Genomic DNA, 72,089 nt, shown 5'->3' on the forward strand with positions numbered 1-72,089 from the left:
ACTGAAATCAATAAAGACAAACTGATATATTTGCATTTCAAAGGAAGGGTATCCAGAAAAATTGAGAGGGGGTAGATTTGGGGTATTGCCACACAATAGATACTCCTCCCAATCCCAATTTCAAATACGTTATTTTCAGATATGGTATGTGTCCCGGTTAGTTTAAGATGGAGGAATGCAAGATATGGTTTGGGGCTCCTTACCTTTTGCCCAGAGAGCAGGTGGAAAGTCCTTTCAGTGGGAACAAATGTAGTGTCTGAGAAATGCAATTTAAAAAGAGGGAGGCTTTAACAAGAGCACTCCACCCTTATCAGCCACCCTGGATGCTGGATGCCTGATTGGAGGAATGCCAGCCGGGAACAGCTTGGAATGCAAAGCTTTGTTGCTATTTTGGCAGGGTCAGCCACAGCCTCTTGTGCAATTCATCCCTCCCCCGCCCTGAGCCCATATAAGCACTGGCTATTGTATGGCCTCCGAGAATTGCTATTTTAAACTTGAGATACCCAAGTGCCCAAGAGTCTGACACAAGCCAGCCAGCTGTCATTCTCGAGTGGCCTGGAACTCTGATATAGAAGGTTTGGCTCTAGGAGAGCTCTGGGTATAAATCTGAAAAGCCAGGCTGTGAGTCCCAAGGCATGCTTTTGTTCTCCATTAAATGGGATGGCTACTGATGTGTTACTGTCTGAAAAGCCTCTTCAGCAAGTAAGCTATTGTCCCTTTTATAAAAAACAACAACAACAAATGTGTTGGGTGGGAGGAGGAAACTATAAAACTTGAACCAGTCAGTTTGATTGGAAACCAAAGATTCCTTGAACTTCCTCAATAAACTCATGGCACTTGTAGCAATCTCTTATCTATCTTTAACCTGTGTCTAAAGTTCACTAGAAAGGAAATTCAGAAGGAAAGCACTGATATTCTGAATGAGCCTTCACTTTAATACAGAGGACATAGCAAACCACTTATTATTGAAGACCAAGGGAGGAGTTCCTGACTTGTTACCTCTAAAGGCCTATATCGCATATAATAGAATCTGCTTGAGGAGGTCACTTGTTTCCCATATTATCATCTAGAAGGACCTAGAAGGCAGGCCTTCTCTGCCATTGCACCTACCTTTAGAACAGCACCCCTCCACCCCACAAACAAATTGTATGGCTCATAACTTGCCCACCTTCAAGTAATCTTTAAAAACTCTCCCCCCCCCTTTAATTAGGATGTGTGGACATGGCCCTTTAAATTGAAATCTGCTGTGGAAAGATGTTAGTTTATTCCATTTGGCAATAAAGATACTTTTTTAAAAAATGAACTTTTGTCAAGTTGCTGAAAGTCATTTTGGAGCTAGTCAGCCAGAAGTCTAATCAATCAATCCATCTTCTACTACTTAGGAGTTCTAACTTAAGTTTTGTTTCTGTCTCAAACTTGCTGAACTGTTTAGCTTCAGTTAGTGTTCTTCAAAGTTCACCAGTAGGGAATGTTTTCCCACTGACTGCTGAAAAACAACTAAATGTTAATGGATCAAAGGACATAGATAGCCCAGGGGTCAGGTTCTTAGAGCAACAGTTTGTTATGAACCATTAAATAAAAAAAGCTGAAGAAGCTTCTTGGATGAGAAGCAAAATGTCTTCAAAGGAAAACCAGAAAGTCCAGTTGCCTCTTGAAAAAGCACCTTTGGGACAACCATGACCTGGATGACTGAGAATCTCCATAGACATTAGAGAAACATATTTTCACTTGGATGGCTGAGTGAAAGTGGGTCCAGCAAGATCTCAAAATCAAATGCAAGGCTAGATATTGGGTCTGGTCAGCAGATTTAACAGGGAAAAAAAAATCAGACAACAGATGAATACAATTGGAAGCAAAGTCTGTATATTGAAACAAATGTTATTTATTATGATGTTTATTATGAAAAGTGAAAGTCAAATTCAATCCCCGCTACTGAATTTAAGTAATATGTGTGTATGGGTGACTTCTAAGTTGTTTAATTATGGCATGCTAATAGGTAGGACAGGAGTCAACCCATAGCCCTGATTCAGTTAAAATTAGCCATGACATTAGTACATTTACCTGGGGATAAGACCTTTTGAATGCAGTAGACCTAAATAGATGTATATAGATTGGCAAATCTTGTTGAAAACATGAAAATTGTTCCATTAGTCTTACTGAGTTTCAGTAATAGCTAGGACTGAGCTGAAACAGAAATATATATTATAAAAATATTCTTTAAATATAGAATGCATTTTACTATACAAAATAACTCCTTGGCAATTTTTTAGGGAGGGAAGAACATTATTTTTTTCATGGTTTTTCCAAAACAAGTTTATCCATATATTCAGGCACATTGCACCCTTCTTTTTCCACACAATACGCAAATTACAGCATTCAGGTAAGTTTCTACTACTTACAGCATTCAGGTAAAGCATTTCTGCTTCAAACCTCCTCATGGCTCTAACCAGTTTAGGGTTAAGCACAATTTCCCCATTAAAACATCCCTCTTTTATTCAAATAACATAATTAGATAATAATAAGATCAGCAAGAACAGGCAAAGCTACGTTTAGGCAACAATTGCAATTGCTTGGTGCAAACTTAAAGTATTCATCATGGTGGAAACATAGCTGAAATATAATCCAGTAAAGAAGCCATATGTATTTCATATTTGCTAATAGAACTTAATTTTGGATGATGAGGATGGATGATATATCAATAAAAAGATAAAAATGGATTATAGAAATATAGTTTTTCTATCATAGGTCAGTTTTCCCATCCATCAAATCATTTAAGTCATCAAGAGCCCCATTCAATAAAAGGCACTGTAGGCATTGTTGGCTGATAGATATCTTTGCTAGGTGGTCAATTCTATAGAAGTGTAGAGCAATAAACTGAGGGATATTCTAGAATTCCAAGAGATGCATGCCTTTTGTATCAATGGAGGTACATTTTCCTGAGAGTAGCTTGTCTGGTTACATCTAGAAGATAAAAGGAAACATTTGATGAATACACAGTTTTCCACAAGGGAGAAGGAAGGATGCTCCTTGAATCTGAATATACAAAACAAACTCAGATCTTTTAGCTGAAGGTCATTCAGTGGACTTCACAATGAATAGTGATTTGGGGTTTCCCAATTCCTAACTGAAATTGTAAAATCAACACCATATTGGATTTTTAAATACATGTTCATAACAGAAATATTAGTGAACTTGAGAACACTATTCTCCCTTTTCAGTAATGGTAAGTTCATACATTAATTATAGCAAGTGTGTGCTAGCCTGGTTTCTCAACTGCTTGAGGTAAGAGATTAGTGACACTCATGCAGAGATTTGAGGAATTAATGGCAACTCTTTCAACCTCCAAATCTCCACCATTAAACACTGTGCTGGAATGACCATAGGAATTCTTGTAGTGTTACACTAAGAACAATGAGAAAGCAGATCAGAATACAGCCTTTGTTATAAGGCAGAATCAGAATAATAGGAGATTTATATCCTTTGGTTCAATCACAAAGAGATGAAACATTTGTTCTGAATAATTCTATTTATTTATGATTTTATATAACATAACTCTACGGGACTCAATATGGTTTACAAAATAAGGAGATATTTATAATACAATTTATACAGGCTAATAATCTACCTAAAAGGAAGCCCACATACTTTTAGGCTTCAAATACTAACTTGGTTAGTATTTAAGTTGTTATCAGATATGGGCCCAGATACAGTGTCAACAACATATTCCAATTTCATCAATCAGTTCATCCCACTGTACTCCAGTTTCAGCATTTGGTGACTAAATCTTAAGGGTTAGCTTTCCAGGGCAGAAGATAATTCTAATGAATCCATGTATGTCTAGTCATAGAATGCCCAATTAACATCTTATTTCACTGTTGTTTAATCCAGAGGTCCCCAGCCTTTTTGATTCCACAGACTGGTGGTGCCAGCTTCGGCAATTTCAGAGGTGAAGAGGGAATGGTTTTGCATGCACAACCTAAATCCTGCACCTGCACAAATGAAGCTTGCCATTTTGGCGGCCCAGTTCCCAATGGGCCACACCCACTAGTGGTCTGTCCCCAGAGCTTGGGGACTCTTGGTTTAGTAGTCCATTATTAACAGAGTGATAATAGTGTAATGATAATAAGATAAAATGTTCATGAAGCAGATTCGATATTACTTGTGCACATATTGAGATATACTCAGGCCAAATCACTTTCATACTCGTCCCATGTCCGGCAAGTCATTTTATGTCAATTCCTAACTCTTTCCATCCTTACCTTGGATTTCCTTCACAAACCATCAGATCAGTTTTCCAACTAACTCCCCTGTATGGTGTTCCCAGTTCTCTGAATGTCCTGCAGAAAGTTAAAACATGGTCTCTTAAAAGATTTCCTGTGCAGATAACCGGAGCTAATATAGGTAGTCTCTAATTTATTCAGTGACAGTTCAAAATTATGATGGCGCAAAACAAATAGTGCTTACAACCTGTTCTTGAAGTTCCAGCCACCCCAGTACCCTTGTGGACTGGGTACTTGTTAACTGGTTCATATTTTATGACCAGTTGCAGCACCCTACAGTCATATGTTTATCATTTGCGCCCTTCTGCACCAGCTTCCCCAAAAAGGTAATGTGGCAGCTGCTGGAGAAGGTCATAAGGTATGGGGATAAGTTTCATTGACCCATGGACACACCCTCCTCCCAGTCACTCTGCATTCTCGATGTGCCCTGTGCCAGCCACTCGTGCACCCGTATCCTCCCTGACATCCCTCACTCTCTCAAATACCCCCACTGATCCTCTCCATGCCTCCCTCACACCATTGCACACTTCCTTGCACCCTCCCCATACTTTTCCACATCTTCCTCACACCTTTGCACTCTCCCTCATGCCCTCCCCACCTGGTAGCAAACACTTATCTGCCTTACCGCTCTGCTTGCAAGCTGCCTGGGATTTGCAACTTCCCACTCGCTTCCCCACTGATTCGGTTGTGGGAAGCCAGCAGGAGGTTGCTTTGCTAAACAGCTATGGGATTTGGTTAACAAGTTTTGATTTGGAATTTGGATGGCATGCTTACTTATTTTATGATAACAAAGTGGATAAAGTATTTAAAAGCCATATACTAAGAGATTCTTTGATGAGAGTTTGGAAGAAGCACCGACTCAAATGGGATTATAAATTACCGCTATGGCTGGATCTTGGTCATACTTTATGGAATACAAATATAATGTCACTCGGGTGGTTTATATATAAAGAGGTTCTTTTTACAGATGCGGGCAGATGGCAGCTGAAAACATTACAGACACTGTTGGATGAAGGGATTAATTTAACTTGGTTACAATATAATCAATTGCAATTGAGATGGAAAGAGGATCAAAAAACTGGTATTATGTTACATGAGGAAGAATTGGTTAGACATATAAAAGAGAAAGGTCCAATGCATATTAAAAGGCTTTATAATGTTTTGCTAGAAAGGGATTCAGAAACTGAATTAGTCAAAGATTGTATGATTAAGTGGGCACAAAATTTTGAAGAACCAGTGATGTTGGAAACATGGGAAAAAATTTGGGTTCAGAATGTAAAATTTACACAGTCGCAAAATTTGAGGGAAAATTTTTATAAAATGTTTTATAGATGGCATTTAGACCCCAAAAAATTGTCGTGTATGTACCCTAATGTTCAGCCAAAATGTTGGAGATGTGACTGTTTAGATGCTACATATTATCATGTTTGGTGGACTTGTAGGAAAGTTAAGGCTTTTTGGATAAAAATTTGGTGGGTTATGCAGAATGTGTTAAAGAAAAAAATTCATTTTTCTCCACAACTGTTTTTACTGGGTATAGTTAAGGGTTTTACATTGGGTGAAACAAAGTTGATATTGTATATGATAACAGCAGCAAGACTATTGATAGGTAAATATTGGAAAAATGAAGCTTTGCCCACTATCGAGGAATGGACTATGAAGATGGCCAGTTTTGCAGAGATGGCGAAGATTTCAGCATATCTAAAAGACTGTTCACAAGAGACTTATGAATGGGAATGGAGAAAGTGGATAGATTATGTTCAGAACAAATACCAAACTAGGAAGTATCAAATAGCTTTTATTTGAAAATGATATATTAAGATAGAAATATGTTAATGTAATGAAGATAAAAAAGAAAATTAAGGGGGAGGGAGGGGTTCAAGTTTTAGATAAGTTTTATATAAAGGGGTTTTTTTTTCATTTGATATGAGTATACTGTGTGAAAGTCCGGGGGGAGGGGAGGGTTAGGGAGGGTTAGGGAGGTTGGGAAGGTTGGGGTGGGTTGAGGGGGGGGAAAAAGGGGTGAAAATGTAATTGTAAAATTTTTGCAATAAAAAAAAAAAACAATGGCAACCAAGGATTGCCGCTCCTAAACAGTGCAGTAACTCTTCACGATGACATTTCTTATTAACAGAAGTTCATAAGTTGAGGACTACCTCTATGGGATTTCCTGTTTAAGAGCTGGAAATGAGCTGGAGTAAATTGATAGTCTTCTAGCTAATATAATGGGATAGTATTCTAGTTCTTTAACTCTTGAGAGCAGGCAATTTTTAATGTGGGTCAGCGTGTTCATAGTAAAAAAAAAATGGCTGTAAAAGTTATCTTAAATCTTAGCTTACTAAAGACTTTCTCATACCTTGTCTCCTTCATTCTTTTTGGATTCCTGAGTTCGACTTATCCAGAGATTTATTCGGGATGAGACTCCTCCTGGGATCCTCAAACTTTCCTAACCATAAGAGAATAGAAAGAATACTCAATCACACAGAGAGAAGAATAGAGAACATATTACTCTTTCTACTATTGAGAAGCTTAAGGTTCGTTCAATGTGACAGATCATTAGCAAACATGAAAATTTAAATTAAAAAATACCCGGGCAAACTGGTATCAATACAGGCCAGCAGATTTTTCTCTTGTTCTTTCAAACAAGAAAGAACTTGTTTGAGTTCTAAGACCTAACCAACTAACTAAGAACTAATGATCTTAAGAATATGGTTTTAGAAATTTCTAAATAGATTCAACTTTTTACTTTCCTAGCAAAGAAAGGCTCTATGTTCACTCCAGAGCAGATAAACCACAGAGATAAATTGTACAAACACATTTTATGCAATACTCTAATAAGAAAATAAAATAATCCTCCCTTTTCTGAATTTCACTCCTGGTGTTGATGTTCCAAGTTATTTGCATGACAATAATATTTTTATTGTCTTTCCCGCATATAACCCTGGACTCTGCTGTAGATAGTTGGCAACTAAATACTGCATTTTGTTCCAGTCTGCTTAGATTGCTTACCCAGAGTCCTAATCATTTATTTTTTAAAAAATCATAGGATAGTCATTGGTCTACAAGCAGAAGGGCCTCAGCTGAAGTGCATCTATGTAGCCTCCAAAACAAGAGGCAAAAAATGACACATAAGGATGTAACTTGCATAAATATTTGAACATTTACTAACGTTTATGGAGAGATGAACATTTAAAAATACTGAGTTTATTTTAAATTGAAATTCATTACAGTAGAATTGGAGAAGACAGTGTGAAGGAATTTAGTTCTGGCCCTGGGTAAGAGATGGGAAAATAGAAACTGAGAAAGTGACTCGGAATATTGTCCACCACTCTGACCATGTTTGCCCTAAAAATTGTACAGTGAGTGAAGATTTTGAATCGGCTTTCAAGATTCTTGTAAAAACATCCTACAAATATGGTTGCTAGAATCCTAGTAGTATCTATTTATTGACTTGTTGGTGGGCAACTTTAAAAATGGCCTCTTTTCTTGTGGTTCTTAATCTTTACATTGAATAGCTAATCATGTCTAATTCACCTGACCACACCTTTCCTAGATATCTGATTCCTTCCAGCAATATGTTTCTGGGTAAGATCAGTTTTTACCTTACGGACAAGAGTGGGAGGCTCACTCTGGACAGGAATAGTGGCTTCAAAGATGCTACGTTTGCTGGCCACACCCTCTGAAGCTGCTTGGAAATTTCTCCGAATAGGTGAAGACACTTTAATGGATCCTGCCCTCTGGGAATAAGACAAGAGTCAGGCAATCAGGACAGAACCAATTTCTTTCTCACATAATAACAGTATTATGAATACATATTCCTCTTCTTTGAGCTTTTAATCCACATATATATATCAATAAGATATGGCTAGGAACTCTTCATGGTAAAGATTTATTTGTTCCTTTTATTCACTTCATTTTGGAGATGTAGAAATGTCTGAACAACCACATTTTCTATTGCCATATTTACCTGGACAGCAGATGTATATCTCTCTAGCTTCTCCTCAAGTTTGACTGTGCTTGCTGGAAGCCTCATACTGGCACTAGTGAAGGAGATGCAAATACATCAACATTCATTTTCTAAGGCTCAGAAAGTATCAGTGGCTCTTACAATATTCACAGAGAACAATATTCATCAAGATAAACATTTGTTGTTCTGATTAAACTTGCAAAGTAATCTAATCAGAGGTGTCTACAGGGTATAGTTGATAAATTTACAAGGATGGCCACAATGGCTGCAATAAAATGTTGTCCTGTTTTTTTAAAATACAAATGCATCATACAGATAAAACTAGGCAGAGCTTCAATTGAACTGTTATGATTACCGTCTTGACTTTGTTGACCACCTTCTGCAGATACCCCTGAATCAGGGGTGAAATGCTCCCGGTTTGGACCGGATCGCCTGATCCAGTAGCGATGGTGGCGGGTGGTTTGGAGAAATGGTAGCAAAAATCCCTGCCCCTCCTCCATGCCCAGCTGAGCCACGCGATCATCAGAGGCTTTTTTTTTATTTTTAAAAGCATTTTTTCTACAACCTCTTTGGCCGAAAAAATGCTTTTAAAGGTAAAAAAAAAACAACTCTGATGATCGCGCAACTCAGCTGAGATCGTCAGAAGCTTTTAAAAGCATTTTTTCTGCAACCTTTTCGGCCGAAGAGGTTGTAGAAAAAAATACTTTTAAAAGCCTCTTAAGGTTGTAGAAAAAAATGCTTTTAAAAGTTAAAAAAAAAGAGTTGGCCACGCCCACCCAGTCACATTACCCCCCCACCAAGCCATGCCGACAGAACCCGTAGTAACAAATTTTACATTTCACCACTGCCCTGAATCTATCGTGATCTGTCAGTATTTCAATTATTTAATGTATCCATATCTCCACTTTCCCTCAGCCTACTGTTCATTATCTGAGGTCAGGGAATATTCACCTTACAAGGCTGGCTGTGACCCTCTAGAGCCTGACAAAAGGTGTTCTGACCAATTGCTGCTCAAATGTGACATTCCAGGTATGATGGACTACAACTTCAAACAAGCTTAACATTCATAGAGGCTGGAAACTATGGAACATCTAGTTCATCACATCTAGACAACATCAGGTATGGAATCCCCAGCAACTTAACATTTTGAAGTTCCCATGGAGAAACTGCAACCTAGTATTGTTTCAAGTCATATCATAAAATACTCTGTTCTCAACTGTTTAATATTCAGCTTGCAAGCATATTCTCACAGGAATCTTGAAACATAAGATGGACATTTAGCTGCTTCCAAAGTGGATCAAGGCAGATAAAGAAAATAAATCAGGGGTGAAATCCAACAGGTTCTGACAGGTTCTGGAGCGAACCTGTGGAAATTTTGAGTAGTTTCTACAACCGGTAGCAGAAATTTTGAGTAGTTTGGAGAACCGGCAAATACCACCTCTGGCTGGCCCCAGAATGGGGTAGGAATGGAGATTTTGCAATATCCTTCCCCCCCGGAGTGGGGAGGGAAGAATTTTGCAGTATCCTTCTCCTGGAGTGGGGTGGAAATGGAGATTTTGCAATATTTGGCAATCCCCTGCCATGTCCACCAAGCCACGCCCACAGAACCGGTAGTAAAAAAAATTGGATTTCACCACTGGAATAAATACATAAAAGTTGGGACACAGCTGAATTCTTGTCACAGTCATCAGTTATAAAATGTAGGACTTAAGCTTGCCATCAAAATCAAGAATATATAACTTATATAATTTCTGCTCTGAATGAGATTCCAAATCACCCTATTATTTATATCAAAATTCTGTGTGCACTGATATAAGGGAATATATGTGGGTGGGAGGAAGGTTCTAAATACTACCTTACTACAGAAATCTTTATGGCAAATTCCATTGTAATTTTAATTTTGAATCTAAACATCTAATCCAATTATAACTGCCAGTCTGACTTGAAGTACTGAGTTTATAAAATGCCCAAATGCAGATAGATAAAAGTCCATCAAACGGCTGAATTGATCTCAGGATTTGATTTGACTGAATTTCCTTTGATCAGAAGTTTTAAATAAAAACTGCATCGAGCCTACAGGAATTTTACAGGCCAAGTTGCAGCAGATTCTGCCTCCAGTGGCCTATACAATAAGTGCAGCTCTTAAAACTTGTAAAAGAAGCATAATGTGTGTGCTAAAGAATATTTGGGCATGTTACAAATCCAGAAGCCTCTTCCTTTAAACAAAACAAAATTAAAATTAAACAGTAAAAGTAACAAAACATTTTCAATTGAAGCACATAGATCTCTGTTGCCATTCTGTTGCTGTCCTTCTATCGCAGGGATGTCAAACTCGATTTCATTGAGGGCCGCATCAGGGTTGTGTTTGACCTTGGGGGGCCAGGGTGGAGGGGCCAAGGTGGGCGTGGCCAGCTCTATGTCACTCCTGTCGGGGGTGCCTGTGGGGGCCCAAGCACTCTGCCAGTGAAAACAGGCTCCTGAGCTCCATTTTTGGCTGCCACGGCCTCCTGCAACTCTCTGCCAGTGAAAACGGAGCTCGGGACCCCTCCCAAGCTCTGTTTTCACTGGCAGAGTTGCAGGAGGCTGTGGCAGCCAAAAATGGAGCTTGGGAGCCCGTTTTCACTGGCAGAAGCACCACTGGCTGGTCCTTCTCTGTTTCCAGAGCAGCCCCGTGGGCCAGATCTAAATACCCCACGGGCCAAATCCGGCCCCCAGGCCTTGAGTTTGACATTCCTGTTCTACCACAAAGATGGGGCAAGAATGCAAACTCTACAAAGAAACTGCAGTGCTGTATTAGTATGTACTTACCTTCTGCTTAATGCATCTTCTTGCCTTTCTTTCCTGGGAACAACCTAGAAGCAGAAGAAATAGAGAGCAAGAATCAGGTTTTTGCATGTTCAATAATTATGGGGAATAAAGGGAAATTTTAGCAAGTATTATTTCTCACACCCAAACCCCAACTGAAAAGACTCTGTTGCAGGGTGCAGGGGAAACCTTAGCTGCAAAGAGTAAATGTGTACAGGGAAGTCACATCATAACAGGATCACAACATCATGTGCAAAAGGATAGGTATGGATTAGATGTTGAAATGGCCTTCTTTGGTAAATATTTCAAAAGATTAAAAAGCTCTTAAATATTAAGAATGGACTGAAAGTCTTCAGTTTTTCTGATTTGGACAATATTACTTGGCTCCCACATTTCACATTCTACCCCCATGAAGATACCTTCCTAACCTCAGCTCCTATGAAGGAAGATAAGAGTTATACCACTGATCCTATCCCCAACACTATATGGCTACTCAGCACCAACATTAGCGGTGGGTTGCCCCCAGTTCGTACCAGTTCGCAAGAACTGGTAATAAAACTGGCAGGAGGCTCCGCCCATGACCCAGAGGTCATCACAGATGATCTGCGCATGCGCAGAAGAGTGCACAAGCGTGATGTGAACCTTTAGTAAAGATAAGTAGAACCCACCCCTGACCAACATGCCTGATTTCCAGAACCGGGGAACAGTGGAACTGGGAAGTTTCCAATTGCATGAGAGTGTACATGTTAGTTTTTTCCTACAACAGCAGCGCATAAGTGGACACCCATAATTTTGAGTAGTGACCCCATATTGTCCTAAAAATTGTTCCCAAAGTATGCTTATTAGAAGTTGGCTTTGGGAATAATCATGTTGGTTGTATTTAGCTTTCATTTAAGTTTAAATGTAGATTTTAAATACAATCAAAATCAATTTTGCCTATACTATATTTTGGAAGGTCAAAGATTAGCCTATAGACATACAGTACAAAGGTTGGGCAACCTTATTCTTTGCAATTATCTGCACTTCATATGTAAAAAATTATTGTAGTGGTAGTCATGTAGCCTCATTGCCTTTGTACAAGTAGAATATTGCTTGTGTCATTGCCGTAGGGCCTATATTTCATTTTTAAATAAGGGACCTTTTCATAATTTGTAATAAATCCTTACCCGGAATGAAATAGTCCTTGGACTGATCCGGTTGAATGAGCTACTATAGGTAATCCGCGGTTCAGAAATTAATATAGGGGCATCAAAACCTTCTTGACCAGAGGGAGACCTTATAATTTTAGCATTTGATTTGGGAATAGTTTTTTCGGTGACCTGAAAGAAAAACATGAACCAAGAAAGCACAATGCGGAGGACTGAGAAAATAGCAATAGCACTTAGACTTATATACCACTTTTCAGTGGTTTACAGTCCTATCTAAGCAGTTTACAGAGTCAGCATCTTGCCCCCAACTATTTGGATCCTCATTTTACTCACCTGAGGAGGATGGAAGGTTGAGTCAACCTTGAGCCTGGTGAGATTTGAACTGCCAAATTGCAGGCAGCTGGCAGTCAGCAGAAGTAGCCTGCAGTATTGCACTCTAACTACTGCGCCACCGTGTGGCTGTTCCACCACAAATATTTTTTGTAAAAATTGGAAATAAATCCTTTTGAACTCTGCAAGACCTATTACACTACTGAGCACATCTGTTTACATCCACAACACATTTAACAAATGGTCGGATTACCTCTTCTAGGTTTTCTGATAAAAAGTTGTATCTACTAAGGTTTCATTGCAAAATATAGAAAATGTAAATCCAGTACGGTATAGAACATAAGGGCTAGGGTATATATATAAAAAGAATTAATGAAAATAATTGTAAATTATGAAAGCAAGAAAAAGGCAAAGCAACTTCAATGTTGCAACGTGAAAAGGCTATGAAATGGTTTTCCAAAAAGGAGTTGTAGCCTTGGGTGGGAGGAGGTGTATTTTAGCAAGTCTGTAAAATACTTTCATATTCTTTAAAGCTTTTTTAGGCTTTAAACCTCCCAAAATTGTTATTTTATTATAATTGCTAAATTGTGTATTATAATTTTATCCTGTGAGCAGCAGAGAATAACACTGTTATCTGGATCTTTCTAAATATAATTAAGATTAATGATTAACTGTGTTAAATAAACATCCACTAATAACAGACTGGATAATTTGACTTTTGCTATCTCTTAAACCAATAGTAGACTGTTTTTTCTGATCCTGAGCATCCTTGCACAATCTTAATCTATGGCAACTTCATGGCAAAATCAATAATCTTGTCATTATCTCCAAAACCCAAATATGAGATTTTGATAATATCTGACATCCTTTCAGAATCCTCAGGTGATAACCTTTTAATGAAAAAACTTACAAGATTTTGAGATTGGATTTCTCTAACATAGGGGTAATAGGAAAGCTTCTTGTGAATTTAAGATGCTCTGTGTTACTTAATCCAGCCTTAGGCCATGTCTGCTCAGCTATTTCTTGATCCTTTAACCCTGCTGCTGAATGACGCTGCCAACTTTGATGAGTAATAGCTCCATGTAGTCAATTTATTCCATATCTAATTTGCATCTTTGCCCAATTAACTTTTCATCAAACTTTCTCTGTCCTCATAAAATACCAAGACTAAGTACCTGTGGTGCCTCAGAAGCAGGTGTGGCTACAGCAGGATCAGTAAACTTTCTAGCTCTTGGCTGAATTTTCACCTCAAGACGGCTGATGCTTTTGCGTTCGCAAAAAATTCGTTGAGGCTCCTGGGAAGCCACCTCATTCTGGGTCACAGCCAGTCTCTGAGATTCACATATGCTCGGGACTTTCTCCTCCTCGCTGAAGACCTGATCCTCATCCGTTTTGAGGTCCTTCTTATGCTTCAAGGCTTCATGTTGCTCCAGTATGATCTCCTCTTTTTTCTGACTCTGGATTTGATGGCTTTCTTCTTCTTCCTTTTGCTGAATTAGGGTTTCACATTTTTCTGCTCTTCCCTCTTCTTTGGATGATTCTGGAGGAGATGTAGGATTCTCTTCAGGAGGTTCCTTTTCAAATTTCTTAGTACTCACTAGTATTTTCTTCTCTTGTTTTATATTATTTAAAAACTCTGCTCTCCTCCTCACTCTCCTGCCTTCCAGTTTATTTATTGAAACTGGTTCAGTCTTCTCATTTTTCAGTGCTGCATTTTCCAAGTTAAGCAGCTTTGCGTCTAAGGAATTATCAACCCTTGGAAAAAAGAAGGAAACGTATGAACAGCACTAGATGGCACTAGAGGTTAAATTTTAGAAGAATTCATGATTCACACAGTTTACACAGGAATGAGATTTACAAACCAGGTTATAAATAATTTCATAGGTCCTTCAGGGCTGTAATAGAGGTAGGATTGTATTCATATGACTTGATTGTTTTGGAAATTTGAAGCAGCTACTTTTATATAACAAAGATTAATAGAGATTAAATTAATAGAGAGATAGAGTCAAGATCACATGAAGTTCAAGTACCGCTTTACAAAGTCTTAGTAAGACCACACTTGGACTACTGTATCCAGTTCTGGTCACAATACAAAAAAGTTCTTGAGACTCTAGAAAGAGTGCAGAAAAGAGCAAAAAAAAAAAATGATTAGGGAGCTGGAGGCTAAAACATATGAAAAACATTTACAGGAATGTCTAGTCCAGTGTTTGTGAGCCTTTTCGGCACCGAGTGCCAAAACAGGAGCATGTGCATGGAGGAGCACTGGGAACCAGAGGAGCAACTCCCTGGTGCACACATGCAAGCATGCCAGAAACCGGAAGAGCAGTTCCCCAACACGCGTGTGCACACCGGGAAGCTGAGCTTCCAGTTTCCAGCATGCGCATGTGTGCATCAGTCACCTAGTCTTCCGGTTTCTGGCACATATGTGAGTGAAGACCAACTGGTGCTGAAACCTGGAAAGGCAAGCTGGGCGACAGCTGGCATGCCTGGAGATATGGCTCTGTGTGCCACTTCCGGCGTGCGTGCCATAGGTTCGCCATCACTGGTCTAGTCTAATGAAAAGAAGGACTAGGAAGGACATGATAGCACTGTTCCAATATCTGAGGTTCTTCTACAAAGATGAGGGGTCAAACTATTTTCCAAAGCACCAAAGGCAAGGCAAGAAACAATGGTTGGAAACTAACCAAGGAGAGAAGCAATCTAGAACTAAGAAGAAATTTCTTAATGGCAAGAGTAATTAACCAATGGAATAGCTTGCCTTCAGAAGTTGTGGATGCTCCATCACTGGAGGCTTTCAAAAAGACACTAAACAACCATTTGTCTGAAATAATATAGGGTCTCCTGCTTGAGCAGAGGGTTGGCCTAGAAGACCTCCAAGGTCCCTTCCAACTCTGTTGTTTTATGTTCTAAGTTCTAGATGATGACAATTCAGATTTTGTTTTCAAAGTTTGGTACAGAAATGTTGCTGTCTATGTCTTCTATATAGACAGCTTGCATGTACTGTACACATCATGGAAAGAGAAATGCAAAATGAAGGTCCACGATTGGAATGAAAAAGGTGCTGTTGAAAGTGACCAGGGAATTTATCTCCTTCCAGAGTCATGATGGAATGCATTCTAATTGGAACAAAGCCTAACTAATACTGCTTCATAAAAACAATAACTAGAATGAGGCAAATGAGGTTCATATTTCATTTTTAAAATGCACATGGCACCAAGACATTTCTTATCATTTTCTTCAACTTTTAAAAAGCAATGCACAGGCACTCTAGAAGCTTCTTCTCTGCACCTCCTGAAGTATACATTATAACCATCATTCTAAAAAGTGCTGAAGAAGAAAAGATATTTTGCTGCAAAAAAAGCCGAGTGTGGAGTGTTTTAAAGATTATGAAAAACTGAAAGAGATCTCTAATAACTTTGTGAGCTGTTTAAAAAGAACTACGGTCTCTATTTATCCTCCTCTGATCTGGCAAATATTACTGTGAAATTTCTGAGTTTTCTTCATACTATGAATTTGGCAGGCGAACCATAACTAACTAATTAACTAATTAAATAAATAAATAAATAAATAAATAAATAAATAAATAAATAAATACAAATGATTGGAAAGTTTCGTATTGAAAATCCTTGATAGTCACCAACAACCAGTAGCAACTATTCTGAGTTAGACAATCTATTCTGTACTCAATATAATAATCTTAATTGGTATGGCATCATAGAACAGAAAAAAGATCAAATAATCCTGTCCTGCATTAATATATACATTCTCTATATTCCTTCCCAATTATCTATAAACATAGATTGGAATCTTGAGTTACTCCTCCATTCATGAAAGGTAAAGAAATTTTATCAATTTCCATTCTGTCTTCACCTCTCTGTACATATACACATTATTCCATAAAGGAACTCACAATTTTGAAGAGGCATGTAGGGCAGTGGTGGGTTTCAAAAAAATTTACTACCAGTTCTGTGGCCGTGGCTTGGTAGGCGTGGCATGGCTTGGTGGGCATGGCAGGGGAAGGATACTGCAAAAGGGTTAGTTTTTAAAATTTTAATATTGATTTTAATTGACAAGTTTTAAATTATGGGCCAAATTATAAATTATTTTAACTTTATTTTAAACTGTGATGTTTTGTATAGATGTTTTTTATCTTGGCTGTTCACCGCCCTGAGTCCGAAAGGAGAAGGGCGGTATAGAAATTTGAATAAATAAATAAATAAATAAATAAATAAATAAATAAATAAATAAAATCCCCATTTCCTCCTGATCAGCTGAGATTTGGGAGGCAGAGAATAGATGGGGGCAGGGCCAATCAGAGGTGGTATTTACCGCTTCTCCGAACTATTCAAAATTTCCACTATCAGTTCTCCAGAACTGGTCAGAACCTGCTGAAACCCATCTCTGCTGTAGGGTTAGAAAAGGGAGAAGATATGGAAACATGAATTCTAGTTTTCTTATGGGGTGGGTGGAGTTTTAGGTCCAAAGCATCATCTGGTTTCATTTAATCTATACCTATCTCCCTAAATCTCAATCCCTGTTCTTCGTAAAATAATATTAGGTCAAACAAACGGAAAGTCATTGTCTCTTTTCAAAATCATCAGAACTGGCTTCAATTTCCAAGCAATTTGCACAAGCAAATAAGTCTGCTCCGTAACAGCCCAACCTACAAATACCAATACCTGTTTGATGTCTGACGGGTCATATTCTGTGCTGTGCTGGAGGGTTCCTCCTCCTTTGTTTCAGAGGTGGAACTCAGTTGCCTATGTCTTCGCCTGCGCTCTCTCTCCTGCTCCTCTCCATCCTCAACAGACCATTGTTGAGCCAGGCTGGAGGGGGAAAAAATTGGGGGGGGACAAGAAAAGTGTTAGTAATCAGTATAGGAAGAAAAGAGGCTATCAGAACAGAATGATTTTTATCACACTTCATGCAACTATGCAACATTGACACTAAACTCATTCAGAGCCCATATGTATCTGAAATAAGATGAACTGATAGTCTTTCAGGACTTTCCTCCAATCACAGGGACTATTTTTAAAAGTCTTGATGTAAAAGTACATTGAGGTTTATGTTTGTTTCCATCTAAAATATCAGAGAAGAAGATACCGAGGCCAATAATCATATATTACACATATATATTACATATATTACTTGAATTTTCTCCAGTAAGTATCTGTTCTGATACCTGTTTATCTTCTGTATGCATTTGAAATTGTTCCTTTAAATAGAGAACGTCATTTTTAAACCTGTGCCAAGGCTTCTTTGTATAATGAAATTGTACATCAGTTTAAAGAACCATAACTACAAGGAAGGAAATCAGGAGGTATGAATAATTTAGAATAGCTGAGCCCCGCCATATACTGTTGTGATACCAGCTTTCTGAAGTGCAACAGAACTGGTGCAGGAGATGACTGAAAATGAAGAATCCTATATTCATCCAGGATGAGGATGCTGCGTTGTTGTCATCCTATGAGTTCAAGGATGAGCCCCTACCAAAAGCCTCCATTTTTCCAGCCTCACAGATGTCTTAGACTGAGAAATCAGAGGAGTAACTTTTAATACTGCAATCAGATTCTTCAGAAAGGATAGAGCTGATCATACTACCAATCGTGGCTTTCAGCATAAAACTTCAGTTGGATTGCTCCTATTGTTCTTACAATAGGTAAGAAGCTTACTTGGAATGATCCATAATTCTGGTTTTCTTTATCCTTTACCTCTGAGGACAATTTTCTTGATTTAGTCTGTTGCAGCTGCAATGCTTTGATTAGATTCCATCTCTTTGAACCAACTTCATCTGCTGCCTAGACTTGACTTTCTCCACCAAACCAGGCCTAATCAGATGCCACTGGCTACAGCGGAAGACATACACCTACTCTTTATCTCATATTTCACCAACCTACCCCCAAATTCTCATATTTTGTTGAGTATCTGACTCACAATTACCATAAAGCAAATAATACTAAATATTTCAAACATGTTGTCTCAGAGCATACTCCCATCTGATGATTTTCTTAATGGGAAGGTATTGCAATACCTCCATGTATGGATGGGACTTTAGAAGCATTTCCTGCTCTTCTTGTTTATGTGTTAGCACACTATCAGTGGTCTGACATGTTAGTCCCAGGAAAACCATGATAATGACATCGCGTAGATTTCTTACAGCAATACTGTATGGCAGAAGCTTATTCTTCAGTCACCTACAGAAAGGGAGGGAAGGAAGGCAAAGCAAAGCTAACCTGAGCATGGGCATCACTTGACTTCATAAGCACATCTGATACTGTGGCAGCAGTGTGAAAGCAGTCCAAGTTTTTGATATGTTTGGTAGCTCTTCTGTCTCTGATGAAGTTCCAGCTCTAATCCATGGCATTGGAGCTGCCCAGTTTCTTGGCATTCATGAAAGTTGCCATTCAGGGATTGCTATCACAAGGTTGCTAGTTAATAATTATCACAGCAGATATTCCTCTGCATTTTTACTTTCAGTAAAAAGTTTAGCCATTATGTTTTTCAATCAAAGAAATGGCTATATAAATGCAGAATCAAAGAGGATAGACATAGGAGAAATATTTTGAAGGGAGGGGAAAAAGGCATGTTGAAACCTCTGGCACGGAACTTTAAATCATATTAGCACTGCTGGTGGCAATCCAAGACATGGCACTGACCTGCTCTCAATATACTTGAGGTTCTCTGTCATTTATGACTCATAGATTTTCCTCTTTCATTATTTTTGAATCAACAAAAGACAGCCCCACCCTCCTTTACAATAATCCTATTTTTCAAGTACTGTATTGCCTTACTAGTGTGATGTCATGATCTGATCAAACTGATTACCATTGTTTCAAATAACCTTATCCTTTGTTTGTTCTCCTTTTTTTTCCCATTGTCCACATTCTACTGAAATTATTCTAGGTAATGCTTGGATATGTTGAGCTGAAAGACAGTGTTACTGGCTTGACTAAATTATCCATCACTGCACTTACAGAGTCTGATCTCCAAATTGCACAGAACCCAACTGTGTTTTTTGATACTGTTTTCTGACATATTCTTTCATACTCAGGCTTCTTTTCTCTGTCATCGCCTGGATTAAAAGAAACCTTGCTACAGGCAGATCTGCATTTAATACCTTTGTAAGAGTGCTGTACATAAGAAACCACTTAGGCTACTGACATCAGCGTGGAGTCTGAATGAGTAATCAAAGTCCAACAAATAGCATTCCTGTTACATCATTTATGTATGCTTAAAATCAAGCAACATGTTGGTTAATTGGCATCTGTTTGCACTGTCAGCAATCAGGCCATTCCCTCCCCTGTCCTTCAAGCAAGTTCTTCTTAATTGTTATTTGGTAATTGAGAAGACTTAGCGCTGTGCAGAGCACTTAAGACAAAAACAGAGGCATTGAATGTTAGCTAACATCATGTATTCAAAATTACAAGCAATTCAACTAATAAAAGATAGATCCCAGAGCTAAAATATATGGTTTCTATGAAGATTTTGATCCCAAGTGTTTGTTTGTTTGTTTGTTTGTTTGTTTGTTTGTTTGTTTGTTTGTTTCCTAGTACGATTTGATAGCTTATTAGTAACCTTGACTATCACTAAGTGTTGTATCTTTTTATTCTTGATGAATGTATTTTATTCTCCTTATGTACACTGAGAGCATATATACCAAAGACAAGTTCCTTGTGTGTTCAAACACACAAGGAACAGAATTCTGTTCTGTTCTGTTCTGTTCTGTTCTGTTCTGTTCTGTTCTATTCTATTCTATTCTATTCTATTCTATTCTATTCTATTCTATTCTATTCTATTCTATTCTATTTGAAGTAGGGAAGGGGAATGCTGCTGTTTGGAATGTAATGGCTGCTGCCATTAATGTTAATAATACAGAACTAAGTAGTCAATAGGCTACTTACTGACAAGATAGAAACCTGTACTGGAATAAAATTTACTACATCCATTGCCAATCCTTACTGTACCTCTGTTTCAAATCATTGCAATCACAAGAGATTCCCAAGGCTAACAGAGTTAACAGCATTTGAGACTATCCTTGGATGGTCCTGGAAGCAGGAAGGCAATTCTACTTTTGATCCAGTACAGCTAAGGATGAATTAATATTGTATCATTCATGGATTATGGATGAGATGAAGGCAAAATCATGGGGACATGATATAAAATGACGTGGCCAGGGCATGTACTCATTTCTACTGTGATTAAGTACAAGTAAGGAAGCCCCAATGATTTACCATTTGTCCTCATACATTTCATAGTCCTCAATTATTTCTTGCATAGTAGTGATCAATTTACATTTCAGTTGCTGATGGTCAAATGTGGATAATCCTGGAGAAATCCAGTTTTGAGTCCCTGCTTTGCCATGAAATTCACAGAGTAACCAAGCCAGTTGCTATCACCCAGCCTAAACTATCTCATAAGCTTGCTAGGTTAATAAAACTTCCAGGAAAGTCTGAATACATCTCTTTGAAAAATATAGTATAAATGCAACACATAAAATAATAGCTAGTACTAAATTAGATTAACCCAAACTGTATGTTGCCTTCCTCTGGTTTGTGGATTTATATAAATCCACAAACCAGAGTTAGAGTCCGGTTAGAGTCTGGTTTGTATTGTGACCTCCACCAGCAAAGAGTGAAAATCCTAATACTTTCCTAATAATTATTAAAAGCATCCACCTCCCACGATGGGCAATTAAGTAAATCAAAGCAAAAACAAGCAGGACAAGACTGTTGACCTTTCATTTGCTTTTCTTTCTTTTTTCTGGATACAAGAAAGTGACAGAATCACAAGCAGAGTGTACCTCCACCAATCCATAAAATCCATCCACACATAACTAAGTTTATGCATATGCCCACACATCTGCTGCTTGTAAACTATGCCTGTACATGTTTTAGGTGCTTCCCAAGTTCCATTTCAAACTCATCTGCTGATATGATTCCAGTGAAATGAGTTTGGTTTGGGAGGAACTTTGGGTCAAAGTCTATCCTCTTCACGGAATAATCTTGGATAAATCATCTCCCAGCAAGTGGCAGGTTCCTTCTCAGAATGAATGAAGCTTCAGCCTTCAGCTTGCATATCTCCTATTCCCTACCCACCACCCTTTTTAAAAAAAGAATATTAAATAAAGCCAGATTCTTTTATATTATCATATTTATATTTACAGGGGACACCTTTATGAAAATTAATATATCACACTTATTATAGCTGTTGTAAAAATGAAGATGTATCACACAACCCACACTATAAATTTCCATCTGGACTCTTCCTTCCTTCCCTCTTTCCTTCCTTCCTTCCTTTCACAAGGTAACCTGATGAAATCATTCAGGCTGATTAATGTGAAGGAGTGCTGCATTTCTTACTCCCATCCCACACAGCTCCTCCACTACAGTAGCCTTCCCAAATTAAAATGTATCTTCCCAAATCTCCAAGCAGCCACCAAAATAGCAGCTCCTTAATCACATAAATACACCTGGACTGAAATTGGGTGGGGAAAAAAAGCAGGCTATGCATTCGTGTTAAGCAACTAGGAGAGTTTAGAAATTCATCCAAAAACACTCTTTAGCAGAGCAAGTGGCATATTTTGCATAAAGAAGATCCTAGTTCAATGTTCAGTATCACCCAGAAGGGCTGAAATAACTTTGTCTGAAGATTTGGAGAGCTGCTGCTGATCAGTTTCATTTGACTTGGGTTTTCTGCACACAAGATTTATTTCATCCTCTGCCTGCTCACCTAATTGCTAAGTCCTCAGCTCAGAAAATTCATGCATTCAACTGGTTATTCTGACAGCTGTCTATGTTGTCAAGTACCACTTACAAATATTACATACATACCAAAATGTAGCCTGATTAGGGAGGAGGGCTGCATTAGTTCCTCCAGGAACTGCAAAAGTAAGTGGAGGAGTAGATACACCCATCTATCTCATTTTTCTGTACTTCTTTTTCTTCCTCATTCTCATGTACACACACACCATATATGTAGACTACTCTGCAGCTTAACCTTCTACAGTTCTACCATAGCAAAAGCGTGCACATTGGCTAGTTGACAAAATTCTACTGAAAATTGCAATTCTGCTGAAATGCAATTTTAGCCTTCTATCAAGGCTAAAATAGCATTCAGTTCTGTTTCATAAAACATCCAACTAATTAATAGGAAGAACAAAATACTCTAATATAGATTTCTTTTTTTCCTATGTACATATTCCCTTGGTGATTAGGAAATGTTCATTAATTATTGCTAAAGAATTGCAATGCTATTCCACAAATAGTCACAGCTCATTAATTCTCCAAAGAATATTAAGTTCCATAATAGGGAATCTTTTTTTAACACAAGGGACATAACTAGTGGAAGCTGTGCCTGAAGCCAGAGGTTGATGCCATTACCAACAAAAGAGAGGTCACCGCCCTTTCTCTTTGTTTTTCTACACCCCTCCTTTCTCCCTATAAAGACATTTTTTTTCTTCCTTCCTCTCTTCCTTCTCCTTCCACACCTTTCCCCGGCCCCATATGGGCTTTTGAAATTATGCTGAAATCCCTGTTATATATGGTATATATGGTTATATATGGTGTGTGTGTGTGTGTGTGTGTGTGTGTGTGTGTGTGTGTGTCTGAACCAGCAGTTCGGACCAGATCGCCCGATCTGGTAGCGATGGCAGCGGGTAACCAGTAGCAAAAATTCCTCCCCCCCCCCCCCGCCATGCCCAGCTGAGCCACGCAATCTTCAGAGGCTGTTTCTTTTTAACTTTTAAAAGCATTTTTTCTACAACCTCTTCGGCTGAAAAAATGCTTTTAAAAGTAAAAAGAACAGCCTCTGATGATCAGGCAACTCAGCTGGGATCGTCAGAGGCTTTTAAAGGCATTTTTTCCCTACAACCTCTTCGGCCGAAGAGGTTGCAGGAAAAAAAATGCTTTTAAAAGCCTCTGACGATCCCAGCTGAGTTGCCTGATCGTCAGAGGCTTTTAAAAACATTTTTTCCTGCAACCTCTAGAGGTTGCAGAAAAAAATGCTTTTAAAAGCCTCTGCTTTTAAAAGTAAAGAAAAATAAGTTGGCCACGCCCACCCACCCAATCACATTACCCCACCACTACCAAGCCACGCCCACAGAACCAGTAGTAACAAATTTTACATTTCACCACTGTATGTATGTATGTATATATATATATATTTATATAAATATATATACACACCATGGTTTCAGTGATACTCATGGTAATAATTTTTCATTTCACTGAATTTGTATCAGACAAGTTGCACATAGACTATTGTCTTGGTGCTTTTGCTCACTTACAAATAAATTGTCTTGCTTATTTAAGAAAGAAGAAAGAATTAGAATAGTTTGTAATAATTAAGCAAATTTCTTGATTAAAACACTGTAGAAATCAATAATATCAGAAGTGATGAATTACAAAAATAATAATCCTGTGTGGTCCAAAGATCAAAGACCTATGAAACAAGGACTCATTGGTAATCTTAAGCAACTACTATTTGTAATCTTTACTGCCAGGCTGAAGCTAAATTGTTAAGAGAGAAGACAAATGAATTACTGTAGCAAATGATAACATTTTCCAGTTTTCATTTTTGAAAATGTGACTTGCTAGACGGATGGGGATAGTGGACACATGTGGCAATAATAACAAGGGCTTAGAAAGAAAACACTTTTCTGTAAAAATGAGGCCATGAAAAGAGAAAAATGTTTACTAAGTATTAAATTGAGAAGATGGGATATGAAACTTTGGAAATAACAGAAGTTATTAGCATCTTGGAGCTACCTAATTCAGTGTAGTCTGTATTGTTTAACCTCTCAACTCTGCCTGTAGTTGCTACAGATTAAACCTGAGACTTTGTGCAGGAATAACAAATATTGTACCACTCACACATGGCTGCTCTTTTCATTTCTTCCAAAGCACTGTTTGATGCCAGGACAAGCACCTGGCATTTTAAGAGAGGCCTCTTGCTTGTCCCTCTTCTTACATACCATGTTTCGCCTTGACTGCTCCTTTTAGTGCATTTCCACAGATTGCAACCAGAAGAACAGTTCAAGACACTGACTCTGCAAAATGCAGATTTCCATCAAGGACAAAGACCACCGATGGCATGGATGCCAGCCATCTAAAATGTGCAGTTATTTCTAAAGCACACCTCGCTCCAAGCCTTCACCAGTTCCTGGCAAAATTCAGGGGGAAGGATTCCATTTTTTTTAAGGATCAGAACAGCACTCAATCAACAGAGTGGGGAATGTGATATTTTATTCATTCATTTAATTTACATGCCATCTGAAATAACTCTGGGGGACTTTTAAATAAAAACCAATTCGTTAAAAGAAAAATACAACAATAAATTTGTATTTATACAATTTGTATAAATGATGGCTACACTCCTATGTTACCAAAAAGAGGAACTGTATGTCCAGAAAAGATGGCTGAAAGTACAGTTTTGCATAAGCTAGTACATGAATACAGATAGATTCTTAAATATGGAGGGAATACACAATAAGGAAGCCTGTGGTCCATCATGTGCAACTATGCAGCCCAGATGCTATGTAATGATGGGAAGTTTTAGGACTCTTGCTGCTCTCTGGCCTGTTCATTCACTAGATCTTCATTATGATCTACAGTATTATTTCTAGAACTCTGATAAGTTACTGAATCACAAACCATGATACCTGAAAATTCTCTTTCTTCTTGCATTAAACAGTTTTTCCTCACAAGCTTTAACTTGTCTCTCTTTTATGCCTCCACTCCCTTTCTAACATACACAATAACAATATAAATGATCGTTGCATTGAAAAACCTTGAAAAGTAGTATTTCTCTACCAACATTATCTTATGCGAAAGATAGGGCTACAGTCTATCTTGCATATCAGTTTATTGCATGCATCAGACTAAACCAACCAATTTTAACCTGGTACAACTCCCAGAATTTCTATCCAGCAGCATGACAACCCCTTTAAAAAAAAGGCTGCCCTACCCTGTATGCAGATAATACCAGCCCTACAGTTCCTGGAAAAATAAGGGCAGTCTAAGTCATTTCTTAATTGAAATTCCACAGGGCTTTATATTATGTCATTCCTTTACATTTAATCATCAAGGAACAAGAAGTGTCGGAATTCCATGGAAGGCAATGTTCTGGCAAGAAATAGCATGAACAATAACTTTACTATTGTAATATCAATTTCAATCCTTAATACAATTTTACATTATAAAAAAGATTATTAAAAAAATGAATGACCAGAAGAAATGAGTAATAGGAAGCAGGTAACAGTGCCTAGACATTTTTGGCTGATCCCCCAATACTTTAACAGAATTGGAACTGGACCTACTTGGATGGGAGATCACCAGGAGATACGAGGCATAAATAAGCTAGAGACAAGTTGAAGACAATCTCAGAAGGCAATAACAAATCATGTCCATGTTATTGTTAAGAAATGTACATGTTTATGCTCATATAGTTACAGAAGATAAGCTCAACTTTCGGGGAATACTGATTTTGACAGGAAAATGATTAATGCCTTCATGGTTTCCAAAAGAGAATAAAGGAGAAATCACCAAAGCAACTTCCAGTTCAATAGTTCAACAATGATATCTAGACAGACATAGATGGTAGAGATATATAAGTAGCTATAGGAAAGCAGACTATGCAAATAGGCTAAGATACTTAAAGAAAATTTTAAATATTTTATGTATACTTTAATCACAATTATTCATTTCAGAGCTCTTCCAAACTAGCAAAATATTCTGCCATTCAATGAAATTAATTAAATGTGGATAAATTATATTAAGCCTTATTAACTAATGGCAAAAGTAATTTAGATTTATATAGCTCTTTTCAGAAATTTAATAAATTCCTTTACTGTTTAATCAAAAGTAAAAATACAGAGAAATGTATATTTAATTTCATGCTTGTTTGAAAATAGCACATTTTAAAATTTGAAAGGGCAGCCAACAAAGTGGGATCCTGCCTTAACTACAGTCATTGACAAAGATTAAGAGATTCCTTCTGATAGAAGTGATCATATATGCTGCATAGAGAGAGCATATAAAAATAATGTAAAACTTCATCATCTCTTACCCCAACCCCAAAGATCAGTGAATGTTGACAAATATTCCTTATCTTGGCCCAATCAGTATACCTAGTTCCACACCTCAAACAAGCTAATAATAATTAGAAATATATACTCTATTCACTATCCATAGTTGCCTTTGAATTTTCATCAAATTTAGTAGGTTTTCACTGCTTGCTTGGTTGGTTGTTCTTATTTTTTCCAGCAGAGAAATAGCTTTTATTCACCACCAACAAAGTATCTACTAATGTTGTATCTACCAACTTTTTCTGAACAATTCTGAAAGAATCTCATTTGTAATTTCAGTATGTCTAGAATATCAAGCAAGGCAGATCCTGATATATTTGTATTCTATCATACCCAGAGTCCCTTACCAAATATGTCAAGTATTTCCTCCTAAATATTATACTTTACAATGTCTTTGAAGGAAGACAGTAGTCAAGGAAGAAGAAAAATATAACAAGCAAACAGAGAAGTTACACAATCCTTGTAGCTATGATAATAGCATATATTTTGCTGATGTGCCAATAAATGCAAACCAGTAATACTGAAAGCATTAATTACTACAATATAATGACAGTAGAATAATATATGAACTTCCTAAATATCTGGTTTAAAAATGCAGATTTCAAATAGATGTTAATCATAGTTGTTTCTTTAAGACAAAATATACAGTGCCACTGACACTGGTGGGAGCAAATCAGCCATCAGAAATTAGCATTTGTAACCATCATTGATAATTATTAGCCCAAACTTGAAATAAAAACATGTATTAGAGCTGTTGGAGAACACTGGGAATGTATAGGTTTCCAGTATGTGGAAATCTATATTCAGGTCATTTGGAGAGCAAGAATCAAAGTGTGCAGTTGATTCCATCATGAAACCCATTGGTTAGCTTCCATGGAAAACAAATACTAATGTGGGGTCAAATAAATCTGGTATGGTTCAGGGGATGGGGATTTGCAAAGTGCTTCCAAGTTCATTCTTCAAAGAATTGTGAAATTAGACAACAATCGATTGGAATGTGATCTCCCAGGAGAGACCATTCTAGGTGCTTTCCTTGGGAATCAGATATTTGTTCAAGGCCTTTGGGTGTCATCTCAAAAGGACACAAATGCTGGGACACTAATAAAGTATTGTTGTGTTCATAAACTGCTGTATGATGCCAGCAAAGGTTTATCTTCTCATATTAACTTTTAAGGGAAAGACCTTTTCCCAAGCTAACATGCTGAAGGCAGGAGACCAAAAAAAAGCCTCTTTCTCTTTAGACATGTTTTAAGTGGCCCTGGGCAACTTGCCTGAGTTCTCCAGTTTCAAGCTAAGTAAGAGAAGCCCCGAATAGCTGTCAAAGAATATTGTGCTTCCAATGCTTCCTCTCCTTTCATGTTCAGCCTACCTCTTTCGTTGCTCACTGCATCGATCCATATTGTGATAAAGTTAAATTGCTATTCCTAAAAACAAAGTCATGTGGAATTGTTGTATAACCCTAGATAAGATCTAGTCACTATACCACTTCCTATCTCTAACATAATGTGATATGAGATGTGTGAATGAGCCATCACAGAGGCATTCATTTTATTAAAATTGTAATACTGCAAAATCACAAAGTTGCCATTATTTTTCCCAAGCTCCCAGTATTTTTCAGCCAACACATTGGTTCTCATGCTCAGGCTACCATAAGGATAAGTGATAACTACCTAACCAGCCACCATAGAAGAAATCTCTATCTCCTCACATTATTTCAAAATATAGCAAGCACCCAAACAACAACAACGAGTTTGTTCTAGAAGGCTGAGAGGTCTTCTCAACCCGGTATCTTCCAGATGTAATGAAACTGCTGTTATCAAAATCTGGACACTTGCAGTTTCCACCAAATCCGGAGGGCATCAGACTGGAGAAAAACTGTTGCATGAAAGTACACTGAAATCAATGAAACCAAGTTGCACTATTAGCTAAGTAAATAATCAGCCTTTTAATACTGGATATATTTGAGGAGGGGCTGTAAAACGAGGTCGGTGGAAACTCTTTTGCATCATCCTAAAGACGACGAGCGAGCTAGCATCGGGCATCCGCACTTTGCAAGGTTAGACCTTCGAAAGAAATCTAGCTGCTCCTCTATTACATAGGATCGCCTTCTTAATTGATCAATATATGTTAAGCCAGCTAATGAATTCCGTTTTGCAACCCTGCCCTGTTCGTTGTAGTCTGTTCCCACAGGGAGTTGCCGCTCCCGGGAAGGGGGGGGGGAACAATCCCCAGATGGGTTCACGCGAACCAGCCTCAAGGAACCCCCATCATCCCCCAGAGACGACCGCAGCCTTTGGGCACATCCAAGGAGTCGCACAAGAGTTCCGGGGGGGGGGAAGAAAAGCTAAGGCACCCCTCAAGGTTTTACTTTTCCTCTCCTAGTAAAGAGCAGTTTTAAAAAGCATTCTCTCCTAAATCTGGAATAGACCAATGGTAGAAAGTACTACAACTCCCAACAGGCGTAGCGCGCTTGGAATCAGTCCTAAGGGCGCTCGCAGTCCTGAAAGTTGGCACCAAGGAACAAAGTTGGGGGAGGCTTCTGTGCCGGCCGCGACGCCCTCCGTCTCCCTCCAGAGCCGGGGGACGGGGGGAAAGGAGGAAGCTGCTTCAAACCCACCTGGACAGCGCGGACCAGTTCTTTCGGTTGAAGGACATGCTGCTTGCTGTCTCTCTCCGACGGGCTTGGACCGTGACTGATGCTGATCTTGTCTACCGATTGACTGCTTTTCCTTTTCCAGGGAGAAGTCTGCTGGGCTCCCGGGTAGCAGCGAGAAGCCCCCCTGGCAAGAGATGCTGGCTGGCTGGCTGGCTGGCTGGCTAGTTCACTCCCTCCTTTGCTTCCTTCTGCGCCTCGCAGCGCACCTTTACCCTGCGATGCCACCCGTCTACTGCTAGGTTGCCTGCATCACATGGTCTCTTATCTACCTTGACAGGCTGGAACTGTAATTTGTCTATTAGCAGCACCTTGCAAAAGGCACCCTGCGAGGGTGGGACGTGACCCAGCCTGCGCACAAAGGCAGCCATTCTTTTGTGCCCGGACTGGGGACGGATTTGAATTTAGCTGCGCTTTCGGGCCCAGGCGCCCTAGATTTTCGGGGGCAACTCCCTGCATAGAACCTGTTTTTCCTGCCACGACTGTATAGGCAGAAGTGGCGAGCTGGGGAGAGGAAAAAGAAGAAGAAAAAAAAAGGCCTTCCTTTAGCAAGTTAACCCTATCTCAATCGCAGCTACCCAAGTGCAAGTAAGTCAGTTTTGTATCATTTTCAGGGGGGCTCGGTTTCTGAAGCCCCTTCCCTCTGCTGCTGACAAATAGATGATGAACCACTGATGCTACATTTGCAATTTGGAGAAGTGCCTGTTTCCCCCTCACCTGGTGTCTAAATAATGGTCACTGATTTAGAAATGGTCATTGGAGATCAGACATGCGACTCCTTCCAATAAATCAGAGGGTTGATCCTGTTTTGCCCAGTTAGGATTGAAAGCAGTGCTTCTGCTTTCAGACAGGGTGCTTTCCCAGTGCTGGGGATGGAACAGGGACTTTCTACAAACAAAGCATCTGTTCTCGAATGGGAAAAGAGACTGCACATCTCGACACCATTTCACCTTGACTCCTCTTTTTCCAAAAATTGCAACTAGAAAAACAGTCCAAGAAAATAAGCATTCACAAAAATTCCTTCAGGAAGGGGAAGCCAGAGATGGGATTCATGTCAGCCGGCTCAAGTTTGCAGTTCTTTCTGAAGCATATCTACTGAGTATCTCTGAGCCTTCGCTGGTGCCTGACAAAAATACAGGGAGGATACATTCAGATTGTGGTTGCTTAATAGCTTTTAAGGGTCAGAGCAGGCATCAATCAGCAACAAGAACAGGGAATGTAATCAGGTATTTATTGCCAAGATAACCACTTATATACATCATCAGAAAAAGAAAATGTAGTTCCAGAAAGGATGGTAGAAAGCACAAATATTGCATTTTAAAGGTCCTCACTTTTTTTCCCCTTTGACTATTGTAAATCTTACTGGCAAGAGGTACTGTATTGTCCCCATGATATATCAGATCACCTTGTCATTAGAAAACGTGGTAACAAGTCCTAAATCTTTTCTATAATGAGCTGCTACATTGCCACAGCAACAGCTCTTTTTGCTCTGAAAGGGAATAGTTGAGGCAAGCTGACACTCAATTAGAAGATGCCCCACTCACATGGGAAGATCACATTGAATGTGATTACAAAAACATTGCAGTCAAAACAACTAAATTGGCTCAGCAGCCAAAAGCTGATAGTGCTGTAAGATGACACAAGTGATACTGAGCTCTGGTTTTCATTCCCTTCGTGGCAGTTGCAGGGAGAAGAGGGGGAAGAGGTGGCAAAGGATGACACATGCATCATGATCTCCTTATATCATTATGTTAATGAAGTGAGTTAAGTATTTGTGTTATGCATTACACAAGCGCTAAGTTGTATCTTTGTATGATTCCATGATGTTACATGTTTTCAACATATCAACCCAACCATGGCAACAATCTAATTATTTAAACTCTGCAAAACAATGAATGAATCCTAATCAGTGACTTCACACTATAATTTCCCAACATATCCTGTAGCGATTCAATTATGGTTGGAATTCAGGCAACAACTGGAATCACATCTCCATTATTTATGATTATTTCCTCATAAATTGTATTCCTAGGGAACACTCATGCCCATAGTTCTAAAAATACTGTTGACTCTCCATCCATCCAGGCTTCCTGCTGAAGGCTTATTCCATCCTCAGATGCACAGAGAAAAGTGATTAAGATAACCTGCTATTTGAAAAGGGGAACCTATTATCCTGCAAATCCTGAGAAACTAATAAATTTTTCTTTTTGACACAAGCTAACCAAATATGATTTGAAGGAAGATCACCTGAGGCAAGGCAATCCAGACTTAGTGGTGGGATTCAAGGAATTTAACAATCGGTTCTCTGCCCTAATGATTTCTTCCAACAACCAGTTTGCCAACTGCTCAGAAAGTTAACAACCGGTTCTCCCGAAGTGGTGCGAACTGGCTGAATCCCACCACTGGACTTAGTACTTAAAATACAAATGTCCAGTACTATATCTTGCACATGCATGTGTACATGCATAAAATGATTTGTGTCCTTTTTCTGAAAGAATCCATGGATGTCAAAACATTTTTTAGCAAAAAAAATGGACAAGAGAAAGAGAGCAAGACCAAAGGAAGCCTATTTTCTGGTTTTCCTCATCAGCAAAATGCAAGTTGTACTTGTTTCATTTCCATTGCTGATTAAATAATTCTTGACATTCATTTGAGGTGTACAACCAGGTGGGGGTGAGGGCACATTTAGCCAATCAGGCTACAGTAGGTTTCATAATTGCAAATTGGCTTCTGGATAGGGCTTGTCATATCTCTTGATTGGGACCAGTGTTTTCTGTCTCCCACCACCACCTCTAGATTTGTTGTTGGAAGAAAAGGATAGATACTATATATTTTTTTGTGTTTTTAAAATGTATTAAGCCTCTGTTAAGGTTTGTTTCATAGTTTTTGTGACATAGTTTTTGCTACTGTTTTTCAGCTGTTGGGACTGGAGAAGACTCTGAGAACCACTGGACTTTACACATTGGCCTTTCAACCCCAGCTTCAATAAAAGTGCATTATAGATAATATTAAGGTAGAAAGGAGTATAGGTAGTCCTATGCTTACAACCATTCATTCGAAGTTACAATGGCTCTGAAAAAAAGTGATTTATTTATTTATTTATTTATTTATTTATTTATTTATTTATTTATTTATTTATTTACAAATATTTATATGCCGCCCTTCTCCCTAAGGGCTCAGGGCGGCGAACACAGGTTAAAAACATACAATAATAAAAGAAGCCCAATTAAAACCAAATTAAAACAGAGACAAATAAATAATAAAACCCAGGAATCAGAAGCAACCCATTTGTTGAAACAGCCAAGTCTTTAGGCCTCGACGGAAGGAACGGAGGTCAGGCACCATCTGAAGCTCGGTGGGTAATTCATTCCAGAGGGCAGGAGCGCCCACAGAGAACACTCTACCCCTGGACCTCGCCAGCCGACATTGACTGGTCGACGGTACCCTGAGGAGGGCAGCCCTGTGAGACCGGACAGGATGATGGGAGGCGGGTAGGAGATGGTCCTGCAAATACCCCGGACCTAAGCCATGTAGGGCTTTAAAAGTAAGTACCAGCATCTTGAAGCGGATCCGGAGGACCATTGGTAACCAGTGCAGCTCACGTAGGAGAGGTATTACACAGGAGTAACGAGGAACTCCTGTAACAACCCGCCGGCAGTATTCTGGACCAGCTGGAGCCTCTGGGTGCACCTCAAGGGCAGCCCCATGTAGAGGGAGTTGCAGTAATCCAAGCGCAGGATTACTTATGACAGGTTTCAACACTTATGATTGTTGCATCAGCTCCATGATCATGTGATCAAAATTCAGTTGCTTGGCAACTGGCACATATTTATGATAGTTGCAGAGTCCTGGGATCAACATTCCAAATTGGCTTCCAACAAGCAAAGTCAATGAGGGAAGCCAGATGTGTTTAATGACCACAAGGTCACTTCACAACTGTAGTGATTCCCTTAACAACCATGGCAGAAAGGTCATAAAATCAGGTGGGAATTCGTTAGCCACCACGCTTAGCAACATGAAATTCTGGTTCCGATTGTGGTTGTAAGTTGAGAATTGTCTGTATCGGGAGATATAGAGGAAGCCTAGTCCCCTTAACTTTTTCTGCTTCTGCTCATAACATTTCCCCCCCAGAAGATTACTAGCAAGAGCACAATTTGCTTAACATCCTAAGGAATCTGGAGGCCCAACTAGACTTAATCAAGACCTATTTTCATCTACCCTGATAATCAAAGCATTAGGTGAATTCATGTCCCAGATGTTATTTTCAGCAATTTTATTGTATGAATTGATTATCCAATGTGGTTCCCAGCAAATCTTCCCTGTCAGTGATGAAGCTGCAGGGGTCTGGTTCAGGAACTCCTGTGAACCAGCCAGATTTCCCTTTCGCAATATATTCCTTGCTGTTACCTCCCTTATTTTTCTTTCCTGCATTTAATTTTCTTATCCAATAAACCTGAGTGACTGGTTGGTTTGGAAGCAATCTCCCATCCCTTGGGCGGAAAAGGAGGGGGATTTCTCTTGTTGTTGACAGTTGAATGCAGACGGTTAACATAGCATTACTTTAATGAAAGGTTCCTGCCTGCAATTAACCTGGGAAATAATAAATCAGTCAAAAGCCCTTCTCCTCCATTTTTAACCAGCTTTTCTTTGTAATCGGCTTTTAGCAACATTTCATGAATGCAGAAAAATCAGTGCCTTTGTAAGAATCCTTCAGAATGCTGCTCCCAGGCAAGAGAATAGTAAACATCTTGTGCCATCATGTGCCCACCATTAGCAGCACTGAAACAACAGATCCTGGATTTAAGGTCTTAATCCAGGAAGTTTGAAAGTCATTGCCATAGAATATAGCTGATGCTCTAGCTGAGATCTTAGCAGATCTTTCAAAGGAACTAGACCATTGTATGGACAAATAGGAACAGCTACAGACTGTATAGACAGTTTTAGGGACAAAAAGCTTCATTCTTCAGGGATTAGCTATAATAACACCAATTCAGAGAAACAACTATCTCTGTTCCTTGTTATTTTATCAGATGGTCTGATAGATCCTCCCTCCTTATGGAGGCCATCAAACCAATTAAGAAAGAACTGTTTTTGGGGTGGATGTATCATTTAGACCCACCTGAAAAGCCTATTTCCACCACAGTAAGAACCATAAAGTGCTAAGTGCTATAATTATTTTTAAATAAATAATCCAAAATGTAAACAAATAAGAAAAGTCACCTAAGTGAGTTGGCAGCATTCCATTGGTCCCATAGTGTCTATTAAGGGTATATTGAAATATTCCAAACATTAACCTAATTCCTACCAAAATTTGCATTTTGCTAGCTTAAAAGATTGGTGGATTAAGTGAATTGGTGTTGAATTGTGAATCAAATTTATGCAATATTATTTGTGCAATTTGCAGTTGTTATTAAATTCTCTGTGGCAGCTCCCGCCCTCTGGAATGATTTGCCCTCGGAGATAAGAAGGATATCAGATCTCCGGGTCTTTCGCCGTGCCCTGAAAACTTTTCTTTTCCATCAAGCAGGGCTGGCGTGAAACCCCCCCCCCACACTTTTTTTAGTTTTTTAGGTTTTTTTAGTTGTTTAGCTTTTAATCTGTCAATAGGTTTTAATTTGAATTGTTTTAAATTTAGGTCAAAGTATATAATTCTTTTAATAATTTTAAATTTTGTATTGTTATGTGTTTTAGTTCTGGCTGTGCACTGCCCTGAGTCCACTAGGAGAAGGGTGATATACAAATTGAATAAAATAAATAAATAAATAAATAAAAATAAATTATATTAATAACATTTTATACAATATATTTTTCTCATAGATAACAACTCATTCATAGTTAAGTATAATTAGGGTAAGGCTTCATTATTTATGCTTGAGTCTATTTCTCAAGAAGTTCAAAATAAGAATAAACCAGTAATACACAACATGCAGAATAGCCAGATTCCTTTCCTAGTATTTCTTGTTGAATCAAGGATAGATGAAATATGGTACACCTATTTTATTGAATTGCAACTCCTATCAGTGGCTCCTGGTGTAAATTCCATGGTGTACAGTTGGCCATATGTGGCCCGTTCTATTGCTAAATGGCCAGACAGTAGGCTATGATAGAAGCTGCAGAGAACAGTTAACAGTACAGTTGTGGATCACACCAACTATTTGATTTAAGATAAGGTTACAAAAGATATCCATGTAACAATTCATGTCGCAATCTCAATCCTACAATGGCGCAGAATCTCTAACACTTTTGCTGGTTGGCACATTTGCAGTTTTGATAACATGGTGTGTGAATTTTCACAAGAAATCTACTGGGAAAGTTTAACTATTTCTATAATGATTATCATGGGAGACATAACTAGATCACATTTACTGCCCCTGGAGTATAGATCAGTTTTGCACTCCTGGCAAAAGGTGCCTACTGAAGATCCCGTCAGTCAAGGAATTTTGGCTGGCAGTGTCTAGAAGAACAATCTTTTCTACCATGTTCCCCACTATTTGGAATATCTCACCACCAGAGTTGAGATCCATTCCCACCCTTCTGACCTTTAAGAAGGGCCTCTTCCAATTGGCATGGATGATGCAGAAGCCATAGGCTGGAGGTGGTTAGTGTAGCAACAGAGAAAGCATTTCCTCTGCTCCACTCTGAGCTTTGCTTAGTTTACATTTAATCCTTTGCAATCGGTTTGGTTTTATATTTAGAATTGTTTTTATATTTCTATTTGTACCATGTTGTAAACTGCCCAGAGTCACAGCATATAAATTTAATAAATAAATAAGTAACACATTTTATTAAAAGGCATATGTTTTCCTGAACCGTAGTTCACTGCATCAGATACGTGGTATGATGAAACCAATGAAGGATTTGAAAAGGAGATGGAGAGGGTAGAGAAGAAAAGTTACACAGATGCAGTTACATATGAGGTAGATGACAAGTGCATCATTAAGTAGCAATTATAATATATTAAAACTTGTCCTTTTAAGACCTTCTGAGACAGTCTAAAATCTTTTGAAATATGTGAGTTAGGCCTCTATGGTGCTGGTATAATTTTGTTATTCTAGTGTGAATGAGAGTTTATGGCCTAATTTGGGGAAAAGGGTACAATATGCTGTATAATGCCTTTGTTTTTGTTTTTTCTTTACAGTAGACGTAACTGAAGTTATGGTGCTTCTAGAACAACAGCATAGCAAACCTATGATACATATTATGATAATAGCTTTTAATTCACATTTCATGTATATATATAAAAGCATAATGACTGTTTTCCGGTATTTGGAATCTTAGTCAAAATTCTGAATCTAGTTTAATTTAGTTTAGTTTAGTCCTATTTAAGTTTCCCAACTTGAACCTTGTTATATCCATGGTGAAAAGATGCATTTTTCTGCTTATGAAAAATGGTCATAAATTCTAAAAAAATTAGGCCTGGCAACATCAATTGAAAAATGCATACAGTAAGAAATCTTTCATTTTAGAGTTATTTCTTAGCATAGCCTTCTTTAGCTTATTGCTCTCTAAACATATTGGATTTTGGTTCACAGCCAAAGTGCCATTTGAAAACCAATCTATCTTTGAGGTCCCTAGCACAAGCTGAGGTTGAAGCAAACCTAACATGTTAATAAAACTGAGTATGAAAAATGCTAATTGCAAAAAATATTTCTTGAAACGATGGATAGTTTTGATAGCTGCCACCTATTTCTATCTATTTGTCCAGCATTAGCTCAGCAGAGACATTTCCATGTGACCAAGTAGAAATTGGCTAGGCATCTCTCTTTACCGCTGTAGACTTCAGAATGCAGAGAGTAGATGAAGTGGTATAAATTTGTGTTTTGTGTTTTCTAGTAGCCCAATTTGTGCTTCCTCCCAGCTGACCAATAAAAGAATCCAAAAAATACAATTCAGTCAGAGTCTGCCTCAGGCTCATTTCCAGAATACAGACTGACAACCCCAACCAGCTAAATAGTTGTTATAAAAGGATAATTGTGAAGCTGCCATTGTTCTGTTGCATTTTTTTTAAAGGGGAGGATTGTGGAAATACTTGCAGCCAAACACTTTTCCCAATAGCTGTAATTGGGAAAATAAAGTTGTCTATTGCTGTAATGCTTCAATAGAGAAATGGGGTCTAAAGTAGCAATCTCTGCCTTCAGAGAGTCACCATTAACATGAACCTGAAGGTTTCTTGTAGGAGGGCAAGGAAGAGTTTTGGAACAAATCAACCCCCTTGCTATTACTACCACAGGTCCCATCCTATCCATGCTGCAATTGAGCAAAATTATCCCTACCAAATGGGGGGTTTTTCAGGCCAGCTACTTTTACAGGTGAAGAAAAGGGAAAATGGAATTTTTGCTAGTTGCAGACCCAGCTCTCTTTGCTTCAGTTGTTCTGCTTGTCAAAATCTTTGCAAGGATATGTAGGGACAAAACTGCCCTGAACAATCCCAGCAGCAGTTTAAAACAGAATCACTGAAGTGATACACATATAGACAAACAAGCAAACCAAAGCCCCAGAAGGATGCCTTTGGGGAGGAATCTGCAAAGTTGTTGAGAACTTTACACTTTAAGAAATTATAACTACAATGCTTAATCAACTGAACAATAGAAAGTGGAGTAATTCCAGACCTCTTGTTAGTGGGAAAATCACAATCTCTGTTGGCCTTCATCAGAGCCATGATGGTGCAGTGGGTACAATGCAATATTGTAGGCTAACTCTGCCCACAGCCAGGAATTCAATCCTGATTGGCTCAAGGTTGACTCAGCCTCTTATCTCTCCAAGGTCAGTAAAATGAAGACCCAGATTGTTGAGGGTGATATGTTGACATTTGTAAATTGCTCAGAGAGTGTTGGTAAAGCATTAGGGAGCAGTATATAAATCTAAGTTCTATTGCTGTTGCTATCATGGGAGATGGAGAGATCAGATACGCTACAGTTGTGTTGAAAATAAAACAGCTCAACCATAGGCGCCTGCAGGGATCAAAAGCCATGGAAGATAATTTCAATATATGATTAATGTGGCAAGATTATTATATGCCCAGAGATAGAAAGAGTCAACACAATCCAGTGTGGAGGAATGGTTGGTGAAATTGGCAGATCTTGCTGAGATGGTTAAATTACCATCTTTGATTAGAGAAAAAACACTATCTACATTTATTGGTGACTGGAAGCCTCTTATACACTTGTTGCATAAAAAATGGGGGGAGGAATGAACTTGTGATTTATGGTTTGATGAGAAAGATTAAAATATATTGTACTTATAGCTAGTGTGAAGAATATCAGAAGCCACATATATACAGTATTCAAATTTCAATAAAAATACATAACCAACTATAGGGATGGCGACAGTGGTGGCTTAATCATGCAGTTGTGACCACTATCTTGACTTTTGGAAAATCTTCCATGCCCTGAAGATGCTTCTGATCCCAGGTACTAAATGTAGATGTTAGTGTGGGAATACAGAACTCTGGAACAGATTCAAGAATAATGAAGGACTTTTAAGGTTCCTGTGCTTCTTAAAGAATAAAAATAAATGCACAAAACAGGACAGAGGGTGATAGATTAAGATACATAAAAAATGACTAAGACACAAACCTATTGGCTCTACTATTTGCCAAGCCACAGTCACGGAGAACTGCTAATTAAATATGTAGCTGATCAATTAACCCTCCATACTTATTCTGATGTGATATGGTTACAAGAGAGCAAAGCAGCTGACTCAAAGTCAGGCATCTCTTCTTAACCGGCCAAGGCAAAAGATTTTAGAAACAGAAATGAAGCTGTTAAAAAGAGCCTTGGTGGTGCAGCAGACTAAAGTGCTGTTAACTAGCACCAGCTGCCTGCAATTACTGCAAGTTCAAATCTCACCAGGCTCAAGGTTGACTCAGCCTTCCATCCTTTCGAGGTAGGTAAAATGAGGACCCAGATTGTGGGGGCAATAAACTGACTTTATATTAAAAAAAAAAAAGAACACCGCTTAGGGGGGCCGAAAGCCTTACTAAGCAGGTATATACAAAAGTATGAAGGCTATTGCTTAATGCATTGTAAGCCGCCCTGAGTCTCCGGAGAAGGGCGTCATATAAATCGAACCAATCAATCAATAAATAAATCAATAAATCAATCAATAAATAAATAAATAAATAATGAAGGGATACAGTCAAACTGGGAAATAAGAAAGTAAACAGAGTAAACAGCAATGTTTTTTGTTTAACATACAGGATACATAGATTAAAGTTTTTAGATTGGCTTTTTCTGAACTGTGGTATGGGTCCGCTAAAACCTAATATTTTCTTTGGAGATTCATTTCTCCAACTACATGAGCCATGGTGGCACAGTGGCTAGAATGCATGCTACTTCTGCTGATTGCCGGCTGCCAACACTTTGGCAGTTCGAATCTCACCGTCTCAAGGTTGACTCAGCCTTCCATCCTTCCGAGGTTGGTAAAATGAGGACCTAGTTTGTTGGGGGCAATATGCTGACTCTGTAAACTGCTTAAAGAGGGCTGTGAGGCACTGTGAAGCAGTATATAAGTCTAAGTGCTATTGCATAAAATACATAATACATGATTTGAAGTAACTTGTCAAATCTACCAGAAGCATTATACTTAACTATGTAATCTTAAAACTATTTACAAATTCTATACTGTAATCTGGTTCCTATGTTTCTGAGTTTCTTACTCATCTTCAGTACCAAAAGACTCAAGATGGAAACAAAAGGTGGTTAAATGCATTTTTGACCCCCTGCAATGTTTTAATATACAGTATGTAATTCTACTGAAATCATTTTTTTATTTATTCGTCACATTTCTCTACCCTCCACCTCAAAAGGTATGCCGCTGAAGTGAAATTATTTCTTTATTTTGAGTAAATAAGTGAAACCGTGTTCTGCCTCAAACTTTTTAACCATGCAGTCTAAGTACTCTGTTGTTTGTTTGCATGGAAGGGTTTAATTAGCAAGCCACTTACCTGTTTCAAGGAGGGCACTCACTAACTCCCTGGGGGGGCAGAGCATAGGTAATATTTAACTTTATCTCTGTTCTGTTTCTGGTACTTTAGCCTGGCAATAAGCAATGTAAAACAACTATGTGTGTGTGGTGTGTTTACACAAGTTGTACTTCTGACCGAAGTAAAACTCGAGGTCATATAATCTGCTGCTTTTATGCTGTCTATTCATAAAGCAGTGCACTGCTACTGCTACTTAGTCCTCTGCTACTTAGTCCTCTAGAGCAAAAATTTAAAAAGTACCATGCTTTGCGACCCTAAGGCACAATAGGGACACACCAGAACCGATGCTCTTTAGTTTTGCTTCCTCTCCAGATAGCCTCTACCTTTACAGATCTCAAGATAGCAATTGATAAAAGAGCATTCATATTACAAAATATGTCACAGAGCATGGCTACGCTTTAAGATATTTCCCACCTTTTCCTGTACGGCTTAGAAATTCTTGGGGTTTCACTTCCAACACATCTCAAGGCTGCCAGCTTGTGGAAGGCTCTCTTAATTGCAGTTCTGGAGACAGATGCCATCCACCATGCAGGTTCTCAGAACAAAATTTTATTATATGACTCCTCTTCCTCAGTTCATTTATCTCTGCTCTGTGTTTCTTATCCAAGGACCAAGGACTTTCTCAGGGCTCCAGGACCATCTGAAATAAGGCTCCTTAAATCATGGAATCCCATGGGTGGAATCCCCTCCACAGGGGATGTCCTTCCAGGGACAAACATCAAAATGTATGGAATATTCCAGTATATTGCCATAATTACTTTAATATCAACAATAAGATCTCTTCTGCCACTCTTTTGTTTAGACTGCAATATTGATTTTCTTTTCATCGTCTTGTTTTAATTATCTATTTATTTACTGCCAGCTATCCTGGTAGTTTTAATGAAATCTGGCCTAGATATTGCTTAAATAAATTAATGAAATTTGTTTTATGAAAAAAATAGACCTTGCATGATTTTCTCTTTCATGTTCCTCCTGTGTCCCTTTCCACTCCTTTTCCTTTCTCTATCTCTTCTTCCTTCTCCTTCAAGTCCTTCTTCTATCACTGACTGACATACACACATTTTCTTCAACAGGGTGTCATCAGTACATTTATATCAATGTTGAACTAGCTTGACTTGAAACTATCCAAGTGAGACCAACCAGAAGAACTAGATTCATGGCACATTGGAATGCTGAGGAGCATCACTTCATCACTTACTGACTAATACATTGTACAAATAGGAAATCTGCTGCTCTGCTCTTTTGGGGAATAGTAAGATTGTGTGATAAGATATACATTTTATATCATATCCCAACAAGATGGGGAAATACCCAATCTTTTTATTTGTAGGTATGAGTCAAAAAATGAGCCAGTAAGTTTCAGAACTATACAGTAGAACATTTCATTTTAAAAAATATTTGCATCCTGCTGCTAATACCTCAAGGTAATCAAATTAGGGGCTTTCTGATTTATTTTCAGATAAACATACTGTCATATCAAACAATTCTGCAATCTTTCTTCCCTCTTTTTTATTAAGTGGCATTCCATGTATTACTTGTCCATTAGATGTTAATCTTTTCCAAAATGACCAATTTATAATGAAAGAAAACCAGGGGTTTTTTTTTGTTAATAGAAAACTCCTTGCACAAATCTTGCACACTGTTTTCTAAAAGTTGCATAGGAGATGCAGTACAACTGAGACAGTGGTGAAATCCAATTTTTTTTACTACCAGTACTGTGGGCATGGCTTGGTGGGCGTGGTGTGGCTTGGTAGGTGTGGCAGGGGAAGGATACTGCAAAATCTCCATTCCCACCCCACTCCAGGGGAAGGATGCTGCAAAATCCCCATTCCCTACCCACTCCTGGGGGAAGGATATTGCAAAATCTCCATTCCCACCCCACTCTGGGGCCAGCCAGATTTGCTGGTTATCCGAACTGCTCAAAATTTCTGCCACTGGTTCTCCAGAACCTGCTGGATTTCACCCCTGAACTGAGAGCAATCCAAGGAAAAAAGGGTTAGTTTTTTTCCCCAACATGCACAAGAAATGTAGCGTTTCTATAATATGTGCACAAGAAATGTAGCATTTGTATAATAAATATGATATACAAATACTGCTTTCATACCATATGCTGAGTAGGCTGGCAGAGAACAATTTGGTTCCTGTAGGATGAATGAAATCCATTTGTTCTCATCACAAAGTAAGCAAACAAAAAATATGATGGGATAGTAGAGGAAATGTTGGCATACTAGATGGGACCCAATTGCCTTCTGATAATGGCTTATTTGTGTTTGGCCAAATCATGGACCCCAAAGGCATTGGTCATACTGAAAACAGTTCAAAGTCCTTCTAATCATAACTTATTTGGACTAAATAGGCTGTTGAGCATAACTGAAACAATTATCCAAATTAATTTAAAAAGTAGAAGGAAATTGGAAAGAAAAAGGTAGTAGAGCCATTCTGCAGTAATAGAGTGAAAAGAAAAATAGAGGGAGGCGAAAAAAACATGCTGGGGTGAGGGAGAAGCTCCTGGATGAGAAAATGCTAGAGACAAGAGGGGTATGTGTGACAAAAACAGCAGAGTGGATTCCAGCAATTGGAGAGGTGGTTCCCAAGGGCATCTTGCCTACATTCACTTTAACCTTTGACAATACAGCTGGGCTTCACCCCACCACAACCACCACCACTTTTTCTGATATCTGTCATTGGCTGGAAAGTATCCTAGCTGTTCTTCTCAGGAAGATTTTTTTTGCTCAGTTTAGAAGATAATCTTCCATGATTTTCTACTCTAGGTCTGCAAGACAAGCAGAAGATTCTAAGACTCTGCTCTGAGACATGAAAAAGGACCACCATGAAGATAGAGCTTATGTATGCTTCCCCATGGTCTTCTTTGTTGTTCTGTGTGTCTTAAAGGGTCACTGTAAACCAGCTTTTTTCAAGCTTGGCAACTTTAAAGCTAGTTCAGAATTCTGGGGTTTGAAATCCACACATCTTAAGTTGCTGAGTTTGTAAAATGCTGCTATAAAGTCTCTGATAGCATCCCTTGAGCTCCACGTCTTAAGTACATGTATTTAAAATAAATGCATGTTCTTTCCAAATTTATTTGCACCATCATTTCATTTTCTCGTGTCTCATTCTTGGAATTACAACTTCCAGAATTCTAAGACGGCTTGGCTAAAATGAAAGTTTGAATAGTAGCAAATTTTCTAATTCCATTAGTTGGAAATACAGTGCAAACAGAAGAGAATAATATGCCTTGTAAACCAGAGTAACTACTGGCACATGTTATACTGGCATTCCTGCTGAATGAGGTACAAGCATTTTTTTTCCACAAGGTACAAAGAACTCTGTGAACTTAGTTACTGGTAAACTTCAGCCCAATAGGCAAAGCTGATCTACTGTGGTTTGTGGCAAAGTGCCCAGATGAAGTAAAAGCTGCGTAGGACCAATTAAGAGCAAACTCTCTCTCTATCTAGGCCTCAAAATGATCTGCTCCGAGACTAGAAAGCTTTGTTTACTAAGCAAGACATGCAATAATAAAAGGTGTAAATTGGCACAGGACTTCTTCACCCAGATATAAAATGAAAGCTGCAACTGGCTCAGCTTTGAAGACCCCAGAGGTCATCGTGTTATACTGGTGCTATGTGAGCAGAGCTGGCTCCCAGTTTCTTTCCAGGTGCAATTCAAAGTGCTGGTTATAGCAATAGCACTTAGACTTATATACCGCTTCACAGTGCTTTACAGCCCTCTCTAAGCGGTTTACTGGGTCAGCATATTACCCTCAACAATTTGGATCCTCATTCTACCCACCTTGGAAGGATGGATTGGTGAGTCAACCTTGAGCTGGTGAGATTTGAACTGTCAAATTGCAGGCAGCTGGCAGGCAGCAGAAGTAGCCTGCAGTACTGCACTCTAACCACTCATAGGTTGGTTATGGGTTATCATCTTTAAAGTCAGATAAGGTGGGTGCACTTCAAGTCATTCCCTAACATTTCTGGAAGGACCTTGAAAGCTCACCTACGAAGCTGCTCCTGCCCACTGGAATACAACTACTTTCAAGATCTGGCAGGCCCCCAACCTCCTTACCCTCCAAAAGTCCATAAGGGGCTGGCTCTTCCTGCAAACATTGAGGTAAGATGAATGTTCATATATGGGAAATTTTGTTTTAGGGCACCAGAAATTGTTCAAATGTATAGCTATTTTATGTGTTGTTATGTCCTTTAAGCCACCCAGGATGTATATAAGATGAGTGGCCATATAAATATTTTTAAATTAAAAAAAAGTCTAAATGTTGAAAAATTGATAAATCAGATTTAGTTATTCTGTTGATTCATTTGAGAGCCCCTGTTTCCCTAAACAAAATACCTATCCTGAAAATAATCCCTAGCAGGCTTTTTATATACATGTGCCTAATAGAAGACATACCCCCAGAATAAGCCCTACTTAAGAGTTTGTGCAGCAGGCTGCCTGCCCATTCTGTCTGGTTGCTCATGGTGCTGGGGCCACGAGGCGAGGTGGGGTGGCCCCAGCACCATGTGCCCATGCACATGGGCACAGCATTGGCTTACCTTAGGGCCCCCACAGCCAGGTCATCCACACCCCGACAGTTGCCTCACAAGTGGCAGCACTGGCAGCCATGCGCATCAGGAGTCCACGTGGCTGCCGGCCTACTTCTTCTGCTTACTCGTGGCCACAACAGAGCATGAGGCTGAGTGGTGTGCTTGTGCCAGAGCAGCAAGGTGAGGCAGATATTGGGGCGTGGATGGCCTGGCTGTGGGGGGCCCTGAAGTAAGCCGGTTGGCTTCCTGCCCTGCCACAAGCAAGCAGAAGAAGTGGGCCTCCCATACATAAAAAAAATAAGACCCATGAAAATAACCCTTAGTGCTTTTTGGGGGGCCCAAAAGAAAATAAGACCCGGTTTTATTTTGGGGGGAACCCAGTATTAAAAAGCAGTCAATTCCAAATTTTAAAAAGTAGTGGCATCACTGGAAAAATGGAGTGCTGTGTCATTTTGGCAGGAGCATCTTTAAAAAAACAAAAAACACCCTTGTATTCACCTGGCTAGACAAAAAAAAAATATGCAAAATGATTTGGTTTTTTAATCTTTTTGTCCCTTTGGCTCTAATTGTAGGTGGAGGAGAACAAAAATCTTACATAATTCTCCCACAATCCCTTGTCCAAACGTTCTTCTTCTGCTTACCCCATCCCCAGAAAGCTGCTTTTAAATATTGTCAGTTTTATTATGCCTCAGGAAAAACTAGGTTACTTTTTAATTAAATTTGTTGTTCAGTTTTAAAGAAAATTATGATCCTGCCCAAATTGATTAAGATCAAGAGTTTAAGGTGTTGGAGAGGGGAGTTATGTCCATATACAGTAATTCTCCTTCTCAGTTTAACTTGCTTTAGAGGGTGGTTATTGTAGTAATAAAATGGAGGAGTTCTGTGTAAGTTTTCTTAAGCTAAAAGTCCCAAAAAAGCAACAAAACTAGAAATGCTTGAGCAAACAAATTTGTTTCTCCTTTTTATTTTGTATGAAATATCAATTAGAACCCTTTAGATCAGGGGTGTCAAACTCACGGCCCATGGGCCAGATGCTCTGGCCACACCCACACCCAGTTTAGTGAAGGGGGGAAAAGTCAAGATACGTCACGTGATGACGATGTGATGATGCGAGTTTGACACCCCTGCTCTAGATGATAAGATTTGTAGTACTTCATAATGAGACTGGTCCTCAAAGGAAGCCTTCAGAGGTGGGTTTCAGCAGGTTCTGACCAGTTCTGGAGAAAATTTTGAGTAGTTCAGAGAACCTGTAAATGCCACCTCTGACTGGCCCCGCCCCCATCTATTCTCTGCCTCCTGAGTCCCAGCTGATCGGGAGGAAATGGGGATTTTGCAGTAACCTTTACCTGGAGTGGGGTGGGAATGGAGATTTTACAGTATCCTTCCCCTGCCATGCCCACCAAGCCACACCCACAGAACAGGTAGTAAAAAAATTTGAAACCCACCACTGGAAGCCTTGTAAGGTTTTATCCTGGACTGCCAGACGAGCAAGATTTTTTTCTAACAAAAGATAATGCCATCACAATTTTAAGATCTGTTGATGCTGCATTGATTTTGCAATAAACAAAATGTTACAGGAATTTTGTTCCAGCAACTATAATAGTCCAGAATACAGAACCTATGTGGTGATGCCATCAACTGGTACCATTTGGAATTACATTTACTTCATTCTTTACATTGTATATCAATTTGAAATGAACTTTTAAAAAGAGACCAGACTTGGGATCTGAGTGTTTTTTAGGATGGGAGACACATTTGGTATTTTGAGAAGCTGCTATGGCTGCTCTTGCAAACTGGCTGCAGAGGAAGGCTTGCCCAGTCACAAGCTGGCTGCCACAGGGCTATAACTAGTTGCTGGACTACAATTTTCCAGTACACTATTTGCCGTCTCTTCTAGTTCTTCTTCCAGAAAAAATGTTTCCTAATGTACCTGCTTATTTTGTCTTTTTTCAGGGCAGATAGCACACTTATAAAAATGCACTGAGCTATAGCCATAGTTTACTTACACATCAAGAACCCTGCAAGATTGGGCTGAGAGAGAATGGCTGTATCAAGGTCACTAAATCAAGTTTCATGGGTGAGGGAGGACTAGAACCTGGGTCTTTCTACTAATACTCATTAACCACTGCATTACATTGGTGCTTTAAATTTATAAGGTCCATGCGGGACCTTAGGGGAGGAAATATGATTTTGGAGGAGCAATGTTCAATTTCAAGATTTAATGACCATGGTCTAAACCAGGGGTCTCCAAGAGACTTAAGACTTGTGGACTTCAACTCCCAAAGCTGGCTGAGGAACTCTGGGAGTTAAAGTCCACAAGTCTTAAAGTTGCCAAGGTTGGAGACCCCTGGTCTAAACAGCAGTTTCCAGGCATTTCATCAGCAGCCATGGCTGGTATCTTCAAAGGCAATCATAGACAGCAAGCAACTGAATAGGGATTGATGGGCTGCTGTCTTCAAAGCCAAACGACCTGACGTTTGATTGGTTTTTAGCCAAACTGGTTTGTTTTCCATGCAGGCTGCTAAAGGCTGGTCTCAGATTGGTTCATTGTGTCCAATCCTAATTGGTGCTGTTGGATCCTGATTGTTCATGCTGGCTTAGTCTGTCTGCAGTGCCTCTTGTAGCAGACCAGCCACAGATGCCAGCAAAACATCAGAAAATTCTATTGTCAAGACCACGGTCACATAGAAGCAGGATATTTTATTTGATAGGCCTGCCCACTTAAAATATATTGTAAGCCTTGGTAGTACAGTGGTTTAATGCACCCTGTTATTAACACAGCTGCCTGCAATTTCTGCAGGTTCTAATCTTACCAGGCTCAAGGTTGACTCAGCCTTCCATCCTTTCTAAGGTAGGTGAAATGAGGACCCAGTTTGTGGGGGCAATAAGCTGACTTTGTATAAAATATACAGAAGTATGAAGGCTATTGCTTAACGTATTGTAAGCCGTCCTGAGTCTCCGGAGAAGGGCGGCATATAAATCAAATTAAAAAAAAAAAAAAACCAAATAATTCAGGTGGGAAAAATCTTAATGGGCCAGACAACATTGTGTATGACTTGGTAGACATATAGTTTCTTATGTGTCTAATAGATGAGCCTTGGTAGCACAGTGGACTAATGCATTGTTATTAACATCTGCTGCTTGCAATTACTGCAAGTTCAAATCCCACCAGGCTCAAGGTTGACTCAGCCTTCCATCCTTTCAAAGGTAGATAAAATGAGGACCCAGATTGTGGGGGCAATAAGCTGACTTTGTATAAATATATAAAAGTATGAACGCTATTGCTAAACGCATTGTAAGCTGCCCTGAGTCTCCAGAGAAGGGCGGCATATAAATTAAAAAAAAAAAAAAGCCAGCTGTAGCATGAACTGTAGAGCTAAACCGAAGCCAACTGATTTTACAAAGCTACTATGAGAACTGGCAATGTGGAAATAACAATGGATTACATACAGGTCATGAACCTCCACCACAATTAAACTTCAGTCCATCCACCATCATTTGGAAAATCCAAAGAAACACAGAATCTGAATATTTGTTCTTGATGCTACTCATTTTGTTGTTCTTTAATGGAATACAGAGAAAGTATAGTCACATATCCAAGGCTGTATTTCATGGAAGAGGTTGAAAGATTTTGTTGCTGAATAAATCAGGCACAAAAGCCTCTGTAACTACAGTCTGGGCTGCATTGCAGTCAGTAAGTGATGGCATCTCTTGAGCAAAGATCTGATCTGAGATGTCAGATAAAGCACCAGCTTTCTTTCTGCATTTCAAATGCCATCAACTCAGAATTCCTATCTTTTCTATAGGGCAGAGATGGTACTGTACTGACAGATTGTGGTAATAATCGTTGTGTGGACATGTGCTAGCAAGAAGGCAAGTGTTCCTGTTGGCCTGATGGCCATGAATCAGGTTGTTAAGCAAGACAGTTGTTGAGTGAGTTTTACCTTATTTTACAACTTTTCTTGCTACAGTTTTTAAATGAATCACTGCAGTTGCTAAATCAGTAACCCAGTTGTTAAGTGAATCTGGGTTCCCCATTGACTTTGCTTGTCAGAAGGTTGCAAAAGCTGATCACATGACATGGGACATCGCAACTGTCATAAATACATGCCAGTTGCCAAGCGTCTGAATTTTGATCACATAATCACAGGGATGCTGCAATAGTCATAAGTGTAAAAAATGGTCATAAGTCACTTTTTCAGCGCCAAAGGGTCACTAAATGAATGATTGTATCTTCCCTAGTATCCAAACATGCTGTGGGACAATAGATAATGCAGAAAAATTGTGAGACACAGGAAGCACCAAGAAGAAAAAAAAAGTGATTCACGTAGGCATTATGGAAGGGCTCTTCATGTTTCTATGAAAGAAATATGACCTGAAATAGATAGAAAATGCAGAATAATAGTTAATTATATTTCAGGACTCTAGGAAAAACATCTACAACAGCACATCTGTGCTTAAAAACAACCATATGCCGTCATAGTCAAGGCTGTGACTTGTAAGGAGCGAAGTTAAATAACAAAAACAAAATGATTTCCATGGTTGAAATGAAGAGTTGGGAACCATGAGCAATATTCATAATATAGAGCGCTAGTTTCTGCAGTGGGTCTAGTAACGCACAATTTTCTACAAGCATCTGTTATTGCTAGTTTTGTTATGCTATGCCATAATACAAATGCCAATGTATTTTACACTATAAAATACATGAATGCACATTAATTAAGACATCAGAATAAATAACTACAACTAGATTGTATAGCAATGCAGAAAGCAATGAACATGCAAGATGCACACAATCTTTATCATTTGAAACCAGCAAGAACCAGACAGAAGGGAAGCAGTCAGAAATTAATGAAACGTATGTGTTTTTTTTAAATTACCTCATATGTTATGTTTCACTGTATCTTCCTAAGAATAAACTGACTTGTATGCTTATTAAACTGTTCCACAAAATCAGCTATTCACATTTAAGTCATTGGATAAATTAGAAAAGATCAGCACTACAATCAGGCTGAAATTTGTAAGGTTACAACTTTCCCTTGCCCAAACCAATGGTCAATTATTTAGCCTTGTAGTGAAACTAAGGAGCTTGCCACTAGATAGTTTTACTTTGCAAAAAAGAAAGAGAAGATTTGCAAGGGCTGGCTTCTGAATTGTACGCCTCCATTTTGTATATCTCTAAGGAAATGTGCATAGCAGTGAACTGCATTTCTAATTTTGTGATTAGAAATTACAGCAGATTATTTGGGAAAATGGCTAGGGTTAGGACTAGAAATCAAAAAATTACTTTGCTCTGCTAGATTTGGCTCATTGTTTCTAGCACTACATGGAAACCAAAACATAAACAAGAGTGCAGATTTGTGTCCAAGACAAAGTATATATTTCAGAAAAGTTATTTCATGCTGTTGTCTCTGACATTCAGCTAATATGCCATAATTGAAATGTCAAAAAACTGAACCAGCAAGTCAAAGTTCTAACAGATCATACATGCTCAGATGGTATGATGGTATAACTCTTATTTCTAAAGTTCTGTGATTATCATTCTTTTTAAATTAAGGTAAGGTGCAAAACTACAATGTACCTCATAGAAAATCCAATATGAGATAAATAAATTAAAGTCTTCTTCAAGTAACTCTGATTCATGATGACTTGAGGGAAACATTCCTCTAGTATTCTTGGCATCAACAGAGAAGTAATTTACCATTGCTTTTGTTAGGATTTGTTTTTTTATTTACAAGTCTGGCCTATGCTGGTATTTCTTGGTGATCTCCCAGGTGTTATTCTGCTTAGATTTTTAAGGCCAACCAACCTCCCTCAATTGCTGCCTGGGCAAAAAATATGTTATTTCATCCAAAGAACTATTTCAGGTAAGTAAATAAGGCTGATTAGTGCCTAATGTTTTTATACTGAATTGGCCATTAGAACGGTTGTATCCAAGATCTTGACATTGGAAGTGTTAATCAAGCACCATAACCACTTTGAGTTTGGGACCTTTAGCAATACTGATAAAATATTTTAAAAGGATGCCATTGGGCAAAAGGGCATACTTCTCATTGTCCTGTTGGTGATTTGGCAGCATCAAACATCTTCTTCCTGCCTTCCATTCCTGACATGGCCTCCACATTCTTACGCCAGTCACTCACTTCTACTGGACGTTCCTGTGAAGGAAACAGAGAAGTTAATCCTTACTTGAGGAGGAACTTAAGCAAAGGGCTAATTTCAGTGGGGGGTTTCAAACATTTTTACTACCAGTTCTGTGGGTGTGGCTTGGTGGGCGTGGCATGGCTTGGTGGACATGGCAGGGAAAGGATACTGTAAAACTTCCATTCCCACCCCACTCCAGGGGAAGGATACTGTAAAATCCCCATTTCTTCCCAATCAGCTGGGACTCGGGAGGCAGAGAATAGATGGAGGCGGGGCCAGTCAGAGGTGGTATTTACCATTTCTCCAAACTACTCAAAATTTCCACTACCGGTTCTCCAGAACTGGTTAGAACCTGCTGAAAGCCACCTCTGGCTTATTTGTACAAGTAGAGATGAAGATATATACTCTGCATATGCCATATGAACAGAAAGATGAAGAGTACATTGTATGGGTGTCAGTAAGGTCATGTGGCTAAACTTTTATAACATAGCTAATATAGGAAGGGTTCAATTAGTGTATATTGTACTGGCAAGTTTCCTGGTATATATTAGTATATGCAGAAAATAGAATCTAGGTAGGTTGAGCACCAATAAACTCTTCAAGAAACACCCCACATTAAAATTGTTATTTTAAAAAAGCAGAAATTTTAATATTTAAGATTTTAAAATTTAAGATTTTTTTTTAAATATTTTAAAAATCTTTGGCATTCAGGGAGCAAAGATGAATATATTAACCAAGATTTAAAGGAGAGAATCAAAGCATCTTCTAATTTAAATCTAAACTGTACTGTTTAATCACTGGAATATATGCCTGTGTCCAGGCTATCTGGAATTTACTACATGCTAACATTTTTCCGATCTGAATGACTATGTGTAATAAAGAAAAAGACCTGGATCATTAAATCTATTATTTCCTTCATCAATAGCCTTGCAAAACTGACCATGTACATTTCCTTATAATGAAATATTCTCTATTAATCGTTGATGTTGGAAAAGCACAGACAGATTCACATATACAGGTTGAAGCACTGACTTTTCATCCAAGGAAATCAGTACAATAAATAGAAACTGTTGAAATAGTTGCATTATGTTATTCATGACAGGCTGCTGAAAATGTTTCCTGTGTATTGAGTGACTAGTATCCCAGAACGGTATTTCCAATGATATAATTCATATCACTTGGACTTATGCATAGTTCACATTTGATATGCTAAAATCTATCTATAGATCTGATAACTCTTCATTTAATTCACTTGACAGTAACGTATTTCTTAATTTGTGACTTGTTTGAATTCCTTTTTATTGTCATCTTTAAGAGTTATAGATACTTCAATGGCCCATATGCCCTTTTCTTTTTTTTTTTCATCAAGTACTAAATTCTTATTAGTACTTATCTTATTGTTTCTTATCTACAAATGTTCTATACAGGCAGTCCTCAATATACGACCACAACTAGAACCAGAATTCCAATTGCTAAACAAGGTGGTTGTTAAGTGAGTCATGGCTGGCTTTGCAACCATTTCCATGATTATTAAGTAAATCACTGGAACTGTTAACTAAATCATGTGGTCATTAAGTGACTCTGACTTCTTCCATTGACTTTGCTGGCTAGGAAAGTTGCAAATGGCAATCATGTGACTTCAGGGATGCAGAATTGTTGTAAATATATGCCATTTGCCAAGCACCCCAATTCTGAACACATAACTGTGGGGATGCTGCAATGGTCATAAGTGCAAGGGTTGGTCATAAGTCACTTTGTTCAGTGCCATTGTGACTTTGAGTAGTCATTAAACACACAGTTGTAAGTTGAGGAGTACCTGCATACCAAGGTACCAGTCTAGAAGATACAATAAAAAATGATTTTTTTCCATGCTAAAATCCTGACTGCTATTAGCAGTGCATAGAGAATTGCAAATCATATGGATGAACTTAACAATTTTATTTTAATGAGTGGACTCTCCGACCATTTTCACAATTCTCATTCGTCATGGGAGAAGCTGTCTTAACTTTAGTTCCTATTCTTATGACACTTTGTATAATCCTCAATCTATTAAGAATGTTCATTTACAAACTATTAAAGGTAGGGAACATCTATTTATTTATTTATGATTAAATTTATATGCCACCCATCTCGCCATCAGGTGGCTCTATAGAAGAATATCAATCAAGAAAAAACATAAGAACATGTTTCTTTGAGATGGCATCAAAAAAACACATGGGATATACAGTACATGGGATATACGGTACAGAAGGTGGGATTTCCAGCCACTGACCTTTTCTGTGTCCTCTTTCTTGACAGACTTGAGGTTGGCTCTCAGGTCCATAGATACTTTGTGCTTTGAGCCAAGCAGAGCTCTAAGCATGGCATCTGCAGACACACGTACACGGCGCAAGGGAGGACGCTTGAATTTTCCCCTAAGGTCAAGGACCTTCATTTTCAAGTCTTTAATCTGTAGAAGGGGCAATATAGACAGTTATATATCATAAGAGGTCTAAAAAAAAAAAAAAGACTTGCTCTTTCCCAGGAAAAAGGTATTGGGAGTCCAACCCACTCGCTAGGTTACAAGAAGGAATGCTTTGGAGGGGTTCTTGCACTTAAAAGGTATTCTGCATTCTGTGTTAGGTATGTTAGCTGCCTTGAGTTATTTATAAAAATAATAAAGGTGGAATATAAATAATATAAATAATCAGTAGCCTCTGAAGAACTGTCCCAGGAGTCTTAATTTATAAATCTCAGTTTCCCTTGCTTTCAGTCTGCACGCATTTTATTCATTCCACTGATAAAGGGAAAATTATATCTCTACTAAAGCAAGAAAACATATAAGGTTATACAGAACATTAGCCTGGAACCCATATTTAAAAAAAATAATACAGAGCTCTTATGGAAGATCCTGGAGATGTTCAATGTTCCTATTTGCAATTTAAGACCAGGAAATGCTCCATTCTTATGCCAACAGTCCTGAATCCACTTTAGGAAAAAAAATGGATAAACTAGTTCAGGATCTTTAAGACTGCCTCATAAAGCTATTACCTAGCCTGTATTGGACATCTTCTTATGGACAATGATATTTTACTGTTTTCCGTATTAATATATTATTTTTATCTGAGAATTTAAATAAGAACCATTCTCCGTCTTCTTACCTCCCGTGTGTTATGGTTACACTTTGCTTCAATGTCATATCTCTCTTCATCCACAATGTCTACCTTCTCATGAAGCTCCCGGCACAGATCCTGTGCAAGTAAAAGGGGAAAATGTTAAGGGATATTTTCTCTAGGCCTCAGATTGGGTTATTTCTAACTGATATTTCATTGGGGGAATATATAAGATCAGATACATTGATTAGGTATTGTTCCAATGCTAGACATTGTCAGTCCCGATAGTCTTTTGATCAGAGCTTCAGAATACATGCATACTAGCTGGATGCCCGTGCTTTGCTATGAAACTATGTGCTCGGGCTTGACAAATTGACACTTACAGCCTGAAACTTAATATAGAATGTGTAACTCCGTAGCATCAGAGTGTGTTAATAGAATGCAATTGACAGTTGGAACAGAGGGGGAGGGGGAGTAGAATGTCCTACTGCATCCATCGGTATTCATCTGACTAGCATCCTGTCAGTATGTGAGAGAGTTGAGGGGTGTTTGGAAACTCAAACAGTATTTGCTGTGTGAGCAAGAAGGAGACAGGAAGGAGGCTGGGCGTGGCTTAGCTCAAGTGTTCTGTATTAAAGCTACTTCCTGCTGTGAAAGTAAAACTGAAACTGAAACTCCTCTGCTTGTGTATTGCATTTGGAACAGATTTCTTTTCAGGTGGGGAGGGGGAGTAGAACTCCTTAGCATCAGAGCATGTTAATAATAATATAGGAAATACTAATGCTCTGATGGTTATTTCAAAAAATCCTTTCTTAGTGAGCACCTAGAAGCCAAGAGGAACATACGTGGCAAATTTCAAGTTTGTAGGCTTTACGCTTCTGGAGATTTTGTGATTAACGTGTGAGTAGTTTTTGCTTTTATGTGTGTGTCTGTGTGTGTGTATACATACATACAGTATTACAAAGCTGTGCAGAACCTAGATTATATTCAGAAAGAAAAATGTAATGTTGAAATATTAAGCACCATTGTTTCTTACAACCTAAAAATAATGAAATGATGGGAAAGCATGGCACTTGGAAAAGTCACGAGAGCCAATCTGGTGGAAACTACCCCTAATCATGGGGGGGGGGTTTACTTTAAATAAGACAACCATCTGTGTGACTCATGTTTAAAAATTTCTATTTCAGTTGTAGTATGTAAATATTTTAATAAATCAATCTAAATACGGAAATAATGCAGATGTTACAATAATATATATCCTCTTTTAACTCTTGTTTTAGTATTGCTATTGCATGATAGCACAAAAATGGCTACAGTATTTTGCCCTACTAATATGAGAATCTTGAATTGTGGTGATGATAAATCTGTCAATGTCATTCTCATTTATCTAACCTTCAAAAGTGACATTTTTGGATCATTTTCCCCCCAGTTTATTGAAGCAGCTTTTACATCTAGTTTAGACAGTAAGCCATCTGGGCCAATCACTCTCTCTCAGTCCAGCTCACCTCACAAGGTTGTTGTGGGAAAAATTGGAGAAATAAAGCTATTTATAAAAAAATAAAGATAGGATTTTTTAAAAAAATTAAAAACTCCAATGATATATGTATTATTCCACCTTCTAGGAAGGGAAAGGATGGCATGAACTGGAGTTCCGAATTAAACTTCCTAATACAGCTTCTTAGAGTCCTGTGTAACTCAACATGTCCACATAGGCATCCCCTCCATTCCCAAGAATCTACCTGGAGTTGGGAGTAGGAAAGCCCACTGGTATGCAGAGATGTTATCCTTTCTGCCAAATATCTCTCCTTCTCTCCTTGTTTGTCCACTTGTTCTTGTTCCCATTCTTCTTTGGCTTTAGCCAGCATCAAACTCTAGAAAAAAAAATTAGGGAAACATTTGAAAGATAACCTTATACCTTTTTTACCATGGATCTGAAATATCAGCCGCAAGAAAGGTTTATGAAGAACTCCTATGTATAATGCACAAGTCAGAAGCCTTTGTCCAGTTCTCCAACCTTCTTCCTCCAAATGAGCAGTAAATAAAATTGGGAAGGCTGTCCCAAATTTACATAGAAGAATTTGTTCTGTACAGTTCCATGCAAAAGTATCTTGCTTTAATTAATGCATGATAACTTGCATCGCCGTGACTCACCTTTAGAAGGAGTTTGCGTGAAGCTGTGATCTTGGGTTTCCTCTAAAGAGCAAAAATAAAAGAAATCAAGGGCACCATTTCAACAACACAGCGATAATCATATATTCATAACAGCAAATGTTAAGAAAAACAAATCCTGGAACTGTACTTACCTCCCTACAGAAATTCATTTGGGAGAAGGAAGAAAGGGGGGAAAAATGGAAAGAACAGAATGAATATATGAAATGTAATACTCTGCTGAAGATACTGAAAATATGAGTGAGTGAAAACATTTTATCAGACTGAACCAGTAGTGGGCTTCAATTTTGTTTGCTACTGGTTTGCTTGCAGGCTCGCGCGCACGGCACTTCTGTACATGCACAGAAGCTTATGTGCATGCGCAAAGACATCCATGTGGGTGGGCGGAGCCTCCCGCCTCTGCTACCGGTTTGCCCGATCTGGGGCAAACCAGTAGCAACCCACCATTGGACTGGACTCCACAGTGATTCTGTCTGCCTTTTGAGGTAGACCAGACTTGAATACCAAAGCTGTGAATACTAAAACTACTTTTATTATAGTGTTAAGTAACAAATATGAATGCGCCTCCCCCCTCCCTTACTTTATGTCAGAGTCACGTGACTCATGAGATGTGTGACAAATAAATATGATTGATAAACAAAATATGAAATAGAACTGGGTAGGGTCAAATCTAGCATGCTTTCTCAAATTCCATTCCTGCTTCAGGCTGAGATTTCTGCTATCTGACCATTGCTTTGTCTATGGCTTTTCCTCCTCTTCTTTAGGATTATTCTCCCATCCTATTGCTGATCTGCATTGATCAGGATGGATTTCCTGTCTGGTGTTGTCTTATTAGCTGTACTATTAGCCTTGTTAAAACCTCTCCTTAAAAGTCATAAGCCTCTGTTATTAATAATCACAATGATCTCATTTTGCTATGGTTCTTTAACGTAGTCATCCTGAAACATGTGCTCTCCTCATGTCTTGAATTGCAATTTTCAGAATTCCCAGGCAAGATAGTCAATAATTCTGTAGACCAAAAACATCTGAAGAGCAGCAGGATAACAAAGTGCGCCAGTGGTGGGCTGCTCCCAGTTCTGTCTGGTTCTATAGAACTGGTAGTAAAATCAGCGGAGGCTCTGCCCACCCACCCGGACATCATAATTGATTATCTGTGCATGTGCAGTAGATTCTGCACATGCGTAGAAGTGTGTGCGCGTGCTCCCGTTGCAAACCGGTAGTAAAGGTAAGTAGAACCCAGCCATGAAGTGTGCCCTAACCTTCTAACCTTAACCATGTGATCCAATAATATGGGCTAAGAATAGAGGGCTCCATTCAGACAATATATTTTCTGTTTACTAAAGAAATACATTTTCTGGGTCTACACAATATAGACAAACAAACACATAAGATGCTAATTTAAAACTAAACAAGCTCAGTTTTGTAATGTATTTAAGAATGATGGGTAAACACAACCAGAATCTGACTAAAAATATTTAAGATTTCAATACAATTTTGTGTATCTGTCACTGCTGCATATTCCTATAGGACTTTCCATAAAATGGAAACAGATTAAATACTAAAGCCTAGACTCAGATAATAATTACTATTTTCACATTTGATCACATCTACAATTGGACCAATGGTGGGATTCAGCCAGTTCGCACCACTTCGGGAGAACCGGTTGTTAACTTTCTGAGTAGTTTGGTGAGCTGGTTGTTGGAAGAAATCATTAGGGCAGAGAACCTTGTTAAATTATTTGAATCCCACCACTGAATTGGACTCACATTTGAATAATTGACTGGTGAGTTGCCAGATTTTGAGTATGAGGTAATTACATTCCTTAAACAAAAGGATAGCTGTCCTCAAGTAAAAAAATATTCTTATCAACTCCTCAGCCTAATCATTTATGGAATTCATTGCTGCATTGGAAAATCACTGAGGTTTTTTTTCTGCCATCTAGTGATTGCTTTGCAGAACTGTTTTATAAACCTAACAAATGTATTTGACCTCAAAATGATCTGTACTGACTGTAAATATTGGTAATAATCAACAGAATTCAACATCTATTTTCAGCCAGTTATGTTTATTGGAATGTTGGTGGGTGATTTATAATTTCATCACCAATATTCAGTGTTGAATCAAAACTGTTTGGAAAGTTTCTACTTTCCACTTTAGCTTTTCTACAACAAAGCCTTTGTGCATTGCTGAGAAATATGTATTTGAATTTTCATATGTAAAGCTTGCCGAAAGGAAAACCATCAAGAATAAATGAATGAGTTTCTAATTTAGAGATCTTTTTCATTTAAAACTTAAATCTGAATGTCAAATTTTTCATATCAAAACTAAACCTAGAAGTTGCTACATGTAAATATTAGTTTGAGAGCTATTGTTTATACAAGGAACCATGTTAAAATTGTCCTGCAATCACCAGTTTGAAAGAAAATCCCATTTGATTTAAAGGGACTAACTTCTGAGTAGGCATACACACGTGGTGTAAGGTTTAAACTGTATCCAAGACATGACCTGGATCTTGGAAAACAGCAGCTCTTTACCAAGTTCTGTTCTCAACATCTAAGCAGAGAGTGAGATGGAGGAGAGATGTGGAAACTTATATTGCAATATTAAGTATCTCATTTATCTATTTCATGTAGAAGGTAAATGGAGGAACAACACAGTTTGAGATTTTTCCACAACAAACTAATAGCAAGCCTAGTTCTGTTCAAAGCATCGTATCTCATAATGCAATAATTCTGGGGTCAAATTCAGAAGATGAATCTGAACCATGTGTGAATGAAGGATATCTTGGCCAATGGGGAAAATAAAATATTTACTCACACTTCAGGCATTGTGGAAACAAATGTTGTGCCTATAAATCAAAATAAAGCAACGAGTTACAAGGAATGAAACAATCCCAGCATTTAAAAATGAATGCAAACAATGATGCATAATATAATCAGACTCCATTTATTCTTTGTTATATTAATTTTATATTTCTTTATCCCAAGATTCCAGGAGATTAGAAAAGTGAGACTGAATAATATTATTTCCCAGCAATGATGAACTTGATATGTTTTTCTCCCTGGGGGAGAATGCAACTCTAATGGAGTGGTAAATGTCAGCTAAAAATAATTCTTATGACAATGAACAGCAATGGATTGTTTTATTGTTATTCCTGGATAAGATCAAATATATTTAAAATCAAAAAGATGATCCATAATAAATTGAAGTGCAGTTATGTGAACCATTCTGTGTATGCATCTACAATATAAGAGCTTTGCAAATACACTGCTCAAAAACATAAAGGGAACACAAGCAGAAGACATCTGAGATCTGAATAAATGAAATAGCCTTATTAAATACTTTGTTCATTACATACAGTAGTTTTGTGTTCCCTTTAATTGTTTGAGCAGTGTATAAACTACTGTATGTAAAGAACAAAGTATTTAATAAGGCTATTTCATTCATTCAGATCCCGGATGTCTTCTGCTTGTGTTCCCTTTATGTTTTTGAGCAGTATATTATCAGTTCCATTCTCAGTTTATGGATATTCTCTGTGTAGGTTCACTTAGAAATAAAGCCACTGAATCCTATATAAAGACCTGGATGTAGGTTATAACTTCAGGCAATAGCTCTGGACACAAAGTGTAGAAACCACAAAGTGAATTCCAGGGTTTTACTTCTGAGGAACAAGCACAGGACTGGACACAGATGCATAAGTAGAGCTTAACTCTCAGATGGATCCCACAATGTTGAGACAGCTCAGAAGCCAAATCCCACCCCTGTGATGAGAATTGACAGAAGAATGGAAGGAAAAGAATCCCATGGCCACTTATTCCCACTGCTGTTTTACAGCAGCAAGCATGAGCAGGCAAGAGTTGCTTTTGATCTCCTCAGTCCTCGAAGTATTTCTCCTTCTCTATCGACTTCTTGCATTCAAACCCTGCCCTCAAGACCCTTCTGAGCATCTTTTTTGGGGGGGTGAGGGAGAGGGTGACTAGGTGGCTCAATGGCTAAGACACTGAGCTCATCGATCAGAAAGGTCAGCAGTTTGGCGGTTTGAATCCCTAGTACAGGTCTCCTGCATGAGCAGGGGGTTGGACTAGATGACTTCCAAAGTCCCTTCCAACTCTGTTACTGTTACAAGGGTAGGCTTAACATCCTTGAACCGCAAAAATGTCTTTGCTACGCTCCAACAAGATTCAGCATTTCTCACATCTCTGCTGCCATCTCGTGGCTAACTAGCATTTTTCCCCCTGGCCATCATCACTGTACCTCACACAATCAAATTTGTTAAAAGGGGTGGGGGCAGGGAATGAGTGGCAAGGGGACCCCAAGTGTCTGCCTTCTCTGCTGCCCTATCCTTATTGTACTACCCTGTTTCCCTGAAAATAAGACATCCCCTGATAATAAGCCCAATTGGGCTTTTGAGCACATGCACTAAAATAACCCCCCCTGAAAATAAGCCCTCCCCAAAAATATTTAAACACACGCACAGCCAGTCCCTGTCATTTCCTCTGGTTAGGGTTAGGGAGACAGAGCTGGAAATCAGGTCTTGCTCCACACACCCCAAAATAATAAGACCTCCCCGAAAATAAGGCCAAGTGTTTCTTTCGGGGTTCAAAAAAATATAAGATAGGGTCTTATTTTGGGGAAAACACAGTACCTTCTCTGTTGCCAGTCTTGTGTTATGGCTGCAGAAAGTACTGGGCAATATGAAAGCCTTCAAATGTAGAGACCTCGTACACTTGTGCCTCTTGCCTGAAAACATTTGGATCCTGAATCCCTGAAGACTCCATAGTAATGATTGGAATATTTATCAAGAGATTTAAAAATAATACTTGTCTCAAACACAATAAGATACTAAAAAAGATTAGATTGTAAAATGCCTGGATGGCTTTTTTTCAAGCTCTGTACAGACATTTGCAGTTTGAATAATTCGATAAATAGATCTTATCCTATGGTATCTGCATTCAAATCCTATCTCCAGCAAAAAGTGTTAAATCAAAGTTAAATAATGTGATTTTCATTTTTTTCAATACAATTCATCCATGTTAGCTTCAAATATTGCAGCATTTTCCAATAACAAATGTAAAAGCTGGGAACTCTATAATTCAAAATAGAAGTTTTCATTTTTAACAGATGCAAATTTCTCACTTTTATATATATGATTATTCTTCAGACCATCACTGGAAATTTCTTTTCTACAATGCTTATATAGAGTACATGAAATCTAAAAAATGATTCTAAACAGAGTATTCTTATTCTTTAAAAGTAAGGGTTTTTATTTTTTGTGTGTGTGCGCTACTGAAAACATTCAAAAATAAATTTGTCAGATCCTATAGTATTTCTACTTAGGTAAACTACCTTGGAGTTTAGATTTTCTTAATCTGCTTGGGAAAGTAGGACATTTGTTTGACCATTATTATGAAGTTAAGAAAATGCAAGAAACCTACAAAATATTGCGAAGACAGCTTAGCACATAAGGCAAAGACAAGCAAAAATGGGCTCACAGTAATCTGTTACAGAAAATAAGTCTTTGTAGCATTTACCAGCTGAACAGGATTTGGAATTTTGTGTGGGAGAAAGTGGATGTTTAGGCATGCCAATTCTCAGGGGGCTTGCTTCATATATTTGTATTCTAATTATATATGATCTAATTATTCACATCTGCTCCCAAGGGCTTTTCATAAACACTTCTCTTGAAATCTAATGATTCACAGCTGAAACTACCCTTAAGCTCCTCACTAATCTGTCTATTTTATGTATATATGATATTAAATAATAATTAGGGGGAAAAAATCTCAGTTTCCCTGTGGCTGGCCTAGCAAATATAAGTGTTTTATCATGCAAAAGAAGTTGTATGAGTAAGTACCCCACTGAGGTCCTGTTCAGCCAGCTGATCTTCTTATTTGGCCTGATCAAAATAAAGTAATGAAGTTATAATTATTTCTTCCTGCTTGAACCTAAATCATCACAGTTCCTTTGATACACGATTACCTCAAGGCTAAGTCTTTGATCAAGCATCTTACCCTAGTGCAGTCCAGGCAGAAGAGAGATGACGGCTGGAGAATGGAAAGGCTCAGACTGTGAACGACAGAGAAAAGGATGGGAGTAATAAATTGAAGCTTGACTACAACTGGTCAGTAAAAATAGAACTGAGACAAATACCCTTCTGGTATGCCTGCTTCCATACTATGAAATGTCTACCCACAGACCACACACCCTTGCTATCTAGTCCTTGTGAATTGCACACATATGCACCTTGTCCATTACTTTTCCAATATTCTTGGAAGAATATACATCCAAGAAAATATATAAATATAAAATACATTCAGTTGCATACCTATTTCTATTTATGCCTCCAAGTCTTCTTATCAGAGCTAATGTATTGTTACTGTTCTTGTTATTTTTGTTGAATTGGGAAGGGCTGGAAAATAAAGCCAAAAGCAGTGAAACTAAGCATCTAGCAAGCCAAGAACAGAATCTCTTGATGCTGGCCTGGATCCAGGTTGAATTTAGATGGATTGTAACAGAGCCAAAATCTGGTGATTCATTAGCATTTCAGACCTTGGAAAACAGTACTGGATAATACTATCATTCAGTGATTAATTATGTGCTTTTAGAGGTTCAAGTTCTCAAATCCAGGTAGTTTCCAGCATCATCATCAAAGAAGAAGGGTCAAGCAGAGGATAATCCGGAAACACACCAGCCATAGTAGATAGTGCAAGATTTAAAAGTCAAAGAGTTAAAGCTGTAATATTGCAGCTTCTTTTATTCTAGTACAACATCAGCTGGTGCAGAAGCTGATCCTTGCCCTGCTTTTTCTTGACCCCGTTTTTCTCTTTGAGCCATAACAGTAGATAGACCTTCAAAATACTTATGAGACTATTATGGAAAATGTAAGCAGGCTACACACTTCCTCATATTGACCTGAACTAAACAGAGTGGGGCCAGCATAATGTGTGTGTGATTGAAGTCAAGGCCTAATAATGTTTTTTTTTAATTAGGTAATGGAGCCAGAGCAATACGTGTGTGGTTGAATTTAAGGCCTAATAATGTTTTTGAAATTAGGCAATAGGCAACTTCGATGGTAATTTATCAATCAACTCCTATTTTCTCTCACCCTTATCATCCCCAGGCACAGAAAATAACTATGATTAAATACATACATACATACATACATACATACATACATACATACATAGCTATTCCTTCACCTATTCCATGTTTAACTATGAGGGAACTAAAAGGTCTTTTGCAACTTAATAAAACCATAATTACTCCAAAGTGTAGGGTGCAAGACATCCTCCTCCTACAAGATGTATATATGCATGTGTGCATGCAGGCATGTATGTATTTGACCAAGTAGTTGAGGCACAGGCTGCCAAGAATAGATACAAGGCTCAGTGCAACAGCCCAGCATGACGTCTCTCAGGAAGAGCCACAAATATTGAACATGTATTCACACAAACCAGATTGAACCGGCCTCTAACCCTACCAATTCATCTCCATCTAATAGCCACACATGGATATTGTATGAATTAGGAAGAGCCCCTGAAAACAATAAAGCCATACAGCATTGCTTAGGTAGGACATTTGGAAGAGCTGAAAATTAAGAAGGAATGTTTTTCCCCCCCTTCTGGACTGCCTTTCCTACATTTCAGCCAATGTAGCAGCTGAAATAAGGTGTTTGACAGGGATAAACATAAATTTTAAAAAAGTAGAGTACAATGGCCAATTAGATTTAACTGCCCCAAAGGAAATGCCATGCAAGGAGAGGGAAATTGCCTAATATTCATATGCATAGATATAAATTTTAAAATAGTTAGGATAATTTACATGGAAATGCAGTACATCCTATACAGTGGGGAAGAATTTGGCCAGCTTTGAAACAGAGAATATCTTCAAAGAAAGGGCTATTTAGGAGGACCTATGGCCATCACAGAGGAAAGATCTTACCAACTGAGAATACTGTTGTTGTCATTGCAAAATTATCTTTGGATGGACATTTCACTAAGTGTCAGATATGGACAGAATATAGGAGCACACATTGTGGCTGATCAGACTGATCACATGTAAGGCCAATCTACAGCCGGGGCTAATAAAAGGGGATGAGAACTGTGATTAAAGAATTGCACAGAGACTGGGATGATCAGAAATGGAGTGATCCATAATTTTATCTCAAATCTATTCAAAAATCAAGGAAAAAAACCAGTATTGACTGAGAGAGGTGGCCTTTGTTAACTATCCCCGCTCTCATTTCTGAAATAAGTGGATTTCACCTCCCTTTCTGACACCCATGAGGTTTTCTTGCACCTGTTCATCCATATATTTTTAGAGAAGAAGTTATGAGAACACAATTCTATAGTCTGGCAAGGACAATGCCTGGCATTTTAATCCTTGCTGCTATTATGGTGCAGGCAGAGAATACAAGCAGGAGCTTCAACTTTAATGACTGACAGAAAGAACAGGCATAGAGTTTCTCCTGCTCCTATGCCAGGGTGTACATCCAAAAGATCAACAAGGCAAACCCTTTCTGTATAACAATTTTAAAAGTCATCTATCCTGAAGAGCTCAGGGCAGTAAACATGTTCTGCTCCCGATTTACATATCCTCAAAACAACTGTGTGTATGTGCATGCGTGTGTGTGTGTACGCATGCACAAGTGCACACACCCACACACCCCAAAATGAGACAGAGATTCAGTTATTTGAACCAGGACTCCTAGTCTAGACAGGGATAGCTCCTAGTCTCCAAAATTGAGCTGGGCATAAGTTTTGCTTTAACAAATAGAGTATCCTCCTGAGGCTGATTTACAAACCAACTGAATTCTCTTATGTCAACAGCACAGAACAGCCATGTTGCATTATTGCTCTTCTTTGCTTCATTCCCCTCTCCAAAAGCAAATTTCCAGAGAAGGCTAAAATGCAACAATTAAGTGAGATGAAGTACTTTTTCAAGACAAATCAAATTATCTCTTCACTTGATAAGGTTGATAACATCATCTGCACAGCACAAATGCAAATTACACATTATCATTGAGTAATCATAATTGTGCAGTACACAGAATCGAGGTTAAGAAAATTTGCATTAGGTCCTGAACTGAAATCAATGGGACTTCAGTGTACCCAATAACACTATTTAGTTCAATACTATGTTAACATAATAGCAATAGGAATAGCACTTAGATTTATATAGCTTTTCATAGTGCTTTACAGCACTCTCTAAGTGGTTTACGGAGACAACATATTGCCCCCAACAATATGGATCCTCATTTTACAACCTTGAAAGGATGGAAGGCTGAGTCAACCTTGAGCTGGTCAGGATCAAACTCCTGGCAATGAATAGAGTCAGTCTGCAATACTGCATTCTAGCCACTGTACCCGCACAACTTAACATAACTCTTAATCTGAGAAAAATATATTTGATTTGAAGACTGTAGCCAGGAGATCTTGGGCTGGCTTGGGCTGGCTTTTCATTTGGACCCTTTGTTGATGTAAAAGAACATAGTTATATTGATTCGTGCCCTCATTGTCACCTGACTGGATTACAGCCATACACTTTATATATGGGGCTGTTGAAGAATATTCAGAAACTATAACTGGCCTTTCTTTCTTACAGATTCCTGATTTAGGATCATTAAAAAAAAAAAACAATTCTGTAAGCCTTTTACCAGTTACCAAATAAGTTAGTTCCAAGTACAATTTAAAGAGTATGTATTGACCCATAAAGGCCTTCACGGTTTAGCTCCTGGGTATTCACAGGATTGCCTTCTTCTATCTGTATTGACCCACGTATTAGATCTTACAGGGAATAGTCAATAGTGATTTCACATTTCAAAAAGGTGAGGCAAGACCTGATGGCACAGCTTCTCTGTAGGAGTGTTATTGCTTTGAAATGGCATCCCATTGGAAAACAAACTCAGCCCATCACTACTGCCCTTTATTCCAGAAAGCATTTTCATGATCTGGCTAAATCAGGGGTGGGCAAATGTGGCCCTTTTACAACCTGTGGACTTCAACTCCCAGAATTCCTGAGACAGCCAAGCTGGCTCAGGAATTCTGGGAGTTGAAGTCCACAGGTCATAAAGGGGCCATATTTGCCCAGCCCTGGGCTAAATCAATGTCTTGCCCCCATTTCTATTATTTTAATCTGTGTATAAACTTATGTTGGTATTCTGTGTAGTTGTTCAAACTGTCACTTCACTGTATTCTTTTAAACTACTGAGAATACAGCAGGGCATGAATCTAATAAATAAATATTTACTTGGGATTCCAACATTTCTTTAAATCCAACATAATAAGTAATAGAGGGTGGGGAGGAGCTTTCTCAGAAGAAAGTATGTCTTATTTACACTCTATCCTTTCCCAACCTGATCAAGCTCTTCTCTGGAGATTGATAGTTACAGTGGAACACATTAGGAGACCATCATGTCAGAGTTGCCAACATTGTATTCCATAAGATACTCTCTTCCGGAGATTTTAGCTTCAAAAAGAAATCATATTTCATATGATGAAAATAATAAATATGTTGGCTGAGATATTTTAAAGATTCTTCTTCCTCCCCACACATTGAACTAGGAGCCACTTATTGAATGTTTGTTTTGTTTTGTGCTTTTCAGTCAATATTAAACCCTGGTGGCTGCCTGAAGTTTTTCTTGGCAGGTTTCAGAACTGATTTGTTATTGCTTTCGTTCTAGGGTTGAGAGAGAGTGCTTGGCTCAAGGTCACCCAGCTGGCTTTATACTTAAGGCAGGACTAGAACTCATAATCTCTGTTTTTTACCCTGGTGCTTTAACCACTACACCAAATTGGCTCTTCTACCCACCAGACACATCCTTGTCCAGGATCCTGAAAAGATTCAGAAACCTGAAAAAAGTTGTGGCTGCTTTAATAAAGTAGTGAACTAGCATTTCTATGCATTCTGAGGCACATCTTCTGAATCATTTTTTAAGCATGCACAGTACTATATATCTTTCATATGAATGTACATAGTAATACTGGAAACATAAAAAATGTTCTGATAATCATTACTATGTGATAATATTGCACAAAGCATTTATCAAGAATCCCTACCTCACTATCCACACCAAATCTCAGTAGGAGGTCTGCCATACTGCTATATCTTCAAATCATCCCAAGTATCTTTTTGTCTTTCCCTCACATCACATCCCTCCTTGACCACCATGTCACTGATTAGGTGATATGATTTCTCCTCAGCGGAGCTGGACCCACTCTAGAGGACAAGAAACTATCCAGATTTTCTGGGAATTGAGTGAGGTCCATTTTACAACAGAAAACATAAACTGGTCAGAGGGATATGTGTCAGACAAATATTAAGGAACATGCTGGAACATGCTTTGAGCCATGTCTGAAATGTGCAAAAATCAAACCCCTCATTCTCCCCCAGGTTGTTAGGAGCTAATTTTGGGGTGTGAATGGAGAGCACACATTGGCAGTACTTTACAGATAGTTCTCAATTTATGACTGTCTTAATGACTGAAGTTATGATGGACTTTAAAAAAGCTATTTATGACCCATCCCTCAAGGTACGACTGCTGCCCCCATGGTCATGTAACTGCAATTTGAAACATTTTTCGCCATTTTCCAGTAGAAAACGGCAAAATATGCCCATTGGATATGTTGGATTTAATCACACGGTTCCCTTAACAACCACATGGCTTGCTTAACAACCACAGTGACTCACTTTATGACTATCATAAAAATGTTTGTAAAATTGAATCTGGTGACAGTGGTACCTTGATTTACAACTGCAATAACTTACAATCCAACTTCTAGGCTCCATTGTGCTCATACATCTAGGACTACCGTACCTGAATAGCTACTTCTGGGTGACTTATAGGAGGAATATCAAGCTGAGGAGATGGTTTTTTTTCCCATAAATATGATCAACCTCAGTGAAGCTAATGATAGGACTTTAATTCAGTTTAATTAATTAAGTCATCCACTCAACTTTGTTGAAAGGTCAAAATTAGTCATGAACCGGTATTTTGTTCTTTCAAAATTCTTCCCTAGGATAATCTAAAATTATCAGACTACCTAGGTAAAACAGTTAATTAAATAGAGCAAAAAAAGAGCTGTCATGTAGACTTGTTGATTTCTAATTTTATCAAATAATTTAAAAACACACCTTGTAGGTGTAGATAAATGTGGGAACATCAAAACATTTGGATATTTCCTTAATTGCTGAGTTACTATTTTAGCCAAGCTATTCAAGGTATACTTCAAACTGACCGATTCTAAATTTTGATGGGAAGAGTTCCATGTTTTTTAATTAAACTTAAATTAGAATAAAATATTTCTACATTTATGTATTTAATTAACATATACAACATTTTAGAAATTATGCAAATTACTTTTCTCTTTGTCTTCTTTTGCTGATGCATTTCCTTTTTAAGGAAAGCAGAAAGAAGTATTACATAGCAACCATTACAAAAACCTCAAACTTATGTGTGTGAAATCAGCAATTAGGACCCAAATAAAATATTAATATAAATTATCAGTGGGCATTCTTCAATTGAAACATTTAATGGAAATCTCTACGTGGATGGTGGACCTCACCACTCAACCCAATATAGCACAACTAACACAAAGAATAACACTGCCATACATCATAAACATCTCAGAAACCATCAATAGACTATTACAACCATATGGAATCAGGTTAGCACACAAACCAACTAAAGTGCTCCAAAACTTCTTAAGTAAACCAAAAGACTCAGCAGCCCCAGAAGAAAAAACAGGAGTCATCTAGAACATACAGTGTAAAGACTGCAACAGCCACTACATAAGACAAATGGCAGAAGACTAGCAAAACACATCCATGAACACCAACTAGTAGTCAGAAGACATGATGAAAACTCTTTAATTTCAAAACATACAGCATGGACAGATTTAACTATAGTTTCAACTGGGAAACTGAACATCCTAGACCAAGCCAAGTCCAAAACTGCTACAATTCCTGGAAGCCTGCAACTCTGACAAACTGGGCATCAACAGACTTACAGACACAAACAACATTTACATACTGTGCAAAAGAGACAATCAACAAGTCAAAAAGACCCCACCATCAATCAACCCCCAGTTGAGCATAGATTGACATCAGGATTAACATCAGACCAACAACCAAGAATTAAATAATACCCCAATCAAGGAACAGGCCAAACTGCCTAACAGTAAAGAGCCAAACCAAAGAACCTCCAAGATCATTCCCATCAACACTGACAAGCCACTAAAATATACATTGAGAGCAAATCCCAATCCTTACTAGCATTGATAATGATACCTAATTTGAGTAATGGGAATGTCTGCAAGAAAAAAACCAAGCTCAGAGAGCACCAAACATTCCTCATAGTTAAGCAAGCCATGTTTTACCAATATATATAAATGTAATAACATGGCTACAATTCTGAGATAGGAAAGCTGGATCTGAGTGGCCAAATTTAGCTAGTAAAAATTATTGGTGACTTTCTGGTGTGCATGTTCTTTGACTGGTAACTAACTTTGTAATGCTTGCCCTTTCTGCTCTTGTTTCTTACATTATTAGGAAACAATGCCGGAAATGAAATGGAAACTAATTTTGTTAAAGCAGCCATAAAATCTCATTCTATCACTTGAGTCCCTCAAAATATCAGTCTCCAAATCCCAGGTGACTGCAATCTTAAACACTCAAAGAACCATTTGGACCATTTCCCACAGAAAAGAAAACACCGGGAGCCACAAAACCCTTCCCGTGCCTGACTATTTCTTGAGCGCCCACAAAACTAGCATATGTAGTTGAATTAAACGTTCTGTTTTCTTCTGAAACTTTTCTTTTCTTGGGTTTATCCATGGTTGGCCAACCGGGGGTTGAAAAGCTCAATAAATGGAGTGCCGGTGAGTGTCGCACATAGGCGGTTGTGATGCATATTTTGAGTGACAGGAAGCCGCAGCAGAGGCGTGAAAGGGCCACATGCAGCTCCAGAGCCACAGGTTGCTGACCCCTGTGCTAGGTCCTGTGAATAGTATGAAGTTGGGAACTATTTCCTGCTTTACTTTTGATAAAATTATGCCCTCTAAAGGTTTGCAGAGAGGAGACACAAAACTTTCATGCCAAAGGCGATGTTGGTCAGTTCCAGGAATGTGGCTGCTTGAGTCCATGCATTGAATCAGAGAAGAAGAGTACACAGACCCTGCCTGTGTGTAGAGCTTGGCACTTTTGAGAGCCATGTCCAAATTGGCCCTACACCCAGGAAAATGCCTCTGTCATTTCCCTCCAGACAAAGGATCTCCTTTAGCCATCTCTCCTCATCCATTTCTCTCCCGCTGACCTTTAAAAAAGTAATAGCTACCAACAGGAGTACTGCGTGGTTCATCTTTAGAAACAACAGCTGAGCTTTTGTTTTCTTTAGAGATAATTCCTCCAATCACCCCCCCTCCCCAACACACGGAGGCTGTTGCTCTTTGCCAGCTATGAAATGTCAAAAGAGAGTGGAATTTAGGCCAGTCCTCAGCAGCTGCTGCCAGAAGACTCTATTCATGAAGAAAATCATGAATCCTGGGGGGTGTTGTGAAAGGGAGAAGGCTTTGCCTTGTTCCGAGCAGCTGAGAGCTTCAGAAAGCAGGGCAGTAATGAAATGGACTTGCCAGAGAAAGAAGGGAAAACTGTGGTATGAGGGAGGGAAGGGCCCAAACGGTCAGAATGGTGACTACAATCACATAATCACAGCTGCTCCCTTGACTTTTGGGATCCTCCCTTGGACTCAGAGGAAGTGCAATTTCCTCTGTTGGGAATCCCCAACAGTTTAACACACCTAGTTTCCATTTCTTTCTTGTGGCAGGAAATTGAAGGAAAATCTACCAGCAATTGTTGGTGATTTGTTGATAGATGTTTGCTATACGGTGCTATTTTGCAGGAGATGTGTGTAACACTAAATATGTGGTCGCTTTATCATAATCCTCTGATAGGAGGTTTGAACTCAATATTTTGTTGAGTTATCATTTCCAGTCAGTTATGTATGTTCTCCCAATATTTTCTTGCTTTACCACATGTGGTAATAGGTGCCTGGGGTTTGGTTGCATTTCCAGCATTTGGCGGATAGGTTGTTGAACATTTTCGCCAGTCTTGCAGTTGGTAAATGCGACCTGTAAAACATCTTATAGAGATTTTCTTTGTATGCCGAGGCCATAATCAATTTGTAATTTCTGTCCCAAAGTTTTTGTCATTTCTCTAATTCTATATTATAACTGAAGTTTTTTGCCCAAGCCAACATTTCTTATGAAGACCACCTCAACAAAGTGATTCTCTTTTGCAGTTTTGGACCTTGGAGGGATCAAAAGCAAAAGGGGTATCTTAATATAAGATCTCAGAAAAACACAGTTGGAGACCGTCATCCCCATATTGATAAACATCTTACCACAAATTTCCAAATTTAATTCTTTTCATAGTTTCATATAATTGTTAAATAAGATTAACATTAAAAGAGGTGACATCCTGAAGCATAAAAGCCAAGGCAGCTATATTTTCATCATAAAGCAAGCAAGCCACTCTCAACCCCTTGAGCATCCTAACGAAAAAAAGAGGAGGAATTTCTACAGAATCACACTCCATGTAGTTTTTATAATTTACAACTTTTAAAGTCCATTTAACTATGAATTTCTTGAATCCTCTTTTATGGTTATTTACAGTATGCAGTTCAGTAAAGCATCTGTCTACATCACTTATTTATTATTTATTTATTGGTTCGATTTATATGCTGCCCTTTTCCGGAGACTCAGGGCGGCTTACAATGTGTTAAGCAATAGCTTTCATACTTTTGTATATACCTGCTTAGTAGGGCTTTCGCCCCCCCCCCCAAAAAGCGGTGTTCTTTTTTATACAAAGTCAGCTTATTGCCCCCACAAACCGGGTCCTCA

At 38.5% G+C, this 72,089-nt stretch overlaps 2 protein-coding genes across 2 annotated transcripts; both read right to left on the reverse strand.

Annotated features, from left to right (window-relative positions):
- Nucleotides 1-1,897: 1,897 nt before the first annotated feature.
- On the reverse strand, nucleotides 1,898-29,439 carry LAD1 (ladinin 1). Its single transcript, XM_070939881.1, has 10 exons — nucleotides 29,231-29,439; nucleotides 17,210-17,356; nucleotides 13,706-14,285; nucleotides 12,219-12,371; nucleotides 11,056-11,099; nucleotides 8,248-8,320; nucleotides 7,883-8,017; nucleotides 6,637-6,726; nucleotides 4,260-4,337; nucleotides 1,898-2,961 (listed from the first exon to the last, which is right to left on the reverse strand). The coding sequence occupies exons 1-9, from the start codon at nucleotides 29,266-29,268 to the stop codon at nucleotides 4,299-4,301; spliced, it is 1,299 nt and encodes a 432-aa protein (XP_070795982.1). The 5' UTR covers nucleotides 29,269-29,439; the 3' UTR covers nucleotides 1,898-2,961; nucleotides 4,260-4,298.
- An 18,868-nt stretch (nucleotides 29,440-48,307) lies between these two features.
- Nucleotides 48,308-56,216, reverse strand: TNNI1 (troponin I1, slow skeletal type). Its single transcript, XM_070939883.1, has 6 exons — nucleotides 56,176-56,216; nucleotides 55,764-55,895; nucleotides 54,073-54,162; nucleotides 53,205-53,381; nucleotides 50,836-50,946; nucleotides 48,308-49,163 (listed from the first exon to the last, which is right to left on the reverse strand). The coding sequence occupies exons 2-5, from the start codon at nucleotides 55,887-55,889 to the stop codon at nucleotides 50,839-50,841; spliced, it is 501 nt and encodes a 166-aa protein (XP_070795984.1). The 5' UTR covers nucleotides 55,890-55,895; nucleotides 56,176-56,216; the 3' UTR covers nucleotides 48,308-49,163; nucleotides 50,836-50,838.
- Between the last annotated feature and the right edge of the window lie 15,873 nt (nucleotides 56,217-72,089).

The sequence above is a fragment of the Pituophis catenifer genome, unplaced genomic scaffold (assembly GCF_029215685.1).
Source record: "Pituophis catenifer annectens isolate HBS135680 unplaced genomic scaffold, rPitCat1.0.hap2 SCAF_3, whole genome shotgun sequence".
NCBI classification, from domain to species: domain Eukaryota; kingdom Metazoa; phylum Chordata; class Lepidosauria; order Squamata; family Colubridae; genus Pituophis; species Pituophis catenifer.

Coding starts and splice junctions, on each gene's coding strand:
- TNNI1 (XM_070939883.1), bottom strand. CDS start 55,889: ATGCTGGCTAAAGCCAAAGAAGAATGGGAACAAGAACAAGTGGACAAA. Junction 54,163..55,763: donor TTTCCTACTCCCAACTCCAG/GTAGATTCTTGG, acceptor TTACTTGCACAG/GATCTGTGCCGGGAGCTTCA. Junction 50,947..53,204: donor AGAAAGAGGACACAGAAAAG/GTCAGTGGCTGG, acceptor TTTCCTTCACAG/GAACGTCCAGTAGAAGTGAG.
- LAD1 (XM_070939881.1), bottom strand. CDS start 29,268: ATGTCCTTCAACCGAAAGAACTGGTCCGCGCTGTCCAG. Junction 12,372..13,705: donor CTGCTTCTGAGGCACCACAG/GTACTTAGTCTT, acceptor TTTTTCTTTCAG/GTCACCGAAAAAACTATTCC. Junction 11,100..12,218: donor CAAGGACTATTTCATTCCGG/GTAAGGATTTAT, acceptor TTCTGCTTCTAG/GTTGTTCCCAGGAAAGAAAG.